Here is a 62,490-nt window from a genome sequence, read left to right as displayed (position 1 = left end):
CTCGGCCTTGACGTCGAACAGCGCCGGCGAGCCCGAGGAATGGGAGGAGGAGCGGGAGGAGGACTGAGAGGAGGAAGACGAGGTGCCGAACCTCCTGGGCATCCATTGCCCGGTGCTCCGGCGCGGGGGCGGGGCGGCCGCTGCGGCAGGGTATGCTAGCGGCGGGTCATTGCCGCCCTCGAGGTATGCCAGCACCTCGTGGAGCGTGCGACCGGGGGCGCCCCTCGCTGTTCTTGACGCCGGCGACCACCGGCGCCCCGTTGGTGGACGCCAGCCGCTGTGCCTGCCGGCGCTGGAAGTACGCCGTCCACGACGTGTGGTTGTCGGCGGCGTACTGGGGGAGGGCGCGCCGCTCCTCCGTCAAGGACGCCCGCACGCGGTCGACCTCGGCGGCGAAGATGGCGGGGCGTGCGTCGACGTCGGGCACCGGGGGGATGAGTCCGCCCGCATTGCTGAGCCTCCACCCCGTCGGCCCGGCGCGCATGTCCGGCGGCACCGGGATGTTGGCCTCGAAGAAGAGGTACGCCTCCCACTCGTGGAGCGAGCGGCGGCCGAAGCCGTTGGCTGCCGCCGCGTCACCGGGGAAGCGTCCGGCCATCGCTGAGAGGGAAGGGGAGGAACGCCGGCGGACGGGGAGAAAGGCAGCTCGACGGCGGACGGGAGAGAGGCGGAGCTCGGCGGCTGGTTTGGGCTCGGGCTGGTGTGGCCAGCGGCGAGGGGGAGCCGCTGGTTTTATAGCCCCGCGCTGTGTGTACGCGTGGCGGGAGGGGAGGCGTCGCCGTGCCGCCCGTGAGGAATCAATGGCAAGGCTGACCGGCGGCAGCCTTGCCATTGATTCCCCGCGGGAAACCGAGGCGTTCTGAGGGAAGACGAGGCGCGTGTCGCTGACTCGGCGGGTCCGCGGCTCTTTCGCGCCAAAACCGCTCGCCCCGGCGCCCCGGGCGCCCCCAGCGCGCCGAGTTCAGCCTGGGTTCGCCGACGCGAGTTTCGGCCCAAACCGGCGAAAAGCGGGCTCCTGGGGACGCGACTGGGCCGATTTTGGGCGCCGGCGCTGAAAAATCGTCTGGGAAAGGCCTATTGAGGGCGCGGCCGGAGATGCTCTTAGGGCATCAGCAGTGTGTATAGGCAGCATTGCCTCTAACATGGGTCCCACACAAGTGCCTCTAGCACTAAAATCCCTATAGTGTGCACAACACTCAGCCTCTAAGGTGCCCCCACAACAGGATTTAAATAAAGTTTCTGCATAACTGCTTCTGGCGGCCACATATAAGAGCAACTCCAATGGGGCGACCCATTTCGTCTGCGGCCGTCCGTTTGGGTCGGCGCGGACAGAAAAGGCGGCCCAACGCGCCGACCCAAACGGACGCGCGTCCGTTTTTCGTCCGCGGGCGACCCATTCCCGGCCTATTTTTGAGCCTGATTTGCGTCGGGGCGAACACGCGACGGACGCGCGCGCGTTCGCCTACTCCTGTCCTCGGGCCCGCTGGTCTGTGGCACATTGGCCTCCCCTCTCACACCCTCGCCCCCGCGTCCTTCGTCACCGACGCCGCCGCCCATTTTTGCCGGCGACTCTTCCAGCTGCCGCCGCCTCCACATCCGCCCAACAACGCCGCCCCTGCCCATAGTCGCCCGCCGCCGCCGTTTTGCCGCCGGGGAGCAAACTGGTTCCCGCCGCTTCCCCCACCGCACAGCCGCCCGCGACCAAGAAGACGCCTCGCCGCCCCCGCCACATCCGACTGGCACGCTCGTCGAACGCCGGAAGGGCAGCTAGCTGGTCTGTGGGCGCCGTGTCTCCCCTCGCCGGCCGTCTCCTTCTTCGACGCCCGCAAGCTGTTCGACAGTTTGCCAAGGTACGAAAATGGACTCCGCCGACGAGTTCTTTTTCCATTATTTTTTTTGCGACTCCGACGATTCATCGTCCGACGACGAGGAGGAGATATTGGCTGCCGTGTTGGTCCATCACCACCTCAACAACCAGCGGCCGTCGTTCCGTGGCTCCATTCCGGGCCACCTTCCGGCGTTGAATCGTAACCGAGAGAGCGAGCATTTCCTTCTCTGGAAAGACTACTTTGATACAACAAACCCGTTGTTCAAACATCACAAATTCCGCTGCCGGTTCCGTATGAGTAGGCATGTTTTCAACCGTATTAGAGAGGGAGTGGTCGGTTATGATGACTACTTCGAGTGCAAAGAGGATGCCGTCGGCAAGATTGGTTTCTCCTCTTACCAGAAATGCACTGCCGCCATCCGAATGCTTGCATACGGAGTGCCCGGTGATCTCATTGACGAGTACGTCCATATGAGCGAGTCTACATGCCTGAGTACTTGAGAGAGCCGACAGCTGAAGATACAGCCCGTTTGTTGGCGATGAATGCCAGCAGGGGCTTCCCGGGGATGCTTGGCAGCATAGACTGCATGCACTGGGAGTGGAAGAACTGCCCTTCTGCTTGGCAAGGGCAGTATAAGGGACATGTCAGGGCTTGCACTGTCATACTAGAGGACGTGGCGTCTCAAGATCTCTGGATCTGGCACTCTTTCTTTGGCATGGCTGGATCACACAATGATATCAACGTGCTTCAGCGCTCGTCGGTGTTTGCTAGGCTTGCCGAAGGCAACAGCCCACCGGTGAACTTTACTGTCAACGGCCACAACTACGACAAAAGGGTACTATTTGGGTGACGGTATCTATCCTCAGTGGACCACTATTGTCAAGACAATACCCAACCCTGTCGGAGAGAAAAGGAAAAGATTTGCCCAAGAGCAAGAGAGTGCTAGAAAGGATGTCGAGCGTGCCTTTGGTGTTTTGCAATCTCGATGGGGCATCACTCGGTATCCTGCTAATACTTGGAGCACGCAGAAACTATGGGAGGTGATGACTGCTTGTGTGATCATGCACAATATGATCATAGAAGACGAGCGCCCGGAATGTCTGTACGATCAAGGCTTTCAGTTTCAGGGTGAGAATGTTGTGCCTGAGCATGGAGTAGCGGCAACATTTGAGCAGTTCACTCAGTTTCATGAAGACATGCGTGATTGAGAAACTCACGTGCAACTGCAAAATGATTTGGTTGAGCATATGTTGACTCATGTTGGCAACCAATAAATGCATCTTCTTTTATTCGTTTGCAAAACTATGTGAAACATTTTTATTTGTATCTGGCTTGTAAAACTATACTATTTATTTGGGCGGCTAAACTATTTTGCTTGTTATTTCATTTCATAATATGTTTGAATGCAAATCAATATAAAATTGGGCGGCCAGCCGGCCACGCCTGCACATATGGGTTGGCGCGTTGCCGACCCATATGAAAAACAGGGCGGACGCCGGACGGGCGGCCGACCCAAACGGACAAAAAGCGGACGAAATCGCCGTCCGTTTGGGTCGGCCCGTCGGAGTTGCTCTAACTACACTGACAAGGGAACCATTCGGATTGTTTAATCAATGGAGGCGACTCTAACATATTTTTGGCTAGAGGCGATGGATACAATGTAGGCTGCCTCTATGTGGAGAGAGAGTCCTTAGAAGCAGCATATTAGGAGATACTATACCTTCATATCTCATACCATTGATCGATCGAATTTTTATCATGATACAACACCAGCGGCAACTACAAAAGTTGAGATGCATAGCCCGCACAGCGCACGCGGGATGATGCATACATATATATTTGCATTTGCCGTTTGCACCCAAGTGGCCATTTTACAGCCAAAGTTGCCGTGTTTTCCTTGCAGACTCGATATGTTCCAGCACCAACTTTAGCGGTTCTCCCTATGCCTAGTTTCGGCAAGCCTCGGTTCAGTCCGTCCAGCAAGACGCACGCTTTGCATAATTTCTACAAAGCCAGGATTTTCAACCCATATTGAGCCAGTAAAACAATTGAAAAAGTTTAGAGGTAACTAGACCAGGGCAAATACTTTGATAAAAAAAATGGCCAACATGTGAGCTCACTGTGTTTAGTGGTGTATAATTTCGAGAATATACTTGTCATTGTATAAGCAATTTGTCAGCTTATTTTTAACTGTCATAGCAAAAGAATCATTTATGTGGTTATCTCGAGTCAAGAGAGATTCTGGAGATGGTAAACTTTCACACTAGATGAGATCAAACCTGACTAGAAATGTAGCCGCAACGCTCACATGTTCCTTGCTCTGGCATTCTTGTCGTTGTGGATATCCAGAAATTTTCGCCAGAGGTTATGATGTCCAGTATAGCTCTAGGCCTGCACCATTCATAAGGTACTGATTCGAGTGACTGAAACAAGAGAATGATACATAATGTGTTGAACAAGGAAAAGAAACAGAGGTAGCATACACTAACAGATGAAGAAATGAAAATTAAAGAAACAATACTGCTTTTCGACAGCATAGGTCTTTACCTCGTCCTTTCTAGATCTTTAATAAATTCACGAGCAAACCCACGATATGCATTTGGTGAATAGACAGCTGAATTGTGATAGAGAACCAATAAGCACATTTGATTTCAATTGAAGACGGGAACAGTGGTCAACATAATTCTATAGATACCCCACGAAGTTTGGAGGAAGAAATGCTTAGCAGAACTATAACAATGTGTATGTCATTGACTACCAAATGTTAGGCACTCATTGTTGGAAATTTATGTTTTGTCTCCCTGGTATCTTGAGATAATGGAATGAGGAGCTACTATTCAACTATAGAGAGAACAAAACTTCATAAGAAATGAAACAGGAATTACATCCAGTGGAGAAGTAGTCCAGCTTTTTGAAATACGCATATGGTCATACAGTCAAGGCTCAAATATCATCAGCACATGTTTGATGGGCATAATAAGTTAATAACAAATTAAAACTGATTAAAATGTTTCGTGTAAAGGATATATGACAATCTCTTTTTCGTAGGTGTATTTGAAAGGGTTGCACCTTGGGATTGGTCCATCTTCACCAGTAGTTATGAAGGTGCATCTACTTAGCCTAGAAGATAAAAGCATATATAATACCAGCTCGAAAATTGTAAAAGAGAACAAAGATAAAAATAGCATTTTATTTACAAACCAACATTTACCTTGCAATATCACCACGTAAAATATTCAGCAAGACAGTCTCTGCAATGTCATCTGCATTATGCCCAGTTACAATCGTATCAACCTTCAAGAGAACAGCACCCCGGTCTAGTGCCTAATAGAATTGAATGTTCATTTGATTAATGAGCATGCATTTGCCTTACTGATAAGAGTAGTAGTTAAGAGCTACCTGACGTCAAAAAACACCACAGAAAGTACAATTGTTTTTAGGCCAATTGCTTTCACAATATCATCCATTGTCCAATCATAGAGTTCCTTATAAGACACTATTTTCAGTGGTAGGCCATACTGCGAATTGTATGGTTGAATCAGCAAGAGATGAATATGCATTGAAGTGGTAACATTAGGAAATAGAACAAGAGAGTCAGAAAACAATAGGAAAAGAGAGCCAGATAATCAATGAACTTAACGTATGTCAGGAAGCAAAATTTTGCAGCAGAACTATGTGTATCAGGTAAGGAGGGTGTCGTGGAATTGTCACGGCAGATGTCCTAGCAGAAGGACTTAGTCGTGGAGCCATCACAACTAGGTTAGATTAAAAGGGTTAAACGGGACAAAGGACACATGAGTTTATACTGGTTCGGCCCCTTGCGGTGAAGGTAAAGGCCTAGTCCAGTTTGAGGTGGTATTGCTTGGGTTTCGATTACCGGGGAGCGAATACGCTTGACCTAGTTCTCGATCTCTTGTTTCTTGTCCTAATCCGCCGCCGGGTCGTCCCTTATATACACAAGTTGATGCCCGGCGACTCACGGAGTCCCGGCCGGCTCATAATCAACGTGTCCGGCTCGGTGACTAATTATACTTGCCTCACAATCCAAGTCATACATGTATGGCGGTTTACACCTATGGGCCTTAAGTCGCCTTTGGGCTTCGGGCCCTTAGCAAGTCTGCTTCATGAACCGACATCTTCATGGGCTTTGTCTTGATGAACAGACGATGGTATAACCCGGCCCCTCCTGGGCGGGTTATACCCAATAGCTATATCCCCAACATTAGGCCCCAGGTTGATTTGAACTTGTTCATGTCAATCTTCAACACTTAGGAAACTCCTTCATTTATTCTTGTGAGACCTGTAACCCGCCGTGACGTCATCTCCTAGGATTGTGGTAACCCGCCATGATGTCACATGTCATTAATATTACACAAAGCCCAAATTTTAATATATACTCTCTTTTAATGAACCTCCAAAAATCGAGGCGTCTGCGCTGTCGCATATCCATTTTTTGGCATCCTCGATTCCCACGCATGCCACTTATCCTTTCAATGTTATAAATAGGGCCAGGGGTCTCTTTCACTTCCCCCCCTTGCCTCTTCGTCTCTGTCTTCCATCTCGCGTCGCCTCAGCACCCGAGCTCCGCCGCCGCCGTCGACCTTCGCCACTGCCTCAACCACGGCCGCTGCATCAACCTGATTTGACCAGAATTCATCCGCGCGCCTCCGCTATTCAACAGCTCTGGTGAGTTCTCCTCCTTCCTTTTCCCATAGATCCCATTAGGGTTTCCTATGAGTTTGTCGGAGTTCATCTTCGTTCTTTGCTGTAGCTTGCTCTTTTTGATCCGAACTTGGTACCTCTCCTGTGCGGTGGTAGCTGCAGTACTCATTTTCGCTACTAGGGCATCTCCTTTTGCATAAAAAATCCGATCTGGACATATGAACTGCTCAAGCACCGTAATTTTAGGTCTAGATATTTTTCCATTATCTGAAGTGTCGTAGATCCAAAATCATAGCATCAATCTGCGAAACCTGTTTTTCAACACTTAGAAATTTTTCCTTTTGTGAGATCTGTACCTCAATAATTGTATGGGCGGATTAACTCTAAAAACCGTAACCCGCCAGGTACCATTAGTCCCCTCTTAAGCCGCCAATAACTCATCTTTATAACTTCAATGCCAATCTCTGGTTTAACACCCATGCATGCTTCATGTAATCTCCGGTTTGCCTTTTAAACCAGAAGCTGGCTTAACCATATAATCTTGAACCGGCATAATCTTTCTTTCAGATCATCAAGAAAAAATGGCTAAGACGTACACTTCCTGCAACTGGGTCCAATCCCGGGTTACTGAAGAAGATCTGAACAATCATGTTGCAACTGGTGCCTTAGCCAAGAAAGAGGTCATCCATTGGAGGGCCCCTGGTGAAGAAAATCCTCCTACCCCCAAGGACGGAGAAGTGATTGTCTTTACTGACCACCTGAGTCGGGGGTTCAGCCCACCCGGCTCAAAGTTTTTCCGTGATGTGCTTCATTTCTTCCAACTTCACCCTCAAGATATCGGACCCAACTCCATGTCCAACATTTGCAATTTTCAAGTGTTCCGTGAAGCTTATCTTCAAGAAGATCCCGCAGCTGATTTATTCAGAGAATTCTACTATTTAAACCGTCAGACAGAGTTTGTTGACGGGCCCAACACCGAACTCGGTGGGGTTTCAATTCAAAAGAGGAAAGAAGTCAGCTTTCCCCATGCCAAGCCGCATAGTCACCCCAAAGACTGGAACCAAACTTGGTTCTATTGTCAAGATACATCTCCAGCTGGTGAGAATCTTCTGCCGGGTTACTGTGATCACCGACTTAGCGGCACACATCCACTCCCCTCACGGCTCACTGCGAAGGAACGGGCCAAATATGCACCAGCATTTTCAAAGCTCAGAGCCTTTATGGCCAACGGCTTAACCGACGTCGACTTTGTCCGGTGCTGGGTGTCTTGGAGTACCTTGCCATTAAGTCGTCGCCCCGGCTTAATGTGCGAATACACTGGTGACGTAAAAGATCCCCAACGCCACTATGACATTCAACTGTCTGATGTAGAAATTACCGAAGCCACCAGAAATTGTTGAACGAACCTTTAAAGGAATGCAGCAAAACAGGACTTAGTCCTTTCAGCACCTTCAACAAGCCGCCAGCCGTAAGTGTTGCACACCTCCATTCAATCAATATTTTCAATAGTTATACTTACTCATAATCTTTTTGACCTCAACAGGCTGATTCTCCATTTTGGAAGAAGAAACCGCAAGATAAGCCGGCCAAACCGGCTCGTACCAAAACCAAGGCCACCAAGAGGCCTGCCAAGAAGAAGACCACCGAGTCCGCCGGGTTAAACGTTGATCATGACGATGATGATAATGAGTCAGAGGTAGAACTTGACTCTCTTGGCTCCTTTTTTATACATCTCATTGACAATGATTGTTATCAAGACGACGCAGAGGCCAGCCATGCAGGTGACGCAGAGGTAATTATTCTTTTCTCCGACTCAGAACCTCTTCCAACATAGAAAACCCGACAAGCAAGCCGGAAAGTAAGCTTTTCTCACCCTCTAGCTCGCTTGGATCCCAACTTTCTTTTGAAGAAACAGCAACACGAAGCTCGCCGCACCACCCGGCATAGTGGCGGCGTGATTACTTCCTCCGGCTTACCAAACACACCGGTTCGCAAACGCCGCCCAGAGGTCTTACATATTTCTGACATACTTTATCCCAAGGCGGGTCATTTCCGACAGCCTCTTAACCCGTCTGATTCAAACTATCAGGGGACTTCTCATTCCTCTTCTGGCGAGTCAACGGGAACGCAAATCCCAGCTTTCAAAACTGTACCTGGGTAAGGATATATTTTAATCATTCACACCTTATGCTTGATCATTATATTGACCTCTTTACACTTCTTATTTTTAGGGGCCAAGCCAAACCCAGCAAGAAGGCAAAGCTGAACAAGCCGGTCGATGACTCCAACCCGTCTGAACCAGAAAGGCAACACCCAGAATCTTCTAACCCAATTGCTGAGGCTACCCTTGATGATACACCACCACAAGATCATGAAGCTTCCATAGATCATATGGACATTGAGCCGGCTATTTCTAAGCCGCCAAGCCCGATTAAGCCCGCTGAGGAAAAGACCAATGATGTTATTGTCACTGGGTTTGGATTCACAGCTCCGGGTCAACCTACTGTCTTATCTGAGCACAACGCCAAGGAAGAAATTTCTGCTGACGGTAAAGGCAAGTTGAAGGTAGATTTGGACAGCTACGCCCATTTCAGCGCCCAAGACATCCACTCTGGTTACTTGAACCGCCTTTACACCAGCCGTGACTTTGAAGCCGGCTTAGTAAACCTGATGAAGGAGCGCTATGAGGTAAACGCTGCAACTCCTTTTATATAATATACTTCCCTTAGCCGCCAATTTTATTGGACATGATAGCATAGAATGTACTGTAAACTTCAATAGTTGCATAGATCAAATCCAGTAGCCCCCAAGGGCCGGTTTATGCTTTCAACATGGACCGGGACTTATAATACCAGCATTTCAACTTTGTACGTGTAGCCCCCAAGGGCTGGCTTAATAAATATGTTAAGCCGGGACTTTAAGTAACAAGAATCAATAATGCATCCGTAGCCCCCAAGGGTCGGCAACTAGCACATTAAGCCGGGACTTTAAATAGCAAAAATCAATTTTGCCTCCATAGCCCCCAAGGGCCGGCTTAATCAGTGATGAATAAGGCGAGACTAATCATCTTGTTTAAAATCAATCAACCCAATCTGTAGTCTTTATAAACTGGATGATATCATGTGTCCAGGTCATCAATATGTCTTGAAATAGAGCAATATGCATTAGCCCCCAAGTGCCAAGGATAATACTTGTATTGTGTTTGGGACCTTCAAAAATTTGTCTTAAAAAAGAGCAATACGCATTAGCCCCCAAGTGCCAAGAGTAATACTTGTATTGTGCTTGGGACTTCAAAGAGTAATCATGATCGTAATCTTGTCTGTGTATGCTTATGTCACAAGCTGAATTGGCTGAAAAAGACTCACATCTTAATGATCTTAAAGCCAACATCAAAACTTAGCAATCGGAGACATCTAAGGCCAAGTGAGAACTGAAATCTGCTTTGGAGACTATTGAGCAGCTAAAACAGAACTTCAACTCTGAGAAAGATGGCTAGGAAACTGAAAAGGCAGCTCTATTGAAAAGTGCAGAAGAAGCTGAAACCGCGCTTAAACCGGTGACTGAGGAGTTATCCGGCTTAAAGCAGCATATTAATATTATGTCATCAGCCATCTTCGGTAAGAACATATCTCCCTTGCATCTTAATATTCATATTATAAACGGCTGCCGGCTTACCCATAACTTTTAATGATATAGGTTCACGGAGCACGAAGTTGGGCTCCGACATGCGCGTCCGTCTTAAGGCTGTCTACACTCTTGTAGAACAGTTATATACTTGTGCCCAATGAACCATTGCCTCTACGCTGCACAAGAAAACTCCCTCCACACGTATCAAGGATACACTGAAGCAGTTATCTGTGTTGCCAAAAAGAATTGATGACTTAAAACGGGGAGCTGCCAGAGCCGGCGCCTTGACTGCCTTAAGCCGGGCAAAGGCATGGCAAGCTGATCTTGACCCGGAGGATTTGGCCAACGGCTGCCCTAGTGTCAAAGAAGACGGATCTGCCTTCAGTGCTGACGATTTTGCAGAGATAGCAAGAGCCATGCGCCCCTTAGCAAGCAAGCTGGCTGAGAAACCAGTCTATCCACATACCAGGCGGCTTATGATGCTGACAAAAAGAGAGTTAGCGCGCTGGTTCACGAGCCAACAGATCTTATCAAGCCGATTCGTAAGCACACCTTCGCTCAATGATCCATCAAACCTTATTGATGATGAAGCTGTGTTTAGAGAGTTGACTGGTATCAACTAGGCTGCGCCTGACTTCCAACTGATGGATAAGCAAGGAGCTGAAGATGAAGAAGAGGTGCAAGAAGACCCGGAGGCTTCAACCCGGCAACCGTCATAAGCCGGTTTATTAAGCAGAATACTTTGCTGTGTTGACAACTCCAAAACACTTATTCTCGTTGGGCCATCAGATGCCTTCTAATAGGCTAGTGTAAACTCTTGGTCTGGCATGCCATCGTGCATGTTTTGTTTTGCATGACACTGCTGATCCACCAGTTGAAGATATGCAACTTATGTTTATGATATCATCATTAGATTCGTGGTTTATCATCATGCCATCGTGCGTAGTTTATCCTTTTGTCCCGCACACAAACAAATCACAAGTGCCCTGGCGGTTTACCGCAGGGCGGGTCATGATGCCCAGTGTAAGTCCACTGGTGACCATAGAAGTCCATAACCAGGGCAGGGGGTAATATCCCAAATATGAGACATAGTCAAGGCTGCTTGGCCCGACTTGTGAAAACTATATGGTAAGAAAAAAGGGGTGATATAAATCCAAGACGAATATAAAATCCAAAAAACACGAGGCTTTCATAGGCCGCCGAGCCAAAATCTCTACTTCAATGAAACTAGCATGATAGCCACTGGAGTATCCGCACTTTCTGTGAGCCGGCTCTCACATGACCCTATCGTCATTTTAACCCGGATAAGTTCAGGGTCTTGTTAAAAGATTGACTTATCTAGAGTATGCAAAGTTGGAGTAGCGTCGTGCAAACAGGCCGGTTTAACCAAGTTTCAGGGAATGCGGCTTAATAGCCTGGGTTTATCCTTGCTTTCCGTAAGCCAGCTCTCTCATGACCCAATCAATGTTATAACTTTAACAAGTTCAGGATCTTATTTAAAAGATTGACTATTAAGAACATGGTAGGTCATTCAGGATTACCTGATGGAGAAGCATCTGGCATACAGGTAGGATAACCCGGATTTTTGGTGAATACACCTGGCGTCTAGGCCAATCAAAAGGGTGAATATAGCTGTGTTCATTGAACAGGAAGCCCCCAAGTGATATATTTCTGAGCTGTGCTCAGCGGGTACCTATGTTTGAGCTGTGCTGTGCATCCAACTCTCTTTGGTCCCTGTAACTCAGGCATCAAGCCTCTTAAGTGATCATGTGAGATGACAATAAAGACTCAGTTTCGAAGAAGTGAAACGACAGAGGCCCTGAAATATCAGGGATGCCGGCTTTATTATACTCATTGTAATATATACATTGTCGAAATATGTACATCACAAGTGTTGGAAATATACCCTAGAGGCAATAATAAAATGGTTATTATTATATTTCCTTGTTCATGATAATTGTCTATTGTTCATGCTATAATTGTGTTATCCGGAAATCGTAATACATGTGTGAATACATAGACCACAACATGTCCCTAGTGAGCCTCTAGTTGACTAGCTCGTTGATCAACAGATAGTCATGGTTTCCTGACTATGGACATTGGATGTCATTGATAACGGGATCACATCATTAGGAGAATGATGTGATGGACAAGACCCAATCCTAAGCATAGCACAAAGATCGTGTAGTTCGTTTGCTAGAGCTTTTCCAATGTCAAGTATCATTTCCTTAGACCATGAGATCGTGTAACTCCCGGATGCCGTAGGAGTGCTTTGGGTGTACCAAACGTCACAACGTAACTGGGTGACTATAAAGGTACACTACAGGTATCTCTGAAAGTGTCTGTTGGGTTGACACGGATCGAGACTGGGATTTGTCACTCCGTATGACGGAGAGGTATCTCTGGGCCCACTCGGTAATGCATCATCATAATGAGCTCAAAGTGACCAAGTGGTTGGTCACGGAATCATGCATTACGGTACGAGTAAAGTGACTTGCTGGTAACGAGATTGAACAAGGTATTGGGATATCGACGATCGAATCTCGGGCAAGTAACGTACCGATTAACAAAGGGAATTGTATACGGGATTGATTGAATCCTCGACATCATGGTTCATCCGATGAGATCATCGTGGAACATGTGGGAGCCAACATTGGTATCCAGATCCCGCTGTTGGTTATTAACCGGAGAGTCGTCTCGGTCATGTCTGCGTGTCTCCCGAACCCGTAGGGTCTACACACTTAAGGTTCGGTGACGCTAGGGTTGTAGAGATATTAGTATGCGGTAACCCTAAAGTTGTTCGGAGTCCCGGATGAGATCCCGGACGTCACGAGGAGTTCCGGAATGGTCCGGAGGTGAAGAATTATATATAGGAAGTCCAGTTTCGGCCACCGGGAAAGTTTCGGGGGTTACCGGTATTGTACCGGGACCACCGGAAGGGTCCCGGGGGTCCACCGGGTGGGGCCACCTATCCCGGAGGGCCCCATGGGCTGAAGTGGGAGGGGAACCAGCCCCTGGTGGGCTGGTGCGCCCCCTTGGGCCTCCCCCTGCGCCTAGGGTTGGAAACCCTAGGGGTGGGGGCGCCCCCCACTTGGCTTGGGGGGGGGGGGGGAAGCCACCCCTTGGCCGCCGCCCCCCCTGGAGATCAGATCTCCCAGGGCCGCCGCCCCCCCAGGAGGCCTATATATAGGAGGGGGGAGGGAGAGCAGCCGCACCACAGCCCCTGGCGCCTTCCTCTCCCTCCCGTAACACCTCTCCCTCTCGCTGAGCTTGGCGAAGCCCTGCCGAGATCCCCGCTACTTCCACCACCACGCCGTCATGCTGCTGGATCTTCATCAATCTCTCCTTTCCCCTTGTTGGATCAAGAAGGAGGAGACGTCTCTGCTCCGTACGTGTGTTGAACGCGGAGGTGCCGTCCGTTCGGCGCTCGGTCATCGGTGATTTGGATCACGACGAGTACGACTCCATCAACCCCGTTCACTTGAACGCTTCCGCTCGCGATCTACAAGGGTATCTAGATGCACTCATCTCTCTCGTTGCTAGATGACTCCATAGATTGATCTTGGTGATGCGTAGAAAATTTTAAATTTCTGCTACGATCCCCAACAGTGGTATCAGAGCCAGGCCTATGTGTAGTTTCTATGCACGAGTAGAACACAAACTTGTTGTGGGCGTAGATGTTGTCAATTTTCTGCCACTACTAGTCTTATCTTGTTTCGGCGGCATTGTGGGATGAAGCGGCCCGGACCGACCTTACACGTACGCTTACGTGAGACAGGTTCCACCGACTGACATGCACTAGTTGCATAAGGTGGCTAGCGGGTGTCTGTCTCTCCCACTTTAGTCGGAACGAATTCGATGAAAAGGGTCCTTATGAAGGGTAAATAGAAATTGGCATATCACGTTGTGGTTTTACGTAGGTAAGAAACGTTCTTGCTAGAAACCTATAGAAGCCACATAAAAACTTGCAACAACAATTAGAGGACGTCTAACTTGTTTTTGCAGCATATGCCTTGTGATGTGATATGGCCAAAAGGATGTGATGAATGAGATATATGTGATGTATGAGATTGATCATGTTCTTGTAATAGGAATCACGACTTGCATGTCGATGAGTATGACAACTGGCAGGAGCCATAGGAGTTGTCTTTATTTTTTGTATGACCTGCGTGTCATTTAATAACGCCATGTAAATTACTTTACTTTATTGCTAAACACGTTAGCCATAGAAGTAGAAGTAATCATTGGCGTGACAACTTCATGAAGACACGATGATGGAGATCATGATGATGGAGATCATGGTGTCATGCCGGTGACGAAGATGATCATGGTGCCCCAAAGATGGAGATCAAAGGAGCAAAATGATATTGGCCATATCATGTCACTATTTGATTGCATGTGATGTTTATCATGTTTTACATCTTATTTGCTTAGAACGACGGTAGCTTAAATAAGATGATCCCTCGCAATAATTTCAAGAAAGTGTTCCCCCTAACTGTGCACCGTTGCGAAGGTTCGTTGTTTCGAAGCACCACATGATGATCGGGTGTGATAGATTCTAACATTCGAATACAACGGGTGTAAGCCAGATTTACACACGCAATACACTTAGGTTGACTTGACGAGCCTAGTATGTACAGACATGGCCTCGGAACACGGAAGACCGAAAGGTCGAGCATGAGTCGTATAGAAGATACGATCAACATGAAGATGTTCACCGATGTTGACTAGTCCGTCTCACGTGATGATCGGACACGGCCTAGTTGACTCGGATCATGTTTCACTTAGATGACTAGAGGGATGTCTATCTGAGTGGGAGTTCATTGAATAATTTGATTAGATGAACTTAATTATCATGAACTTAGTCTAAAATCTTTACAATATGTCTTGTAGATCAAATGGCCCACGTTGCCCTCAACTTCAACGCGTTCCTAGAGAAAACCAAGCTGAAAGATGATGGCAGCAACTATACGGACTGGGTCCGGAACCTGAGGATCATCCTCATAGCTGCCAAGAAAGATTATGTCCTAGAAGCACCGCTAGGTGAAGCACCCATCCCAGAGAACCAAGACGTTATGAACGCTTGGCAGTCACGTGCTGATGATTACTCCCTCGTTCAGTGCGGCATGCTTTACAGCTTAGAACTGGGGCTCCAAAAGCGGTTTGAGCAACACGGAGCATATGAGATGTTCGAAGAGCTGAAAATGGTTTTCCAAGCTCATGCCCGGGTCGAGAGATATGAAGTCTCCGACAAGTTCTTCAGTTGTAAGATGGAGGAAAACAGTTCTGTCAGTGAGCACATACTCAAAATGTCTGGGTTGCACAACCGCTTGACTCAGCTGGGAGTTAATCTCCCGGATGACGCGGTCATTGACAGAATCCTTCAGTCGCTTCCACCGAGCTACAAGAGCTTTGTGATGAACTTCAATATGCAGGGGATGGAAAAGACCATTCCTGAGGTATATTCAATGCTGAAATCAGCGGAGGTGGAGATCAAAAAGGAACATCAAGTGTTGATGGTGAATAAAACCACTAAGTTCAAGAAGGCAAGGGTAAGAAGAACTTCAAGAAGGACGGCAAGGGAGTTGCCGCGCCCGGTAAGCCAGTTGCCGGGAAGAAGCCAAAGAATGGACCCAAGCCTGAGACTGAGTGCTTTTATTGCAAGGGAAGTGGTCACTGGAAGCGGAACTGCCCCAAATACTTAGCGGACAAGAAGGCCGGCAACACCAAAGGTATATGTGATATACATGTAATTGATGTGTACCTTACCAGTACTCGTAGTAGCTCCTGGGTATTTGATACCGGTGTGGTTGCTCATATTTGTAACTCAAAACAGGAGCTACGGAATAAGCGGAGACTGGCGAAGGACGAGGCGACGATGCGCGTCGGGAATGGTTCCAAGGTCGATGTGATCGCCGTCGGCACGCTACCTCTACATTTACCTACGGGATTAGTTTTAAACCTCAATAATTGTTATTTAGTGCCAGCTTTGAGCATGAACATTGTATCAGGATCTCGTTTAATTTGAGATGGCTACTCATTTAAATCCGAGAATAATGGTTGTTCTATTTATATGAGAGATATGTTTTATGGTCATGCCCCGCTGGTCAATGGTTTATTCTTAATGAATCTCGAACGTGATGTTACACATATTCATAGTGTGAATACCAAAAGATGTAAAGTTGATAACAATAGTCCCACATACTTGTGGCACTGCCGCCTTGGTCACATTGGTGTCAAACGCATGAAGAAGCTCCATGCAGGTGGACTTTTGGAGTCTCTTGATTACGAATCATTTGACACGTGCGAACCATGACTCATGGGTAAGATGACCAAGACTCCGTTCTCCGGAACAATGGAGCGAGCAACCAACTTATTGGAAATCATACATACTGATGTGTGTGGTCCAATGAGTGTTAAGGCTCGCGGTGGCTATCGTTATGTTCTCACTCTCACTGATGACTTGAGTAGATATGGGTATGTCTACCTAATGAAACACAAGTCTGAAACCTTTGAAAAGTTCAAGGAATTTCAGAGTGAGGTTGAGAATCAACGTGACAGGAAAATAAAGTTCTTACGATCAGATCGTGGAGGAGAATATTTGAGTCACGAATTTGCCACACACTTAAGGACATGTGGAATAGTTTCACAACTCACGCCGCCTGGAACACCTCAGCGAAATGGTGTGTCCGAACATCGTAATCGCACTCTATTGGATATGGTGCGATCTATGATGTCTCTTACCGATCTACCGCTCTCATTTTGGGGCTATGCTTTAGAGACTGCCGCATTCACTTTAAATAGGGCTCCGTCGAAATCCGTTGAGACGACACCGTATGAATTATGGTTTGGGAAGAAACCTAAGCTGTCGTTTCTAAAAGTTTGGGGATGCGATGCTTATGTCAAGAAACTTCAACCTGAAAAGCTCGAACCCAAGTCGGAAAAATGCGTCTTCATAGGATACCCTAAGGAAACCATTGGGTATACCTTCTACCTCAGATCCGAAGGCAAAATCTTTGTTGCCAAGAACGGGTCCTTTCTGGAGAAAGAGTTTCTCTCGAAAGAAGTGAGTGGGAGGAAAGTGGAACTTGATGAGGTGATAGTCACCCCTTCCGAACCGGAAAGTAGCGCAGCGCGGGAAGATGTTCCTGTGGTGCCTGCACCAACTGGGGAGGAAGTTAATGATGATGATCATGAAGCTTCAGATCAAGTTACTGCTGAACTTCGTAGGTCCACAAGGACACGTTCCGCACCAGAGTGGTATGGCAACCCTGTCATGGAAATCATGTTGTTAGACAACGGTGAACCTTCGAACTATGAAGAAGCGATGGCGGGCCCGAATTCCAACAAATGGCTTGAAGCCATGCAATCCGAGATAGGATCCATGTATGAAAACGAAGTATGGACTTTGACTGACTTGCCCGATGATCGGCGAGCCATAGAAAATAAATGGATCTTTAAGAAGAAGACAGACGCGGATGGTAACGTGACCATCTATAAGGCTCGACTTGTCGCTAAGGGTTATCAACAAGTTCAAGGGGTTGACTACGATGAGACTTTCTCACCCGTAGCGAAGCTGAAGTCCGTCCGTATCATGTTAGCAATTGCCGCATTCTATGATCATGAGATATGGCAAATGGACGTCAAAACGGCATTCCTTAACGGCTTTCTGAAGGAAGAATTGTATATGATGTAGCCGGAAGGTTTTGTCGATCCTAAGAATGCTAACAAGGTATGCAAGCTCCAGCGCTCCATCTATGGGCTGGTGCAAGCATCTCGGAGTTGGAACATTCGATTTGATGAGATGATCAAAGCGTTTGGGTTTACACAGACTTATGGAGAAGCCTGTGTTTACAAGAAAGTGAGTGGAGCTCTGTAGCATTTCTCTTATTATATGTGGATGACATACTATTGATGGGAAATGATATAGAATTCTTGGAAAGTATAAAGGCCTATTTGAATAAGTGTTTTTCAATGAAGGACCTTGGAGAAGCTGCTTATATATTAGGCATCAAGATCTATAGAGATAGATCAAGACGCCTCATTGGTCTTTCACAAAGTACGTACCTTGACAAGATATTGAAGAAGTTCAATATGGATCAGTCCAAGAAGGGGTTCTTGCCTGTATTGAAGGTGTGCAATTGAGCACGGCTCAATGCCCGACCACGGCAGAAGATAGAGAAAAGATGAGTCTCATCCCCTATGCCTCGGCCATAGGGTCTATTATGTATGCCATGCTGTGTACCAGACCTGATGTAAACCTTGCCGTAAGTTTGGTAGGAAGGTACCAAAGTAATCCCGACATGGAACACTGGACAACGGTCAAGAATATCCTGAAGTACCTGAAAAGGACTAAGGATATGTTTCTCGTATATGGAGGTGACGAAGAGCTCGTCGTAAAGGGTTACGTCGACGCTAGCTTCGACACAGATCTGGATGACTCGAAGTCACAAACCGGATACGTGTATATTTTGAATGGAGGGGCAGTAAGCTGGTGCAGTTGCAAGCAAAGCGTCATGGCGGGATCTACTTGTGAAGCGGAGTACATGGCGGCCTCAGAGGCAGCGCAAGAAGCAATCTGGATGAAGGAGTTCATTACTGACCTAGGGGTGATTCCCAATGCGTCGGGCCCGATGACTCTCTTCTGTGACAACACTAGAGCTATTGCCCTTGCCAAGGAGCCCAGGTTTCACAGGAAGACCAGGCATATCAAGCGTCGCTTCAACTCCATTCGTGAAAGTGTTCAAAATGGAGACATAGATATTTGTAAAGTACATACGGACCTGAATGTAGCAGATCCGTTGACTAAACCTCTCCCTAGAGCAAAACATGATCAACACCAGAACTCTATGGGTGTTCGATTCATCACAATGTAACTAGATTATTGACTCTAGTGCAAGTGGGAGACAGTTGGAAATATGCCCTAGAGGCAATAATAAATGGTTATTATTATATTTCCTTGTTCATGATAATTGTCTATTGTTCATGCTATAATTGTGTTATCCGGAAATCGTAATACATGTGTGAATACATAGACCACAACATGTCCCTAGTGAGCCTCTAGTTGACTAGCTCGTTGATCAACAGATAGTCATGGTTTCCTGACTATGGACATTGGATGTCATTGATAACGGGATCACATCATTAGGAGAATGATGTGATGGACAAGACCCAATCCTAAGCATAGCACAAAGATCGTGTAGTTCGTTTGCTAGAGCTTTTCCAATGTCAAGTATCATTTCCTTAGACCATGAGATCGTGTAACTCCCGGATGCCGTAGGAGTGCTTTGGGTGTACCAAACGTCACAACGTAACTGGGTGACTATAAAGGTACACTACAGGTATCTCTGAAAGTGTCTGTTGGGTTGACACGGATCGAGACTGGGATTTGTCACTCCGTATGACGGAGAGGTATCTCTAGGCCCACTCGGTAATGCATCATCATAATGAGCTCAAAGTGACCAAGTGGTTGGTCACGGAATCATGCATTACGGTACGAGTAAAGTGACTTGCCGGTAACGAGATTGAACAAGGTATTGGGATACCGACGATCGAATCTCGGGCAAGTAACGTACCGATTGACAAAGGGAATTGTATACGGGATTGATTGAATCCTCAACATCGTGGTTCATCCGATGAGATCATCGTGGAACACGTGGGAGCCAACATGGGTATCCAGATCCCGCTGTTGGTTATTAACCGGAGAGTCGTCTCGGTCATGTCTGCGTGTCTCCCGAACCCGTAGGGTCTACACACTTAAGGTTCGGTGACGCTAGGGTTGTAGAGATATTAGTATGCGGTAACCCGAAAGTTGTTCGGAGTCCCGGATGAGATCCCGGACGTCACGAGGAGTTCCGGAATGGTCCGGAGGTGAAGAATTATATATAGGAAGTCTAGTTTCGGCCACCGGGAAAGTTTCGGGGGTTACCGGTATTGTACCGGGACCACCGGAAGGGTCCCGGGGGTCCACCGGGTGGGGCCACCTATCCCGGAAGGCCCCATAGGCTGAAGTGGGAGGGGAACCAGCCCCTGGTGGGCTGGTGCGCCCCCCTTGGGCCTCCCTGTTGGAAATATGCCCTAGAGGCAATAATAAATAGTTATTATTATGTTTCCTTGTTCATGATAAATGTCTATTGTTCATGCTATAATTGTGTTATCTGGAAATCGTAATACATGTGTGAATACATAGACCACATCGTGTCCCTATTAAGCCTCTAGTTGAGTAGCTCGTTGATCAACAGATAGTCATGGTTTCCTGACTATGGACATTGGATGTCATTGATAACGGGATCACATCATTAGGAGAATGATGTGATGGACAAGACCCAATCCTAAGCATAGCACAAAAGATCGTGTAGTTCGTTTGCTAGAGCTTTTCCAATGTCAAGTATCATTTCCTTAGACCATGAGATCGTGCAACTCCCGGATGCCGTAGGAGTGCTTTGGGTGTACCAAACGTCACAACGTAACTGGGTGACTATAAAGGTACACTACGGGTATCTCCGAAAGTGTCTGTTGAGTTGGCACGGATCGAGACTGGGATTTGTCACTCCGTATGACGGAGAGGTATCTCTGGGCCCACTCGGTAATGCATCATCATAATGAGCTCAATGTGACTAAGGAGTTAGCCACGGGATCATGCATTACGGTACGAGTAAAGTGACTTACCGGTAACGAGATTGAACAAGGTATTGGGATACCGACGATCGAATCTCGGGCAAGTAACGTACCGATTGACAAAGGGAATTGTATACGGGATTGATTGAATCCTCGACATCGTGGTTCATCCGATGAGATCATCGTGGAACATGTGGGAGCCAACATGGGTATCCAGATCCCGCTGTTGGTTATTGACCGGAGAGGCGTCTCGGTCATGTCTGCATGTCTCCCGAACCCGTAGGGTCTACACACTTAAGGTTCGGTGACGCTAGGGTTGTAGAGATATTAGTATGCGGAAACCCGAAAGTTGTTCGGAGTCCCGGATGAGATCCCGGACGTCACGAGGAGTTCCGGAATGGTCCGGAGGTGAAGAATTATATATAGGAAGTCCAGTTTCGGCCACCGGGAAAGTTTCGGGGGTTATCGGTATTGTACCGGGACCACCGGAAGGGTCCCGGGGGTCCACCGGGTGGGGCCACCTATCCCGGAGGGCCCCATGGGCTGAAGTGGGAAGGGAACCAGCCCTTAGTGGGCTGGGGCGCCCCCCCTTGGGCCTCCCCCTGCGCCTAGGGTTGGAAACCCTAGGGGTGGGGGGCGCCCCACTTGCCTTGGGGGGCAAGCCACCCCCTTGGCCGCCGCCCCCCCTCAGATTGGATCTCCAGGGTGGCCGGCGCCCCCCCAGGACCCCTATAAATAGTGGGGGGGAGGGAGGGCAGCAGTACCACAGCCCCTGGCGCCTCCCTCTCCACCTGCAACACCTCTCCTCCCCGCTTGTGCTTGGCGAAGCCCTGCCGGGATCCCGCTACTTCCACCACCACGCCGTCATGCTGCTGAATCTCCACCAACCTCTCCTTCCCCCTTGCTGGATCAAGAAGGAGGAGACGTTGCTGCTCCGTACGTGTGTTGAACGCGGAGGTGCCGTCCGTTCGGCACTCGGTCATCGGTGATTTGGATCACGGCGAGTACGACTCCATCATCCCCGTTCACTTCAACGCTTCCGGTCGCGATCTACTAGGGTATGTAGATGTACTCCTTTACCCTCGTTGCTAGTATACTCCATAGATGGATCTTGGTGATGCGTAGAAAATTTTAAAATTCTTCTACGATCCCCAACAGTGGCATCATGAGCCAGGCCTATGCGTAGTTACTATGCACGAGTAGAACACAAAGCAGTTGTGGGCGTAGATGTTGTCGATTTTTCTTGCCACTACTAGTCTTATCTTGTTCGGCGGCATTGTGGGATGAAGCGGCCCGGACCGACCTTACACGTACGCTTACGTGAGACAGGTTCCACCGACTGACATGCACTAGTTGCATAAGGTGGCTAGCGGGTGTCTGTCTCTCCCACTTTAGTCGGAACGGATTTGATGAAAAGGGTCCTTATGAAGGGTAAATAGAAATTGGCATATCACGTTGTGGTTTTACGTAGGTAAGAAACGTTCTTGCTAGAAACCTATAGAAGCCACGTAAAAACTTGCAACAACAATTAGAGGACGTCTAACTTGTTTTTGCAGCATGTGCCTTGTGATGTGATATGGCCAGAAGATGTGATGAATGATATATGTGATGTATGAGATTGATCATATTCTTGTAATAGGAATCACGACTTGCATGTCGATGAGTATGACAACCGGCAGGAGCCATAGGAGTTGTCTTTATTTTTTGTATGACCTGCGTGTCATTGAATAACGCCATGTAAATTACTTTACTTTATTGCTAAACGCGTTAGCCATAGAAGTAGAAGTAATCGTTGGCGTGACAACTTCATGAAGACACAATGATGGAGATCATGATGATGGAGATCATGGTGTCATGCCGGTGACGAAGATGATCATGGCGCCCCGAAGATGGAGATCAAAGGAGCAAAATGATATTGGCCATATCATGTCACTATTTGATTGCATGTGATGTTTATCATGTTTTGCATCTTATTTGCTTAGAACGACGGTAGTAAGTAAGATGATCCCTTATAATAATTTCAAGAAAGTGTTCCCCCTAACTGTGCACCGTTGCGAAGGTTCGTTGTTTCGAAGCACCACGTGATGATCGGGTGTGATAGATTCTAACGTTCGCATACAACGGGTGTTGACGAGCCTAGCATGTACAGACATGGCCTCGGAACACACGCAATACACTTAGGTTGACTTGACGAGCCTAGCATGTACAGACATGGCCTCGGAACACGGAGGACCGAAAGGTCGAGCATGAGTCGTATAGAAGATACGATCAACATGGAGATGTTCACCGATCTTGACTAGTCCGTCTCACGTGATGATCGGACACGGCCTAGTTAACTCGGATCATGTTTCACTTAGATGACTAGAGGGATGTCTATCTGAGTGGGAGTTCATTGAATAATTTGATTAGATGAACTTAATTATCATGAACTTAGTCTAAAATCTTTACAATATGTCTTGTAGATCAAATGGCCCACGTTGTCCTCAACTTCAACGCGTTCCTAGAGAAAACCAAGCTGAAAGATGATGGCAGCAACTATACGGACTGGGTCCGGAACCTGAGGATCATCCTCATAGCTGCCAAGAAAGATTATGTCCTAGAAGCACCGCTAGGTGAAGCACCCATCCCAGAGAACCAAGACGTTATGAACGCTTGGCAATCACGTGCTGATGATTACTCCCTCGTTCAGTGCGGCATGCTTTACAGCTTAGAACCGGGGCTCCAAAAGCGTTTTGAGAAACATGGAGCATATGAGATGTTCGAAGAGCTGAAAATGGTTTTCCAAGCTCATGCCCGGGTCGAGAGATATGAAGTCTCCGACAAGTTCTTCAGCTGTAAAATGGAGGAAAATAGTTCTGTTAGTGAGCACATACTCAGAATGTCTGGGTTACACAACCGCTTGTCTCAGCTGGGAGTTAATCTCCCGGATGACGCGGTCATTGACAGAATCCTTCAGTCGCTTCCACCGAGCTACAAGAGCTTTGTGATGAACTTCAATATGCAGGGGATGGAAAAGACCATTCCTGAGGTATATTCAATGCTGAAATCAGCGGAGGTGGAGATCAAAAAGGAACATCAAGTGTTGATGGTGAATAAAACCACTAAGTTCAAGAAAGGCAAGGGTAAGAAGAACTTCAAGAAGGACGGCAAGGGAGTTGCCGCGCCCGGTAAGCCAGTTGCCGGGAAGAAGTCAAAGAATGGACCCAAGCCTGAGACTGAGTGCTTTTATTGCAAGGGAAGTGGTCACTGGAAGCGGAACTGCCCCAAATACTTAGCGGACAAGAAGGCCGGCAACACCAAAGGTATATGTGATATACATGTAATTGATGTGTACCTTACCAGTACTCGTAGTAGCTCCTGGGTATTTGATACCGGTGCGGTTGCTCATATTTGTAACTCAAAACAGGAGCTGCGGAATAAGCGGAGACTGGCGAAGGACGAGGTGACGATGCGCGTCGGGAATGGTTCCAAGGTCGATGTGATCGCCGTCGGCACGCTACCTCTGCATTTACCTACGGGATTAGTTTTAAACCTCAATAATTGTTATTTAGTGCCAGCTTTGAGCATGAACATTGTATCTGGATCTCGTTTAATTCGAGATGGCTACTCATTTAAATCCGAGAATAATGGTTGTTCTATTTATATGAGAGATATGTTTTATGGTCATGCCCCGCTGGTCAATGGTTTATTCTTGATGAATCTCGAACGTGATGTTACACATATTCATAGTGTGAATACCAAAAGATGTAAAGTTGATAACGATAGTCCCACATACTTGTGGCACTGCCGCCTTGGTCACATTGGTGTCAAACGCATGAAGAAGCTCCATGCAGATGGACTTTTGGAGTCTCTTGATTACGAATCATTTGACACGTGCGAACCATGCCTCATGGGTAAGATGACCAAGACTCCGTTCTCCGGAACAATGGAGCGAGCAACCAACTTATTGGAAATCATACATACCGATGTGTGCGGTCCAATGAGTGTTGAGGCTCGCGGAGGATATCGTTATGTTCTCACTCTCACTGATGACTTAAGTAGATATGGGTATGTCTACCTAATGAAACACAAGTCTGAAACCTTTGAAAAGTTCAAGGAATTTCAGAGTGAGGTTGAGAATCAACGTGACGGGAAAATAAAGTTCTTACGATCAGATCGTGGTGGAGAATATTTAAGTCACGAATTTGGTACACACTTAAGGAAATGTGGAATCGTTTCACAACTCACGCCGCCTGGAACACCTCAGCGAAACGGTGTGTCCGAACGTCGTAATCGCACTCTATTGGATATGGTGCGATCTATGATGTCTCTTACCGATCTACCGCTCTCATTTTGGGGCTATGCTTTAGAGACTGCCGCATTCACTTTAAATAGGGCTCCGTCGAAATCCGTTGAGACGACACCGTATGAATTATGGTTTGGGAAGAAACCTAAGCTGTCGTTTCTAAAAGTTTGGGGATGCGATGCTTATGTCAAGAAACTTCAACCTGAAAAGCTCGAACCCAAGTCGGAAAAATGCGTCTTCATAGGATACCCTAAGGAAACCATTGGGTATACCTTCTACCTCAGATCCGAAGGCAAGATCTTTGTTGCCAAGAACGGGTCCTTTCTGGAGAAAGAGTTTCTCTCGAAAGAATTAAGTGGGAGGAAAGTGGAACTTGATGAGGTGATAGTCACCCCTTCCGAACCGGAAAGTAGCGCAGCGCGGGAAGATGTTCCTGTGGTGCCTACACCGACTGGGGAGGAAGTTAATGATGATGATCATGAAGCTTCGGATCAAGTTACTGCTGAACTTCGTAGGTCCACAAGGACACGTTCCGCACCAGTGTGGTACGGCAACCCTGTCCTGGAAATCATATTGTTAGACAACGGTGAACCTTCGAACTATGAAGAAGCGATGGCGGGCCCGGATTCCGACAAATGGCTAGAAGCCATGAAATCCGAGATAGGATCCATGTATGAAAACGAAGTATGGACTTTGACTGACTTGCCCGATGATCGGCGAGCCATAGAAAATAAATGGATCTTTAAGAAGAAGACAGACGCGGATGGTAATGTGACCATCTATAAGGCTCGACTTGTCTCTAAGGGTTATCGACAAGTTCAAGGGGTTGACTACGATGAGACTTTCTCACCCGTAGCGAAGCTGAAGTCCGTCCGAATCATGTTAGCAATTGCCGCATACTATGATTATGAGATATGGCAGATGGACGTCAAAACAGCATTCCTTAACGGCTTTCTTAAGGAAGAATTGTATATGATGCAGCCGGAAGGTTTTGTTGATCCTAAGAATGCTAACAAGGTATGCAAGCTCCAGCGCTCCATCTATGGGCTGGTGCAAGCATCTCGGAGTTGGAACATTCGTTTTGATGAGATGATCAAAGCGTTTGGGTTTACACAGACTTACGGAGAACACAAGAAAGTGAGTGGGAGCTCTGTAGCATTTCTCTTATTATATGTGGATGACATACTATTGATGGGAAATGATATAGAATTCTTGGAAAGTATAAAGGCCTATTTGAATAAGTGTTTTTCAATGAAGGACCTTGGAGAAGCTGCTTATATATTAGGCATCAAGATCTATAGAGATAGATCAAGACGCCTCATTGGTCTTTCACAGAGTACGTACCTTGACAAGATATTGAAGAAGTTCAATATGGATCAGTCCAAGAAGGGGTTCTTGCCTGTATTGCAAGGTGTGCAATTGAGCACGGCTCAATGCCCGACCACGGCAGAAGATAGAGAAAAGATGAGTGTCATCCCCTATGCCTCGGCCATAGGGTCTATTATGTATGCCATGCTGTGTACCAGACCTGATGTAAACCTTGCCGTAAGTTTGGTAGGAAGGTACCAAAGTAATCCCGGCATGGAACACTGGACAGCGGTCAAGAATATCCTGAAGTACCTGAAGAGGACTAAGGATATGTTTCTCGTTTATGGAGGTGACGAAGAGCTCGTCGTAAAGGGTTACGTCGACGCTAGCTTCGACACAGATCTGGATGACTCGAAGTCACAAACCGGATACGTGTATATTTTGAATGGAGGGGCAGTAAGCTGGTGCAGTTGCAAGCAAAGCGTCGTGGCGGGATCTACATGTGAAGCGGAGTACATGGCGGCCTCAGAGGCAGCACAGGAAGCAGTCTGGATAAAGGAGTTCATTACCGACCTAGGGGTGATTCCCAATGCGTCGGGCCCGATGACTCTCTTCTGTGACAACACTGGAGCTATTGCCCTTGCCAAGGAGCCCAGGTTTCACAGGAAGACCAGGCATATCAAGCGTCGCTTCAACTCCATTCGTGAAAGTGTTCAAAATGGAGACATAGATATTTGTAAAGTACATACGGACCTGAATGTAGCAGATCCGTTGACTAAACCTCTCCCTAGAGCAAAACATGATCAACACCAGAACTCTATGGGTGTTCGATTCATCACAATGTAACTAGATTATTGACTCTAGTGCAAGTGGGAGACTGTTGGAAATATGCCCTAGAGGCAATAATAAATGGTTATTATTATATTTCCTTGTTCATGATAATTGTCTATTGTTCATGCTATAATTGTGTTATCCGGAAATCGTAATACATGTGTGAATACATAGACCACAACGTGTCCCTAGTGAGCCTCTAGTTGACTAGCTCGTTGATCAACAGATAGTCATGGTTTCCTGACTATGGACATTGGATGTCATTGATAACGGGATCACATCATTAGGAGAATGATGTGATGGACAAGACCCAATCCTAAGCATAGCACAAAAGATCGTGTAGTTCGTTTGCTAGAGCTTTTCCAATGTCAAGTATCATTTCCTTAGACCATGAGATCGTGCAACTCCCAGATGCCGTAGGAGTGCTTTGGGTGTACCAAACGTCACAACGTAACTGGGTGACTATAAAGGTACACTACGGGTATCTCCGAAAGTGTCTGTTGAGTTGGCACGGATCGAGACTGGGATTTGTCACTCCGTATGACGGAGAGGTATCTCTGGGCCCACTCGGTAATGCATCATCATAATGAGATCAATGTGACTAAGGAGTTAGCCACGTGATCATGCATTATGGTACGAGTAAAGTGACTTGCCGGTAACGAGATTGAAGGTATTGGGATACCGACGATCGAATCTCGGGCAAGTAACGTACCGATTGACAAAGGGAATTGTATACGGGATTGATTGAATCCTCGACATCGTGGTCCATCCGATGAGATCATCGTGGAACATGTGGGAGCCAACATGGGTATCCAGATCCCGCTGTTGGTTATTGATCGGAGAGGCGTCTCGGTCATGTCTGCATGTCTCCCGAACCCGTAGGGTCTACACACTTAAGGTTCGGTGACGCTAGGGTTGTAGAGATATTAGTATGCGGAAACCCGAAAGTTGTTCGGAGTCCCGGATGAGATCCCGGACATCACGAGGAGTTCCGGAATGGTCCGGAGGTGAAGAATTATATATAGGAAGTCCAGTTTCGGCCACTGGGAAAGTTTCGGGGGTTATCGGTATTGTATCGGGACCACCGGAAGGGTCCCGGGGGTCCACCGGGTGCGGCCACCTATCCCGGAGGGCCCCATGGGCTGAAGTGGGAAGGGAACCAGCCCTTAGTGGGCTGGGGCGCCCCCCCTTGGGCCTCCCCCTGTGGCTAGCGTTGGAAACCCTAGGGGTGGGGGGCGCCCCACTTGCCTTGGGGGGCAAGCCACCCCCTTGGCCGCCGCCCCCCCTCAGATTGGATCTCCAGGGTGGCCGCCGCCCCCCAGGACCCCTATAAATAGTGGGGGGGGGAGGGAGGGCAGCAGTACCACAGCCCCTGGTGCCTCCCTCTCCACCTACAACACCTCTCCTCCCCGCTTGTACTTGGCGAAGCCCTGCCTGGATCCCGCTACTTCCACCACCACGCCGTCGTGCTGCTGGATCTCCACCAACCTCTCCTTCCCCCTTGCTGGATCAAGAAGGAGGAGACGTTGCTGCTCCGTACGTGTGTTGAACGCGCAGGTGCCGTCCGTTCGGCACTCGGTCATCGGTGATTTGGATCACGGCGAGTACGACTCCATCATCCCCGTTCACTTGAACGCTTCCGCTCGCGATCTACAAGGGTATGTAGATGCACTCCTTTCCCCTCATTGCTAGTATACTCCATAGATGGATCTTGGTGATGCGTAGAAAATTTTAAAATTCTGCTATGATCCCCAACACTCCCCCTGCGCCTAGGGTTGGAAACCCTAGGGGTGGGGGCGCCCCCCACTTGGCTTGGGGGGGAAGCCACCCCTTGGCCGCCGCCCCCTGGAGATCAGATCTCCCAGGGCCGGCGCCCCCCAGGAGGCCTATATATAGGAGGGGGAGGGAGGGCAGCCGCACCACAGCCCCTGGCGCCTCCCTCTCCCTCCCGTAACACCTCTCCCTCTCGCTGAGCTTGGCGAAGCCCTGCCGAGATCCCCGCTACTTCCACCACCACGCCGTCGTGCTACTGGATCTCCATCAACCTCTCCTTTCCCCTTGCTGGATCAAGAAGGAGGAGACGTCACTGCTCCGTACGTGTGTTGAACGCGGAGGTGCCGTCCGTTCGGCGCTCGGTCATCGGTGATTTGGATCACGACGAGTACGACTCCATCAACCCGTTCACTTGAACGCTTCCGCTCGCGATCTACAAGGGTATCTAGATGCACTCATCTCTCTCGTTGCTAGATGACTCCATAGATTGATCTTGGTGATGCGTAGAAAATTTTAAATTTCTGCTACAATCCCCGACAACAAGAGCCGGTGTCTCAAGTATAGTAAGGCCAAAGATGAGCAATATTCCACGGCCGACAGGTCTCCTCCTCCGATGTGCGTGAGTCCTTGTGGTCTCGAACATCGATAAGATAGTATGACCCATTATTCAGATTCTTGCTGACCACAAAAGGCCCTTCCCAAGGTGGGGATAGTTTATGCATATCAGTCTAATCCTAGATAAGCCGGAGCTCCAAGTCGCCTTCTTGAAAGGTTCTAGTTTTAACCCGGCGGCTGTGATGACGGCGCAGATCTTGGTGGTAAATCACCGAACAAGCCGCCGCAAGGTCACGCTCCTCATCCAACAGGTCAAGTGCATCCTGATGTGCTTTTTCATTATCAGCTTCAACATAGGCTGCCACATGAGGCGAATCGTGTCGGATGTCACTAGGGAGAACTGCCTCTGCTCCGTAAACCATGAAGAAAGGTGTGTAACCCGTAGATCTATTGGGGGTAGTATTGATACTCCATAATACTGAGGGTAACTCCTCCACCCAATAGCCCGGCGTCCTTTGCAAAGGGACCATAAGCCGGGGCTTGACGCCTCGCAAAATCTCTTGATTGGCTCTCTCAGCTTGACCATTGGACTGGGGGTGAGCCACTGATGATACATCAAGTCGAATATGCTCTCATTGACAAAACTCTTTCATAGCACCCTTGGACAGATTAGTGCCATTATCGGTTATAATGCTATGGGGAAAGCCAAAATGGAAAATCACCTTTTTGATGAATTGAACCGCCGTCGCTGCGTCACACTTACTAACCGGCTCTGCTTCAACCCACTTTGTAAATTTGTCAACTGCCACCAAAAGGTGGGTCTTTTTATCCTTGGACCTTTCGAAAGGCCCAACCATATCAAGCCCCCAGGTTGCAAATGGCCAAGCAATTGGAATCATCCTCAATTCTTGAGCCGGCACATGAGCTCGTCATGAGAACTTTTGACAACCATCACATTTACTAAGTAAATCCTCAGCATCAGCGTGAGTCGTCAGCCAATACAACCCATGACGGAAAGCCTTGGCTACGAGAGACTTAGAACCGGCATGATGACCACAATCTCTTCATGAATCTCTCGCAGAATCTCACAACCTTCTTCAGGAGAAACACAACGTTGAAACGCCCCTGTGACACTGCGATGATGCAACTCTCCATTGACAATAGTCATTGACTTAGACCGCCGGGTTATCTGCATGGCCAAAGTTTCATCCTCAGGTAACTCGCCCTGGGTCATATAAGCCAAATATGGAACTGTCCAATTAGGAATAACATGAAGAGCCGCCACCAGTTGTGCTTCCGGGTCAGGAATAGCAAGATCTTCCTCTATAGGCAATTTGACTGAAGGGTCATGAAGAATATCCAGAAAAGTGTTAGGTGGCACCGGTTTATGCTGGGACCCTAACCGGCTTAAAGCATCAGCCGCCTCATTTTTCCTACGATCAACATGTTCGACTTGATAACCTTTGAAGTAACCCGCGATAGCATCAACCTCTCGATGATAAGCCGCCATGAATGGATCCTTGGAATCCCAAGTACCAGAAACTTGCTGAGCTACCAGATCTGAGTCGCCGAAACACCTCACCGACTTAAGTTCATCTCCTTAGCCATCCGAAGACCATGAAGTAAGGCCTCATACTCAACTACATTGTTAGTACAAGGGAACATCAACTAGAGAACATAGGAAAACTTATCACCTCGTGGGGAAGTCAAGACAACTCCAGCCCCCGAGCCCTCCAATTGCTTGGATCCATCAAAGTGAATAGTCCAATATGTGCTATCCAGCTTCTCCTCAAGCGTCTGCAACTCTGTCCAATCATTGATAAAATCCACAAGTGCTTGAGACTTGATGGCTGTGCGAGGTACATACTTCAAACCATGAGGTCCAAGCTCAATGGCCCATTTGGCTATCCGACTTGTGGCTTCTCTGTTTTGAATGATATCCCCTAAAGGAGCAGAACTAACCACAGTGATAGGATGACCCAGAAAATATTGCTTGAGCTTTTGGCTAGCCATGAACACTCCATATACAAGCTTCTGCCAATGTGGATACCTCTGCTTGGACTCAATAAGAACCTCACTGATGTAGTAAACTGGCCGCTGAACCAGATGCTCCTTGCCTGACTCCTTCCTTTCCACCACAATGGCTACACTGACAGCTCGGCTATTGGCAGCCACATATAACAACAAAGGCTCTTTGTCAATGGGAGCAGCAAGAACCGGTGGCTCAGCCAACTGTTTCTTCAAGGCCTCAAACGCCTGATTAGCAGCATCACTCCAAACAAAGTGATCTGTCTTCATCATCTGATAAAGAGGGATGGCCTTCTCACCCAACCGCCTTATTAACCGGCTTGAAGCCACAATACGACCCGCCAAACGCTGAACATCATTGATACACGCCGGTTTAGCCAGAGAGGTGATAGCCTTTATCTTCTCCGGGTTAGCTTCAATACCTCGTTCTGAAACCAGAAAACCCAAGAGCTTGCCAGCTGGTACACCAAAGACACACTTGGCCGGGTTAAGCATCATACTGTAGACCCGGAGATTATCAAAGGTTTCTTTCAAATCAACAATCAAGGTTTCCTTCTTCCTGGACTTCACCACAATATCATCCACGTAGGCATGAACATTGCGCCCAATCTGATCATGAAGACAATTCTGCACACACCGTTGGTAAGTCGCCTGAGCACTCTTAAGCCCAAAAGGCATAGACACATAACAGAAGGCTCCAAAGGGAGTGATGAAGGCTGTCTTCTCCTGGTCCTTAACTGCCATTTTGATCTGATGATAACCAGAATAGGCATCCAAAAAACTCAAACGCTCACAACCCGCCGTAGCATCAATAATCTGATCAATACGGGGGAGAGCAAAGGGATCAGCCGGACAAGCCTTGTTTAAGTCCGTATAATCCACATACATGCGCCAAGTGCCATTTTTCTTAAGCACCAGCACCGGGTTAGCCAACCACTCAGGATGAAAAACTTCAACAATGAACCCAGTCGCCAAGAGCTGGGCTACCTCCTCACCAATAGCCTTACGCCTCTCTTCATTGAAACGGCGAATGAATTGCTTGACCGGTTTAAACTTAGGATCAATATTGAGAGTGTGCTCAGCGAGTTCCCTCGGCACACCTGGCATGTCTGAAGGCTTCCATGCAAAGATGTCCTGGTTCTCACGGATGAACTCGATGAGCGCGCTTTCCTATTTCGGATCCAGATTAGCACTGATGCTGAACTGCTTGGATGAGTCACCAGGAACGAAGTCAACTAACTTAGTGTCATCTGCTGACTTAAACTTCAATAAGGGGTCATGCTCTGTGGTTGGCTTCTTCAAAGATGCCATATCCGCCGGGTCAACATTATCCTTGTAAAATTTCAACTCCTCTGTTGCACAGACAGATTCAGCGTAAGCAGCATCACCTTCTTCACAATCCAAAGCTACCTTACGACTTCCATGCACTGTGATGGTGCCCTTGTGACCCAGCATCTTAAGCTGTAAGTAAACATAACAAGGCCTTGCCATGAATTTAGCGTAAGCCGGTCGCCCAAACAGAGCATGATACAGGCTCTTGATTTTAACCACTTCAAAGGTCAACGTCTCAGATCTGGAATCATACTCATCTCCAAAGGCAACCTCCAAGGATATTTTACCCACCGGATATGTCGACTTACCAGGCACCACACCGTGAAAAACAGTGTTTGACGATTTAAGATTTTTGTCGGTCAATCCCATGCGATGGAAGGTTTCATAGTAAATGATATTGATGCTGCTGCCTCCGTCCATGAGTACCTTGGTAAATTTGTACCCCCCAACCTGAGGCGCTACCACCACTGCTAAGTGACCCGGATTATCAACCCGGGGCGGGTGATCCTCACGGCTCTAGAGAATAGGGTGTTCAGACCATCACAAGTAACGGGGCACCGCCGGTTCAACGGCGTTTACTGTCCTTTTATGGAGCTTCTGATACCGCTTACATAAACTCGTGGTGAAGACGTGGTACTACCCACTATTCAATTGCTTCGGGTTACTCTGATAACTAGACTGCTGCTGCTGACTCCCCTGGTTATTTTGTTGGTTGTAACCACCCTGATTACCTTGGCCTTGAAAGCCGGAATATGAACCGCCACCTCCATGACCTGGACCATGAGGGCCGGACCCTGAACCGCCATTCGGGCCATGGTTGTGCTGGAAAAGATGAGAATCCCTGGACTGTTTCATGATAAAACAATCTTTCCACAAATGGGCAGATGGCTTTTCATGTGTTCCGTGCTTCGGACATGGCTGATTCATTATTGCCTCGAGGTTGAATTTTGTTCCTCCAGATTGAGCCGGCCTCCCCTTATGACGCTGGTTATTATTCTGTACACCAGTGTTGGCCACGAAGTCATCAGCTCTGCGCTTACCATTGCCACCCTGGCTGGTCGGGTTGTGCCACTGCCCCTTCATACCGCTACTCTTCTTTCCCTTTCCCAACCTTTCATCATCAGACTCAGGGTCCTTGGTACTATCAGAGTCGGCATATTTGACAAGGGCCACCATGAGCTCCCCCATGTCACTGCAATGGCGCTTAAGCTGCCCAAGCTTCTGTTTGAGAGGGCGGAAACGACAATTTTTCTCCAACATTAAAACTGCTGAGACGACGTTGATATTATCTAATGAGTGTATGATAGTCGAGACCCGACGCACCCAGTTGGTTGTTGACTCGCCCTCATCTTGAACACAAGAAACCAAATCCATGATTGACATTGGCTGCTTGCACGTATCTTTGAAATTTTGAATAAAGCGGGCCTTCAACTCCGCCCACGACCCAATGGAGTTGGCAGGCATCCCTTTCAACCAAGTGCGAGCCGGCCCTTCCAGCATCATGGTGAAATACTTAGCACACACAGCATCACTAACATCCAGCATCTCCATAGCCATCTCATAACTCTCAACCCAAGCTTCAGGGGGCTGATCTGCTGTGTAATTAGGCACCTTACAAGGACCCTTGAAATCCTTGGGTAAACGCTCGTTACGCAAAGCCGACACTAAACATGGTACACCCAAGGTTCTAGAGGTCATGCCTGCCTCCACCGAAGTCGTCGGGTAAGCCGAAGCGTGCTGATGAGCCGCTAGCTCGGCCTCCCGACGCGCTTTGCCCCGATCTATCAGAGTCTGGGCATTGGCACCACCACGCGCCTGGTCATGTCCACAGGGCTGGTTACGGTGCTGTTCAGTACTTGAAACCGCTGGTGAGTCAATGTGCCTGCTGTAACTCCGGCTTCGATGAGGGGTTGAGTGAATCCGCTCACGACTATAAGAATAAGCCGCTTGCTGCGCTAATGCCATCTGAAGAAGTTCTCTGGCCCTCCGTGTTTCAACCGCCGTCGGAGACTCGCCTTCAACTGGCAGAGCCGCCAACCGTGTCGCCGCAGCAATCATATTGTCCAAAGGGTTGGAATAATGAGCCGGCGGCGTCAAAACTGTTGGGGAACGTAGCAATAATTCAAAATTTTCTACGCATCACCAAGATCAATCTATGGAGTCATCTAGCAACGAGAGAGAGGAGTGCAACTACATACCCTTGTAGATCGCGAGCGGAAGCGTTCAAGAGAACGGGGTTGATGGAGTCGTACTCGTCGTGATCCAAATCACCGATGATCCTAGCGCCGAACGGACGGCACCTCCGCATTCAACACACGTACGGAGCGGGGACATCTCCTCCTTCTTGATCCAGCAAGGGGGGAGGAGAAGTTGATGGAGATCCAGCAGCACGACAGCGTGGTGGTGGAAGTAGCGGGATCTCGGCAGGGCTTCGCCAAGCGCAAGCGGGGAGGAAGAGGTGTCACGGGAGGGAGGGAGGCGCCAGGGCTTGGGGTATGGCTGCCCTCCCCCCCACATATATATAGGGGCAAGGGAGAGAGGGGGGGCGCAGCCTTGGCCCTTCCTCCAAGGAAGGGTGCGGCCAGGGAGGAGTCCATCCTCCCCAAGGCACCTAGGAGGTGCCTTCCCCTTTTAGGACTCTCCCTTTCCCTTATCTCTTGGCGCATGGGCCTCTTGGGGCTGGTGCCCTTGGCCCATATAGGCCAAGGCGCACACCCCTACAGCCCATGTGGCCCCCCGGGGCAGGTGGACCCCCGGACCCCTTTCGGCACTCCTGGTACAATACCGATAATGCGCGAAACTTTTCCGGCGACCAAAACAAGACTTCCCATATATAAATCTTTACCTCCGGACCATTCCGGAACTCCTCGTGACGTCCGGGATCTCATCCGGGACTCCGAACAACTTTCGGGTTACCGCATAGTAATATCTCTACAACCCTAGCGTCACCGAACCTTAAGTGTGTAGACCCTACGGGTTCGGGAGACACGTAGACATGACCGAGACGACTCTCCGGCCAATAACCAACAGCGGGATCTGGATACCCATGTTGGCTCCCACATGCTCCTCGATGATCTCATCGGATGAACCACAATGTCGAGGATTCAATCAATCCCGTATACAATTCCCTTTGTCTATCGGTATGTTACTTGCCCGAGATTCGATCGTCGGTATCCCAATACCTCGTTCAATCTCGTTACCGACAAGTCACTTTACTCGTACCGTAATGCATGATCCCGTGACTAACTCCTTAGTCACATTGAGCTCATTATGATGATGCATTACCGAGTGGGCCCAGAGATACCTCTCCGTCATACGGAGTGACAAATCCCAGTCTCGATTCGTGCCAACCCAACAGACACTTTCGGAGATACCTGTAGTGCACCTTTATAGCCACCCAGTTACGTTGTGACGTTTGGTACACCCAAAGCATTCCTACGGTATCCGGGAGCAATCTCATGGTCTAAGGAAATGATACTTGACATTAGAAAAGCTCTAGCAAACGAACTATACGATCTTGTGCTATGCTTAGGATTGGGTCTTGTCCATCACATCATTCTCCTAATGATGTGATCCCGTTATCAATGACATCCAATGTCCATGGTCAGGAAACCATAACCATCTATTGATCAACGAGCTAGTCAACTAGAGGCTTGCTAGGGACATGTTGTGGTCTATGTATTCACACATGTATTACGGTTTCCAGTTAATACAATTATAGCATGAACAATAGACAATCATCATGAACAAGGAAATATAATAATAACCATTTTATTATTGCCTCTAGGGCATATTTCCAACAGTCTCCCACTTGCACTAGAGTCAATAATCTAGTTCACATCACCATGTGATTAACACTCAAAGTTCACATCGCCATGTGACTAATACCCAAGAGTTTACTAGAGTCAATAATCTAGTTCACATCACCATGTGATTAACACTCAATGAGTTCTAGGGTTTTGATCATGTCATGCTTACGAGAGAGGTTTTAGTCAACGAGTCTGCAACATTCAGATCCGTGTGTGCTTTACAAATCTCTATGTCATCTTGTAGATGCAGCTACCACGCGCTACTAGGAGCTGTTCCAAATAACTGCTCTACTATACGAATCCGGTTTACTACTCAGAGTCATCCGGATTAGTGTCAAAGTTTGCATCGACGTAACCCTTTACGACAAACTCTTTTACCACCTCCATGATCGAGAAAATTCCTTAGTCCACTAGATACTAAGGACAAGTTCGACAGCTGTCATGTGATCCATTCCCGGATCACTATTGTACCCCTTGAATAACTCATGGCAAGGCACACTTCAGGTGCGGTACACAGCATAGCATACTGTAGAGCCTACGTCTAAAGCATAGGGGACGACCTTCGTCCTTTCTCTCTCTTTTGCCGTGGTTAGGTCTTGAGTCTTACTCAATACTCACACCTTGTAACACAGCCAAGAACTCCTTCTTTGCTGATCTATTTTGAACTCCTTCAAAATCTTGTCATGGTATGTATTCATTTGAAAGTACTATTAAGCGTTTTTGATCTATCCTTATAGAGCTTGATGCTCAATGTTCAAGTAGCTTAATCCAGGTTTTCCATTGAAAAACACTTTTCAAATAACCCTGGATGCTTTCCAGAAATTCTACATCATTTCTGATCAACAATATGTTAACAACATATACTCATCAAAAATTCTATAGTGCTCCCACTCACTTCTTTGGAAACACAAGTTTCTCATAAACTTTGTATAAACCCAAAATCTTTGATCATCTCATCACAGCGTACATTCCAACTCTGAGATGCTTACTCCAATCCTTAGAAGGATTGCTGGAGCTTTGCATACTTGTTAGCATCTTTCAGGATTGACAAAACCTTCTGGTTGTATCACATACAACCTTTCCTCAAGAAAATCGTTGAGGAAACAATGTTTTGACATCCTATCTGCAAGAGTTCATAAATAATGCAGTAACTGCTAATATAATTCCAACAGACTCTTAGCATCGCTACGAGTGAGAAAGTCTCATCGCAGTCAACTCCTTGAACTTGCCGGAAAACATCTTAACGACAAGTCGAGCTTTCTTAATGGTGACACTTACCATCATTGTCTGTCTTCCCTTTAAAATCCATCTATACCCAACAACCTTATGACTATCAAGTAGTTCTTTCAAAGTCTATACTTTGTTTTCATACATGGATCCTCTCGGATTTTATGGCCTCGATCCATTCGCCGGAATCCGGGCCCACCATCGCTTCTCCATAGCTCGTAGGTTCATTGTTGTCTAGCAACATGACTTCCAAGACAGGATTACGTACCACTCTGAAGTAGTACGCATCCTTGTCGTCCTATGAGGTTTGGCAGTGACTTGATCTGAAGTTTCATGATCACTATCATAAGCTTCCACTTCAATTGGTGTAGGTGCCACAGGAACAACTTCCTGTGCCCTGCTACACATTAGTTGAAGTGACGGTTTCAATGACCTCATCAAGTCTCCACCATCCTCCCACTCAATTCTTTCGAGAGAAACTTTTCCTCGAGAAAGGACCCGTTTCTAGAAACAATCACTTTTGCTTCCAGATCTGAAATAGGAGGTATACCCAACTGTTTTGGGTATTCTATGAAGATGCATTTATCCGCTTTGGGTTCGAGCTTATCAGCCTGAAATTTTTTCACATAAGCGTCGCAGCCCCAAACTTTTAAGAAACAATAGCTTAGGTTTCTCTAAACCATAGTTCATACGGTGTCGTCTCAACGGAATTGCGTGGTGCCCTATTTAAAGTGAATGCGGTTGTCTCTAATGCCTAACCCATAAACGATAGTGGTAATTCGATAAGAGACATCATGGTATGCACCATATCCCATAGGGTGCAGTTATGATGTTCGGACACACCATCACACTATGGTGTTCCAGGCGGTATTAATTGTGAAACACTTTCCACAATGTCTTAATTGTGTGCCAAACTCGTAACTCAGATATTCATCTCTATGATCATATCATAGACATTTTATCCTCTTGTCACGACGATCTTCAACTTCACTCTGAAATCACTTGAACCTTTCAATAATTCAGACTTGTGTTTCATCAAGTAAATACACTCAGCATCTACTCAAATCATCTGTGAAGTAAGAACATAACGATATCCACTGCATGCCTCAGCACTCATTGGACTGCACACATCAAAATGTATTACTTCCAACAAGTTGCTTTCTTGTTCCATCTTACTGAAAACAAGGCCTTTCAGTCATCTTGCCCATGATTTGCATGTCTCAAGTGATTCAAAATCAAGTGAGTCCAAACGATCCATCTGCATGGAGTTTCTTCATGCATATATACCAATAGACATGGTTCGCATGTCTCAATCTTTTCAAAAAACGAGTGAGTCCAAAGATCCATCTACATGGAGCTTCTTCATGCGTTCTATACCAATATGACTCAAATGGCAGTGCCACAAGTATGTGGTACTATCATTACTATCTTATATCTTTTGGCATGAACATGTGTATCACTACGATCGAGATTCAATAAACCATTCATTTTAGGTGCAAGACCATTGAAGGTATTATTCAAATAGACAGAGTAACCATTATTCTCCTTAAATGAATAACCGTATTGCAATAAACATAATCCAATCATGTCTATGCTCAACGCAAACACCAAATAATAATTATTCATGTTTAACCCCAATCTCGATGGTAGAGGGAGCATGCGATGCTTGATCACATCAACCTTGGAAACACTTCCAACACATATCGTCATCTCACCTTTAGCTAGTCTCCGTTTATTCCGCAGCTTTTATTTCGAGTTACTAACACTTAGCAACCGAACCGGTATCTAATACCCTGGTGCTACTAGGAGTACTAGTAAAGTACACATTAATATAATGTATATCCAATATACTTCTGTCGACCTTGCCAGCCTTCTCATCTATGAAGTATCTAGGGTAGTTCTGCTTCAGTGACCGTTCCCCTCATTTCAGAAGCACTTAGTCTCGGGTTTGGGTTCAACCTTGGGTTTCTTCACTAGAGCAGCAACTGATTTGCCGTTTCATGAAGTATCCCTTCTTTCCCTTGCCCTTCTTGAAACTAGTGGTGTTACCAACCGTCAACAATTGATGCTCCTACTTGATTTCTACTTTCGTGGTGTCAAACATCGCGAGTTGCTCAAGGATCATCATGTCTATCCCTGATATGTTATAGTTCATCACGAAGCTCTAATAGCTTGGTGGCAGTGACTATGGAGAACCATCACTATCTCATCTGGAAGATTAACTCCCACTCGATTCAAGCGATTGTAGTAGTCAGACAATCTGAGCACATGCTCAACGATTGAGCTTTTCTCCCTTAGTTTGCAGGCTTAAGAATCTTGTCAGAGGTCTCATACCTCTTGACATGGGCACTAGTCTGAAATCCCAATTTCAGTCTTTGGAACATCTCACATGTTCTGCGACGTTTCAAAAACGTCTTCGGTGCCTCAATTCTATACCGTTTTAACATTACGCACTGAACTATCACATAGTCATCAAAACGTGTATGTCAGATGTTCGCAAGATCCACAAACGACGCTCGAGGTTCAGCACACCGAGCGGTGCATTAAGGACATAAGCCTTCTGTGCAGCAATGAGGACAATCCTCAGTTTACGGACCCAGTCCGCATAATTGCTACTATCAACTTTCAACTAAATTTTCTCTAGGAACATACCTTAAACAGTAGAACTAAAGCGTAGGCTACGACATAATTTGCAAAGACCTTTTGACTATGTTCATGATAATTAAGTTCATCTGATTATTTAATGAACTCCCACTTAGATAGACATCCCTCTAGTCATCTAAGTGATACATGATCTGAATCGACTAGGCCGTGTCCGATCATCACGTGAGACGGACTAGTCATCATCGGTGAACATCTCCATGTTGATCGTATCTACTATACGACTCATGTTCGACCCTTCGGTCTCTTGTGTTCCGAGGCCATGTCTGTACATGCTAGGCTCGTCAAGTCAACCTAAGTGTTTTGCTTGTGTTCCAAGGCTATGTCTGTACATGCTAGGCTCGTCAACACCCGTTGTATGCGAACGTTAAAATCTATCACACCCGATCATCACGTGGTGCTTCGAAACAACGAACCTTCGCAACGGTGCACAGTTAGGGGGAACACATCTCTTGAAATTTTAGTGAGGGATCATCTTATTTATGCTACCGTCGTTCTAAGCAAATAAGATGTAAACATGACAAACATCACATGCAAATCATAAAGTGACATGATATGGCCAATATCATCTTGCGCCTTTGATCTCCATCTTCGAGGCGCGGCATGATCACCTTCGTCACCGGCATGACACCATGATCTCCATCATCGTGTCTTCATGAAGTTGTCTCGCCAACTATTACTTCTACTACTATGGCTAACGGTTAGCAATAAAGTAAAGTAATTACATGGCGTTTTCATTGACACGCAGGTCATACAATAAATTAAGACAACTCCTATGGCTCCTGCCGGTTGTCATACTCATCGACATGCAAGTCGTGATTCCTATTACAAGAACATGATCAATCTCATACATCACATATATAATTCATCACATCCTTTTAGCCATATCACATCACATAGCATACCCTGCAAAAACAAGTTAGACGTCTTCTAATTGTTGTTGCATGTTTTACGTGGCTGCTATGGGTTTCTAGCAAGAACGTTTCTTACCTACGCAAAAGCCACAACGGTGATATGCCAATTGCTATTTACCCTTCATAAGGACCCTTTTCATCGAATCCGATCCGACTAAAGTGGGAGAGACAGACACCCGCTAGCCACCTTATGCATCAAGTGCATGTCAGTCGGTGGAACCTGTTTCACGTAAGAGTACGTGTAAGGTCGGTCCGGGCCGCTTCATCCCACAATGCCGCCGAATCAAGATAAGACTAGTAACGGCAAGCAAATTGAACAAATCATCGCCCACAACTACTTTGTGTTCTACTCGTGCATAGAATCTACGCATAGACCTGGCTCATGATGCCACTGTTGGGGAACGTAGCAATAATTCAAAATTTTCTACGCATCACCAAGATCAATCTATGGAGTCATCTAGCAACGAGAGAGAGGAGTGCATCTACATACCCTTGTAGATCGCGAGCAGAAGCATTCAAGAGAACGGGGTTGATGGAGTCGTACTCGTCGTGATCCAAATCACCGATGATCCTAGCGCCGAACGGACGGCACCACCGCGTTCAACATACGTACGGAGCGGGGACGTCTCCTCCTTCTTGATCTAGCAAGGGGGAGGAGAAGTTGATGGAGATCCAGCAGCACGACGGCGTGGTGGTGGAAGTAGCGGGATCCCGGCAGGGCTTCGCCAAGCGCATGCGGGGAGGAAGATGTGTCACGGGAGGGAGGGAGGCGCCAGGGCTTGGGGTATGGCTGCCCTCCCCCCCCCACATATATATAGGGGCAAGGGAGAGAGGGGGGCGCAGCCTTGGCCCTTCCTCCAAGGAAGGGTGCGGCCAGGGAGGAGTCCATCCTCCCCAAGGCACCTAGGAGGTGCCTTCCCCTTTTAGGACTCTCCCTTTCCCTTATCTCTTGGCGCATGGGCCTCTTGGGGCTGGTGCCCTTGGCCCATATAGGCCAAGGCGCACACCCCTACAGCCCATGTGGCCCCCCGGGGCAGGTGGACCCCCGGACCCCTTTCGGCACTCCCGGTACAATACCGATAATGCGCGAAACTTTTCCGGCGACCAAAACAAGACTTTCCATATATAAATCTTTACCTCCGGACCATTCCGGAACTCCTCGTGACGTCCGGGATCTCATCCGGGACTCCGAACAACTTTTGGGTTACCGCATACTAATATCTCTACAACCCTAGCGTCACCGAACCTTAAGTGTGTAGACCCTACGGGTTCGGGAGACACGTAGACATGACCGAGACGACTCTCCGGCCAATAACCAACAGCGGGATCTGGATACCCATGTTGGCTCCCACATGCTCCTCGATGATCTCATCGGATGAACCACGATGTCGAGGATTCAATCAATCCCGTATACAATTCCCTTTGTCTATCGGTATGTTACTTGCCCGAGATTCGATCGTCGGTATCCCAATACCTCGTTCAATCTCGTTACCGACAAGTCACTTTACTCGTACCGTAATGCATGATCCCGTGACTAACTCCTTAGTCACATTGAGCTCATTATGATGATGCATTACCGAGTGGGCCCAGAGATACCTCTCCGTCATACGGAGTGACAAATCCCGGTCTCGATTCGTGCCAACCCAACAGACACTTTCGGAGATACCTGTAGTGCACCTTTATAGCTACCCAGTTACGTTGTGACGTTTGGTACACCCAAAGCATTCCTACGGTATCTGGGAGTTGCACAATCTCATGGTCTAAGGAAATGATACTTGACATTAGAAAAGCTCTAGCAAACGAACTACACGATCTTGTGCTATGCTTAGGATTGGGTCTTGTCCATCACATCATTCTCCTAATGATGTGATCCCGTTATCAATGACATCCAATGTCCATGGTCAGGAAACCATAACCATCTATTGATCAACGAGCTAGTCAACTAGAGGCTTGCTAGGGACATGTTGTGGTCTATGTATTCACACATGTATTACGGTTTCCAGTCAATACAATTATAGCATGAACAATAGACAATCATCATGAACAAGGAAATATAATAATAACCATTTTATTATTGCCTCTAGGGCATATTTCCAACAAAAACATGCTGAGGCGGGGTATTATTCACACGTGGAGAACCCATCACTCGTGGCTGAACCGACACTCCACCCCCAGGTGCTTCAGTCGTCCGGTTTACCACCGGCGGGTCACTGGTCCCTGCTCCAGGTGTGTTGAAGAGGTTCCTCGGCTCATAAACCGGGGGTAGATGACTCCGGTGTCTCCTCCTCATAACCTCATTTGAAGCTTTCTGATCCAATGTGAGCCAGAAGGACTCTACCTAAATTCGTTGCGCTGAGCATCCAGAGCAGCCCGCTCCGTTGCCATCCTGACGTTTTCTGTATTCAGCTCCTCCTTGGCCTGTGCTATCTCGTCACACAATTTTCCAACCTCCGCGTTATGCTGAGCTTGATTTGCCGGGTTAACCTCCGCTGTTAACAATGTTGTCAGAGTGTCCAACAAGTCGGACAAGACCTGAGCCGGCGGGCGCACAGGGCCTCCTGTCCCGGCCGCCGTTGTCGTTGCTGACCCGGATATCATTGCTGCTGCAGTCGTAGAATTCTGCCCTGGCTGTGTACCAACCATGAAAATCGCGACCCTATTCGGCGGCTCATAGGGGTCCGGAATACTATCACCATCGGAATAGCCCCCAAGCCGGCCGTCTTGCAGTTGATACAACGACTCAGTCTCGCCGGTGGATGACTCACCATCAGAGTAGATGACCGTCTCACCGCCAGGCACATATCTATCCTCAAATTCCATCCCATGGATGAACCCAACGAAGGCGCGTTTCACGGCGGGCTGAACTCGGGCGAGTCATGCACGCTGAGCCGTCTCGATGATGTCGGTGCAGATGTCCAGCTCAGGGCCAGGTTCGCCGATCTTGACGATGAAGACGTGGATTCTGACGAAGGGGACCCGGTACCCGTACTCGATTGAGCCGGCCTCGGGGCCCCAGCCTGCATCGTCGTTGTAGAGCTTGCCACGATGACTCTTGGTCATCCGGCCCACAGCGTATCCCTTGGTCCCTTCAAAGCTGCCCTATAAGAACTTGAAACCACCGTGCGCTGGCCCCACGGTGGGCGCCAACTGTCGTGGAATTGTCACGGCAGATGTCCTAGCAGAAGGACTTAGTCGTGGAGCCATCGCAACTAGATTAGCTTAAAGGGGTTAAACGGGGAAAAGGACACATGAGTTTATACTGGTTCGGCCCCTTGCGATGAAGGTAAAGGCCTAGTCCAGTTTGAGGTGGTATTGCTTGGGTTTCGATTACCAGGGAGCGAATACGCTTGACCTAGTTCTCGATCTCTTGTTTCTTGTCCTAAGCCACTGTCGGGTCGTCCCTTTATATACACAGGTTGACCCCCGGCGACTCACAGAGTCCCGGCCGGCTCATAATCAACGTGTCCGGCTCGGTAACTAATTATACTTGCCTCACAATCCAAGTCATACATATATGGCGGTTTACACCTATGGGCCTTAAGTCGCCTTTGGGCTTCGGGCCCTTAGCAAGTCTGCTTCATGAACCGCCATCTTCAACATCTTCATGGGCTTTGTCTTGATGAACCGCCGTTGGTATAACCTGGCCCCTCCTGGGCGGGTCATACCCAATAGCTATATCCCCAACAGAGGGGAACCTGGATCTCATTCCTTTTAACAGTCTCTAGAGAGTCGTCTTTGTAGCCTGTGATTCCCTCATCAATAGATAGAAGGAACAAATCGAGGCCATAGTTGTGACGTTTGTTTAACCGTGATAACACATACGCTAGCACAGTTGAATCTGCATAACAGTACAAAAAGTGTTTTATTAATCTGATACAAGATCGAGCTGGATAAGCAAGGAATAAGTGGGCATTTCCAGAATAAGCTCATGCAACATTTGCACCGTACAGATAAGATAAATGTTTGATGATACAAGTTGGTTTATCATATTTTTGAAGTACCCATGATAAGTTGCCTTGCCATCACCCATCAGTAACTTATTTAAAAAATTATTGCCTTCAAATATTTATCTCCTTTGCAGTGGTGAGAATGTTGCAAACACACACCTTTTAGAAAATGCAAGGCTCTAAAGCAGAGAATAACGCCTTGCATACTGACAATGCAAGTGATCCACAGCTCAGTATTACAGTGTTTATCATTCGATGAGCATATCAATTGCAAAAAAGCATCTATTACGATAATATTTATACAAGCTTGCACATACCTTTTCCACCAGAAGCTCCAATCGCCACTCGTTCGCCCACTTTAAACAAATTATTGTCAACAATAGTTCGATGAATCTCGTCCTCGAAGACGATATAGAAGCATTCCTTAGAGCATCTACAGCCACGGTGGACTGCATGGGCGCCTGGATGCATCTTATCCCCACGCGGGTCCGGTGGAGGGTAGGGACTAAGGAGACGACGAGCAGGTCTGTGGGGTAGACTAGCCGTGCTTCGGCAGGAGGACGAGGAGCAGAGGCTGCTTCCCGGGACGCCGGCGTGCGGCTAGCCACTTAGCTAGGCTCGGGTTCGTGATGTACTAGTAGGGCGGACTTACTTAAGTCGAAACGGGCCGGGTTTTCCACTGTTTCTTCTCCGTGTTTTTCTGAATTTTTTCATTTTTTGTTTTGCTTTTTCACCAGTTTTTATCTATTTCCATTTTATTTTATTTTATCGTTGTTTTTCTTTCTTTCTTATTTCGTTTTTTCTCTGATTTTTTCATTCTTTTCTTTTTTCTTCTTCGAGTTGTTTCATTTTTTCGTTTTTCCTTTGTTTATTTTTGTTTTTTGTTCTACATTCTTATATACTTGATCAAGATTTTTTCAAATACTTTTTGAACGTTTTTCAAATACTTGCTCAACATTTTTCAAAACCTTGTTCGTCATTTTTATATACATGATCAATATTCTTTTCAAATATTTGTTCCACTTTTTTTTCAAATACTTGTTCAAGATTTTTTATATACATGATCAACATTTCTTAAAATACTTTTTCAACAATTTTTATATACATAGGTGTCAAAAAAACAATTTTTATATACATGATCAATATTTCTTGAAATAATTGTTCAACATTTTTTTATATACATGATCAACATTTTTTTAAATACTTGTTCAACATTTCTTCAAATACTTGTTCAAAAGTTTTTTATATACATGATCAACATTTTTCCAAATGCCCGTCCAACATTTTAAAAATACTTGTTCAACATTTTTTAAATACTCATTCAACATTTTTCAAATACTTGTTCAACATTTTTCAAATATTTTTTATAGATTTGTTTTCAATATATATTACAATATTTTAAAGAATAAACAAAAAATAAAAAATAAAGCAAAAAACTAAAACAGGAAAAAAACAAAAAAACAGGCTATGGCTTCCCTGGCACGTGGGCCGGTCCACCTTGCTTGCCCTCTTCAGCGAGTCTGCAAGTGAGAAATAGGGGCGCCCACGGCTGGGTGGACGGCCACGAGGACAAGGTTGGCCCAGTTCTGCAAAAAAGGTTAGCCCAGATTACGCGGGCCCAATCGCGATAAGAAAATAGGTACTAGTAGGTTATTACTGGGCCGGCCTGGGAAGAGGCGCGGCTCTACGGGCTGCTAAGCTTTGTTTGTCGTAATTCTAAAAAAAAATTGAAACTTCGTTTGTCGTGGTAAACTGTTAAAAAAAAATCACCCAAGAGCTACTTTTAATCAGTGTTGCAAATAAGGATGAACGTTGGGATCAGCACATGGGAAGATGCTAATGGTGCTAAAGCGCAAGGTCATGTAATTATTAACGGCTTGCACTGCTCTGGATAAGAAAGGATGCAACTTTTTTCACTCTTCGTACTACACATGCAAACTTTTTCCTGTCATGAGGTGAAAGAGGACAGGGAATATTTTGTTGCTCATCGTCCCTCCTATCATGCAAGAGATCATGAGATGGCGCTTTTGCCATCGTTTCCTAACTAATCATCCACTTTGAAGAATCTTTTTCTGCTTTTCCTCCTTTTCCCTCATCATTACAAGCAAGTTCTCTAGCTACCGACCTAGCAGACACCACTGGACGTCGGTCATGCGCCGCCCCCCCCCCCCCCCCCCCCCCCCTTTTTTTCTCAAACTGTGTGCCGGCGCGTGTACAGTGGTGCTCCCCATTCCATACAGAACTTTGATCATAATTTTTTAATCTATATATTTTTTGCAGGGTTTCTAATCCATATATGATACAAAAAAAATGTCAGGAATCTTAGAAGATTTTTCTGTTCATATGATGTTTTTCATCGGTAGGATTTTCGCATTTGATGGGAAATAAAAAAAGTGTATAACAAATTGTTAGTGTGTACCATAGCAATTTGTCCCGTACCACACCCTTGCAACGCATAGTCCATACATTTTATCAAAATGTGAATGCTAAAAAAAGCATGCGTGCTCTGCATAGTACTCCTTCCGTCTTATAATATAAGACGGTACTACATCCAATATATGACTATATTACATGTAGTATTGTCTTATATTATGGAACATAGAGAGTACATTTTTTCATTAGGCTAACGTATGGAGTACATTAGCTTGTAAGTAGCACGTCGGGTAAGCCAAATACTGATCTTGAGTGAGCAAACTCGGTTCGTAACCTATGGAGTGCATTAACTTGTTTCATCTGCAGGGTTCCGCATTTCATGGAAAAATACATACTACGTAGATTGTTCGCATGTATAGCAATTTGTCGCGTAGCACAAACTTAAGACGTACTCTCTCTGTCCGCGAACAAGTGTACTTCTAGCCTTTGTTCTAAGTCAAAATCTTAAAATTTTGATCAATTTTATAAGGAAAAGTAACAACATTTGTGACACTAAATTCGTATCACTAGATCCATTTTGAAATGTATTATCAAAATATACATATTTACTGTTATATATGTTACTACTCTTTTTTATAAAGTTGGTCAAACTTTTAAAACTTTGACTTAGGACAAAAGGTAGAAATACATTTATTCGCGGACGAAGGAAATATATCTGTACATTTATTTATCAAGATGTGAGTGCTAGAAAGCATGCACGCTTCGCATATAGCAACCTATGGAGTACATTTTTTTAGGATAACCAATGGAATACTCTTTTGTGGAGTACATTAGCTTCTATGTAGAACGTCCAAGAAACCGGGATCTTGAGTAAGCGAACCTGGTTGGATACCTCATGACAAAACCAACAAATACGTCTGAACAAGGAGCTAGCAACTTAATCGACCTCGAGTTTTATAGAAACAAGTGATGATATAACTTCGTGCCTAGAGTAAATTACATAAAACCACTATAATCAGGGTTAGAGTTTCATATTGGCACATGTTTTGACTTTTTTTCTTCCAAAGACCATGTCTAAGGTAGGACATTGCAAATTACACTAGTGACCCTATAAAGAGTGTGTTTTGACAACATTTTCTGACTAGTGTAAGGGTCAATATGACAACACATTTGAACAAAAGCGTTGAGGTGGATGAAGAAATCCACGTAGGATGGAAGGTATAGGTGTTGAGAAATGTTGCATGGAAAACAAAAAAATTCTATGCACACGCAAGATCTATCTACGGAGATGCATAGCAACGAGAGGAGGAGAGTGTGTCTACATACCCTCGTAGACCGTAAGCGGAAGCGTTTTACAACGCGGTTGATGTAGTCGAATTTTCTTCGCGATCCAACCGATCGAGTACCGAACGTACGGCACCTCCGCGTTCAACACACGTTCAGCTCGGTGACGTCCGCGCCTTCTTGATCCAGCAAGACGGCGAGGTAGTGGATGGGTTCCGACAGCACGACGGCATGGTGATGGTGATGGTGATGCGATCTCCGCAGGGGTTCGCCTAAGCTCTACGAAAATATGACCAAGGAAGTAAACAGTGGACGGGGGCGCCGCACACGGCTAAGACAATGTTGTGTGTTCTTGTGTGGCGCCCCCTCCCCATGTATATATAGGTGGGAGTGAAGGGGAGGCAGCCAGGCGCGCCCTAGGGCTGGCCGCCAGCCCCTAGGGCCCCTGCCTTGCCCTGCGCCCCCTGCCATATTTCCCCAAAGTGGAAAGGAAGGAGGAGGAGAGGGAAGGAAAGGGGAGACCTAGTCTCCACTTTCCTTCTCCCCTAGGGTCGGCCAGCTAGGGGGGGGGGGGGGGGGCGCACCAGCCCCTTGTGGGCTGGTGTGTTCCCTCACTTGGCCCATATGGCCCATAACTTTGCCGGGGCTGCCCGGAACACCTTCCGGTGACCCGATAAGTACCCGGTACTACCCGAAACACTTTCGGTGTCCAAATACCCTCGTCCTATATATCAATCTTTACCTCTCGACCATTTCGAGACTCCTCGTCATGTCCGTGATCTCATCCGGGACTCCAAACAACATTCGGTCACCAAAACATATAACTCATATAGCACTATATCGTCAACGAACGTTAAGCGTGCGGACCCTACGGGTTTGAGAACTATGTAGACATGACTGAGACACCTCTCCGGTAAATAACCAATAGCGGAACCTGGATGCCCAAATTGGCTCCTACATATTCTACAAAGATCTTCTATCGGTCGAACCGTTATGACAACATACGTAATTCCCTTTGTCCATCGGTATGTTACTTGCCCGAGATTCGATCGTCGGTATCTCTATACCTAGTTCAATCTTCTTACCAGCAAGTCTCTTTACTCGTTCCGTAATACATCACCTCGTGACTAACTCCTTAGTCATTTGCTTGCAAGCTTATGATGTGTATTACCGAGATGGCCCAGAGATACCTCTCTGATACTCGGAGTGACAAATCCTAATCTCGATCTATGCCAATTGAACAAACACCTTTGGAGATACCTGTAGAGCATCTTTATGATCACCCAATTACGTTGTGATGTTTGATAGCACACAAGGTATTCCTCCTGTATCCGGGAGTTGCATAATCTCATAATCGAAGAAATATGTATTTGACATTAAGAAAGAAATAGCAATAAACTGAACGATCAATATGCTAAGCTAACGGATGGGTCTTGTCCATCACATCATTCTCCTAATGATGTGATCCTGTTATCAAATGACAACTCATGTCTATGGTTAGGAAACCTTAACCATCTTTGATCAACGAGCTAGTCTAGTAGAGGCTCACTAGGGACACGGTGTTTTTTATGTATCCACACATGTATTTAAGTTTCTGGTCAATAAAATTCTAGCATGAATAATAAACCTTTATCATGATTTAGGAAATATAATAATAACCATTTTATTATTGCCTCTAGGCATATTTCCATTAGAAGGAGCTCATGTCGAAAGCGGAGGTGGTCAGGATTTTTGGTATGGGGATGAGAAGAGGAACATTTTGTGGGGAGAAGATAGGGTTGGAAGGTGGGACTCATGTCCACCTCAATGCATTATCCAATATGTTACAAAGTGAACAAGCCAGTATCGAGAGGTGGCTCCCACCAGCCATAAACTATGCCAGAATGCTCTCAGAGGGTCATCAAGACGGTTTTTCAATGTATGACATGTGGCTTTTTGAAAATAAGACGGAAAACAAAACCAATGGAAATGCAAAAGATTGTTTTTGTTATGGAAGCTGGCTGTCGGTGGGATGATTTGAGGCTTTGGGCCTTAGTGAATAACTTAAAACTTGTACTATCAGTTTTTAGACATGAAAAGTTGGGGGAGGAGGGTAAGCACCTTATAATTCAAAAAAATGTCAATGTACAACTCACGCAACAATTATGTAATTTACCGAGTTTCATGTAATTATGGTGGTTAGAATTATATACAACCAATCGCGAGCCCAAGCTTCCAAGTACCCCGCCTCAAAGAGAGAGAGAGAGAGAGAGAGAGAGAGAGAGAGAGAGAGAGAGAGAGAGAGAGATGGGACGTGGGGAGGAGTTCCCCGTTAATAATTCTAGCGGTGCATACGTTTGTGCACATAGATGTTGATCAAACGGCTTAGAGACATCCAGAAGACAGATCGGGCGCTCTTGAAGGCTTTAGAGGGCTTCAAACATGCAAAATTATATTATCTAAAAAAGGAAACCCCAAAATACCGCCCATCGAACTCACTTGTTGATATGATGTAATGACGCCCAGTCAATGCTATGTTGCAATGGCGAGCGCTCACGTCCATTTCCCCCCGACTCCTCGTAATCCACATTGCTAAGATGAGAACGTACATGCTCTGGTTGTGGCTCTCGTCTCTCCACCTCTCCTCAAGGGACGTCCTCACTATAATATAGTTTTATACTAAACTCTTATACCTCTTTGAACTTATTATTATCTTATTATATATTTTACGAGTATAGTTTGTATTACTTAACTCTAGAATTATGTACATAGTTATGCTGCTAAGTATTAGTCATAACATTATATGTTATAAAATTCTATGCATCACTATTTTTTTTGCTTTTGCCAAATGGTAATTGTATAATAAAAAAGTGCATTTTTGATCGACTTAATTCTTTTTATAATTATAGAAATTATTTTGTGTATGCATACATGTTTGTGTGTGTGTGTGTGAGAGAGAGAGAGTGTATAACTAATATAATGGCATGGAGGTCTAATTATATATAAAAATAGTAGTTTCCAGAGTATTACTTCTTCTGTTCCACAATGTAGTGTGTATATATATTTTAAAAAGTCAAATTTTCTAAACTTTGGTCAAGTTTATAGAGAATAGTATTTATATGTACAATACCAAATATACATAAATATGAAGCTATATATTATGAGAATCTAATGATATATGTTTGGCATTCCAGGTGTAAATGTTTTTCTTCAAAAATTTGGTCAAAGTTTGTGAGATTTGACTTTTCAAAAAAATCTATATGCACTACATTATGGAACGGAGGGAGTATTAGGTAAGTATATATGGAGAAACTTCAAGAGTATAAATTGAACCGAGGATGAATATGTCTTGCAAGTTGGGTTTTGTAATAAGTTGAAAAATGTGCATGCTCTCTACTTGGTATAATAGAGTAATCACAAACGAACATAAACTATTGTGTATTCACTTCTGCATACATATGATTTGATTATTTGGTGTGCTCATATAGAATGCACTTGCTTTTATCTTGTAGTACATGAGTTTCTTCTATTTTCTAAAATAAAAAGTTGTGCATAAAATTAAACATAGAAATATTAGCTAGCTTTGATTATTATACAACTAGCAGTCTAACTAAACTCATTTCCACCGATATGTTTAGTTTGTTTGTGTGTGGTATACATTATTGGACCAAGGCATACGAGGCAGAGTGGATGCCATCGCAGAGTAACATAAATTTTGTCTCACCAATATGTCTACTTATCTTGTCTGAACAAGGAGCTAGCAACTTAGTCAGACTCAAGTTTTACATGAACAAGCGATCATATATCTTCGTGCCTAGAGTAAATTACATAACACCAGTATAATCGAGTTTAGAGTTTCAATTCACACATGTCTTAACTTTTTTCCATGTGTAAGGCAGGACATAGAAAATTACACTAATGACCCTATCAAGCTTTGGCTAGCTACGTTTATGCTTGGAGGGGCCACAGCCCCAACTTTGGTTAGTTTTGTGAAGAGCATTTTGGTGAGATCTGAGATTAAAAAAGGCATTTGCCCCCCCCTAGGAAATTGGTCTTATGTACTCCACCCCCACCCCCCAATCATCACCAGCTAGCTAGGTCTATGTTTGCCACTTATATATCCATCTCTCATGTTTGCATATTAATTGCCATGTTGTAATATTTGCAGAAACTATGGAGCACAGAGACTTGGAAACAGAACAATTGTTGGGGGACATAATCCTTGACGGAGGTGATATCTTGTCGTATCTCAACGACACCGATGGTTTGGAAGGAGAGGGTGAAGCAGGCTCCTGTGATCGAACAATGGAGGAAGGGCATGATCATGATGTCTCCGGTGACCGAATGCCGATGGAAGAAGGAGACCGTGATGACGGCTCCGGTGACCGAACGGAGGAGGGAGATGTTGCAAAGTCTGGCAAGGTATATATATTAATTAAGCCTGTGATGACTAACTAATTGATGCACTAATTGTTTTGGTATGTACATATATTAACTCTTCTTTCTTCTTTTGTAGCCCTCCCGATCGAGCCAAACTTCGGTAACGAGACGAGGCACGAAGAAAAGGTTGCGCCCGAATGAAAGGTTGATGATCACAGCAATTGCGGAGGATGGCCAACCGATTGAACCCAGGCGGACCAAGGAAGCATTTTCTGCTCAGTGCGGGGCTATTGTTAGGGACATGATCCCGATCAGCATCCAGCTATGGAATCAGCCTAAGAACGTAGACCCTCAAGTTCCTATGTCAACGATAGACAGAAAGATGATCTTTGGACTACGCTGAAGGCAAATTTCACCCTACCACCAGAGGAGGATCCGGGTAAGCCAGTTATAGAGCCATTGGTCAAGGCTCGTGCTCTTAAGAAGACGGCAGATCTATTCAGGAGGTGGAAGAATGAGTTGAAATCAATGTATGTCGACAAAGGGAAGACTCTAGAATTCACTGGCCGATTTGAGAAGATAAGAGATCACTGGCCCACATTTGTGGCCTACAAGACATCGGACAGAAGTAAGAAGATGTCAGAGACAAACAAGAACAATGCTGCAAAGAAGAAGTTTCACCATCGCACGGGGTCAGGTGGCTACCTCAAAGCCCGGCCGTTGTGGGACAAGGCTGAGAATGACCTGCTTGCTAAAGGGGTAGAACCAGAGACATTGAACTGGCCAGACCGTTCAAGGACTTGGTTCTTCGGGGTTGGGGGAACCTTGGACCCTGAAACAGGGAAGTGCGTTTGGACGGAGGAGCAACTTGAAATACCCGTCAAGAAGCTTCAGAAGTGTATCGCCGCAGTGCAGCAAGGGACGTTTATTCCCGACAGAGAGAATGATGAGCTTACCGAGGCCCTCGGGAATCCTGAGCACCCTGGATGAGCACGAGGCACGACAGGCTCCGTTGCGTGGAAGGTTGGGTTTCCCAGCGCAGGCGGTTACAGAACCCGGGAGAGGAAGAGGAAACTGGAGCAGAGCGAACTGCAGAAGCTGAATGCAAGGGTATAAAAGCTAGAGGAACAAGTTCAGAGCCAGCAAGGTGCCGGAGCTACCCCAGAAGCTACCCCGCCATCTCAGCAGAGAAGCAGCGTGGCTTCCACCGAGCTCGTTCAGCAGCCTGACTTCACGGCTCCTAGCTACCCCGTGGATGCTATCACGGAGGCTCAACACTGCCAGCTTATGACGCAATGGCAGAACCTCAAAGTCAAGGCGGCTGTCGGCTCTGTTGCACCTCCTCAACCCGACGCAACTTTTCACTGCCGTCCGATTCCACAAGGCTATGCTGTTGTAATGGTGGATGAAGTAATGGAGGGATTTGAGGAGCTCGAGCTTGACCACCCTACAGGTGAAGGGGATACTCAGCTGGGTCTTGCTCTGAAGACTCCATGTCTATGGCGGAAGGAGCACATCAAGCTTCCGAACTGGACGCCTGATACATCTCCAATGTATCTACTTTTTCTCATGCTTTTCCTCTTGTTTTGGACTCTAATTTGGATGATTTGAATGAAACTAACCCCGGACTGACGATGATTTCAGCAGAACTACCATGGTGTTGTTTTTGTGCAGAAATAAAAGTTCTCGGAATGGAATGAAACTTTACAAGGATGTTTATATCAATAATAAGAATTTCTGGAGCCAAGACCTGCCGAAGAGGGGCACCTGGGTGGGCACAACCAACCAGAGCACGCCCCCCTCTCCTGGCGCGCCCAGGTGGGTTGTACCCACCTGGTGGCCCCGCTGACGACCCCCCTGATACTATAAAATCACATATTTCCAGAAAAAAATCAGGGAGAAAGAGTTATCACGTTTCACGAGACGGAGCCGCCGCTAAGCCCTATTCTTCCGCGCGCGGGGGGGGGGGGGGGGGGGGGCAGATCTGGAGTCCGTTTGGGGCTCCGGAGAGGGGGATCTTCGTTCTTCATCATCACCAACCAATCTCCATCACCAATTCCATGATGCTCCCCACCGGGGGTGAGTAATTCCTTCGTAGGCTCGCTGGTCGGTGATGAGTTGGCTGAGATTCATCATGTAATCGAGTTAGTTTTGTTAGGGCCTGATCCCTAGTATCCACTATGTTCTTAGATTGATGTTTCTATGACTTTGCTATGCTTAATGCTTGTATCTTTGGGCCCGGGTGCCATGAACTCAGATCTGAACCGTTTATGAATTCATCATTATATCCATGTTTTAGATCTGATGTTCCAAGTTATAGTCACCTACTACGTGTTATGATCCGACAACCCCGGAGTGACAACAATCGGGCCCACTCTCGGTGATGACCGTAGTTTGAGGAGTTCATGTATTCACTATGTGTTAATGCTTTGTTCCGGTTCTCTATTAAAAGGAGGCCTTAATATCCCTTAGTTTCCAATATGGACCCCGCTGCCACGGGAGGGTAGGACAAAAGATGTCATGCAAGTTCTTTTAATAAAGCATGTATGACTATTTACGGAATACATGCCTACATTATATTGATGAACTGGAGCTAGTGCCGTATCGCCCTAGGTTATAATTGTCACATGATGAATACCATCCAACAAGTCACCGATCCAATGCCTACGAATTTATTTATATTGATCTTCCTGCGTTACTATTGCTATCATCACTGTTACACTTGCTACAAATTACTGCTATCACTGTTACTGCTACCATTGCTGATGTCACTATTATCAAAACTATCAAACTACTTTGCTACTGTTTACTTGCTGCAGATAATTAATCTCTAGGTGTGGTTGAATTGACAACTCAGCTGCTAATACCTTCAAATATTCTTTGGCTCCCCTTGTGTTGAATCTATAAATTTGGGTTGAATACTCTACCCTCGAAAACTGTTGCGGTCCCCTATACTTGTGGGTTATCAAGACCTTTTCTGGCGCCGTTGCCGGGGAGCAGAGCTATATTTGTTGAGTCACTTGGGATTATTATCATATTATCACTATGAAGAATCTGAAAGATCCAAAGACTAAGATATTTCCCTCAAAGATGAGGGGAGGTAAGGAACTGCCATCTAGTTCTGCTTTAGATTCACCTTCTATTTTGAGTAAACTTGCAACACCACCACATGCTATCAATTCTAATATGTCACAAGTTATTGATGATGCTACTTCTACCATGAATAATGCTTATGATGATGCTAGTACCTTTCTTGATAATGATGATGTGCCACTTGGTGATTTTCTTGATGCACAAATTGCTAGAGTAATACAACATGATGTTGTTGAATCTGATGATGAGCTTGAAACTGAAACTCCTGAAACACCTGCTAGAACTAGTATTCCTAGATATGAATTGCCAAAGGTACCAGAAGGTTATGTTATGAATGAAGAAACAACTAGAGATATTCTTGCTTGTAAGGATAGAGATGATCTAGAGAAATTACTATGCAAGTATAAAGAAAAATCTCTGAATGCTAGAATGAAGTATGATCCTAAGTTTGCTACTTCACCTATCTTTATTGATGATAGGGATTATGAATCCTCTGTCGACCCAGAGTTAATTACTTTGGTTGTATCTGATTCTTTCCATGGTTTTGAAACTGAAACTATTGTGGCACATCTTACTAAGTTGAATGATATAGCCACCCTTTTTACTCATGATGAGAAAACCCGCTACTACTTTATTCTCAAATTATTTCCTTTCTCATTAAAGGGTGATGCTAAAGCTTGGTGCAATACTCTTGCTCCTGGTTGTGTGCGTAGTCCCCAGGATATGATTTATTACTTCTCTGGAAAATATTTCCCTGCTCATAAGAAACAAGCTGCCTTGCAGGAAATATTTAACTTTGTGCAAACTAAAGAAGAGAGTCTCCCACAAGCTTGGGGGAGGCTTTGCCAGTTACTTAATGCTTTGCCTGATCATCCTCTTAAGAAAAATGAAATACTTGATATCTTCTATAATGGACTAACCGATGCTTCTAGGGACTTCCTAGATAGTTGTGCTGGTTGTGTTTTCAGGGAACAAACTGTTGGACAAGCTGAGAATTATTGAATAACATATTGAAAATGATGATGATTGGACTCTTCCTGAAACACCGGCTAAACCCACTCCAAAGAAGAGGGGTATATTATATCTTAGTCCAGAAGATATGCAAGAGGCAAAGAAATCTATGAAGGAAAAAGGTATTAAAGCTGAGGATGTTAAAAATTTACCTCCTATTAAAGAAATACATGGGCTTAATACACCACCACTGCCTAAGGTGATAGAGGTAAATTCTTTAATGAAGTTCAATTAAAATGATAATCCTCACAATATGCATCCTAGTCAATGCCTTTATGAGTTTAAAAACTACATTAGAAAACAAGATCACTTCAATGCAAATGTTATGAAACAATTGAAATACAACTCTGATATGATTGCTCGCTTGAGTGACTTGTTATTTAGAATTTCAAATGATCTTAGAGGTGTTGGAAAACATGCTTCTAGGGTACAAGCTCAGTTAGAACAAGTTGCTAAATCACAAAGAGAATTGCTTGATGAAATGAATAATAATCACTACAAAAAATACACTTCCGTGATGATACGTGTTTGTCACAGTAGGTCGCGTTTTCTGTCATGCATGTACATCCATGACGAATTTATGACAGAATCAAGATAGTCATACCTATGCTGTCGTAGAAGTGTTCCATGACATTGCCAAAATTATCATCACGGAAGTGTCCACTTCCATGACGATAAATCGCGCGTCACAGAAGTGCTTTCGTCAAGGGTGACCGACACGTGGCATCCACCGTAACGGAACGCCGTTAAGCTATCGGGTCGGGTTTTGGATCCGATAACCCGTTAACAGCCCCGACCAATGGGGATTTTCCACGTGTAAAATCATCATTGGCTGGAGGAAACACGTGTCGGCTCACCGTTGGGACAGATGTCATCCGCTCATTGGACCGAAGGCGCCTATGATACGGCGACACGTGGCACGGCCCAACAGAGGCCCATTCCTGTGAAAAGGCCAGCCCGTTTGACTTGGTCAAAAGGTGGCGGGCCGGCCCATGGAAAGCCTGTTAACGGCCTGTTCGCATATAGCCCATTTACAGCCCACTAACCCAGGGCCCGTTACGCCCTATCCGAATTAGGCCTAGTAGCGTCATCTGGGCCGTCCAATATGATTCAGCCCGTTTTAACTTCCGGCCCATGTGTGGCCCATGACTTCTTTCGGCCCATATGAGGACCTTTGTAACTCTTGGCCCATTAACGGCCCGTGGTGAAACTGGCCCGTAATGAACAGTGTATCACTTTATACCCATTAACGGCCCGTTATTCCATTGGGCCGTTTCCAGCCCAAGTTGTCTTCCGGCCTTCTCTGGGCCCATTGATTCTTGGGCTCATTTGCAGCATTCGGTTACATACGGCCTGTTACTGTCATTTTCTGCTTGTGGGCCAAATTCAGCCCGTCGTTATAGTCGGCCCGTTTGCGGAACGTTAATACGTTGGGCCGTTTTCATGTCAAAAAAACCTGTTGGGCTGTTTTCATAGAGTTATCAAATACGACCTATTAACGGCCCATTATGGTCCACGAATAGTACGGCCCATGATTGGCGAAATGATGATATGCCCCGTAGAAGGCCCATGGATCCTATGGCCCGTATGAGGCCCATGGATAGTACGGCCCGTAGAAGGCCCATGGATCGTACAGCCCGTAGAAGGCCCATGGACCCTATGGCCCGTAGAAGGCCCATGGACCCTAAGGCCCGTATAGAAGGCCGATGGATCCTATGTCCGGACGAAGGCCCATGGATCATACGGCCTGCAGGATGCCCATGGTTACAACAGTCCGTGTGTTGCCATGATTATTTTGGCCTAGTTACCAAAAATAGGCTATTGTGGCCACTAGAAAAAACAGAAAAAGAACTGCAGTGACTACAAGCAAACAACTAAACAAGACAATAAGGAAATAAATAAGCAAGCAATTAACGCTAGCCTATTACCGCTATTACACATATTGCATCCACTGGGCATCAAAGTTCGCCACCAGTGCAAATATAGGGAACAAAGCAGCACATTACATACACTGGCCGTCAAAATTGGCCACCAGTGCAAATAAACGCGGCAGCAAAACAAGAGCATAACTGAAACAACTTCAGAAGAGCTCAAGAAACGTTATCCTGGGTATCCACCATGCTGGCAATAAGCTTAGCAAGCTGATTAGCTTTGTCCTGTTTGGCGCTAAAATCCTCCAACGCTTGCTGTTGCACCAGAAAGTATGCATCTGAATGCTCCAGGGACTTCCGCAGTCCTTCCGCTTCTTGTCGCAGCACAGCTGATCGATGTCTTTCAGCTTGTAGTTGAGACTCAAGAAACCGAACTGATTCAGACAGTGAGTTTGAATAGCTTGTGCAAGCGGTAGTGGCCAGTAACTCGAACACTAAACCAAGACAGGACTTTGGGGTTGTCTCGCTGTCTTCAAGATAGTCTTCCTTAGCTGTTTTATCAGCTTTGTTGGAGACCAACAAGGATGTGTCACTATCCTGAACCTTATCTGCATTACTTCCTTTACCATTGCTTAATAAGGCACTCTTCCCCAATATTCTGTCAGCATTCTAAAAGAAGAAACAAGCAGACACATAACAAGTTTAGCATGTACTAGTATATGAAACTCATTTCGGTGAACCAGTTCATTAGTAAGGTGGACAGGATTAAACTACCAAGTCTTCTATTGCCAAGTACTAGTACATAATAAAAGCATCAAACAAACATATATCTATGTCCTATGGTCACTGCATTGTCTTGCCAAATCAAAATAGAGACACGGTTCAAATCATATCAGTTCAAGACAAAGCAGCAGTGAAAGAATACAAAGCGTGGGAAACTACACGGCACAACAAGATTTCAGATGGGTACCACGGGTCTACATGTACAACAACACTATTGGCTCTGTTGTGATGCTAGTAATGTGCATGATATGAAAGTCAACTGTATACACAATTGAAATTGAAATCAACAGAGCTATTGATAAGAGCAAACCTGTTAAAGAAACATGCGTGAACATACCTGCTGTGCCATTGGAGTTTCGATTGGATCCTTCAATTTAAAAATAAGTTTGTATGAGTAAATACAGTGATACAAGAGCAAAGCAATCATAGTTAAAAAAGGCGCGCCTAAGCGAGCGCTTAAGCGCGCCTAGGCTCTAGGCGTTGGCAAAACGCATTGCGCATAACTACGCATAATCTGTGCATAACTGCGCATAAGCATGCGCTTTGGTCAGTAAAGCGCAAGGCGGTGGCAAAACGCACAATTAACGCCTAGCGCTTTTTTGAACTATGATAGCAATGGAATCTTAAATTAGAACAGTTGTTCTTCAGGTTTAGGCACTTGTTCTACATGAACAGAGTACAGTAAGACGCAAGAATATAATACTTAAAAATAGAAAATGAGCTCATAGACCTTACCACATTCTTGGTTCGGGACCAGTACAGAACAAGGCGTTCCCAGTCATCGTCCAGTAAATGTGTCTCAGGAGAACGTAAGGGAATTTGATGAGTTTCTTTGCCGGTGAAGTACGTTTTCTTCAGGTAATTCCGATACTGCCACCAAGCATTCTTGAAGATAGCAGAGGTATTAGCACAGGTTACCTCATCCTGAGTTTCCAAATCGGTCCTTCTCTATAGAGAAAAATGGGAAAATTTGCTGTATTATAACCATCATGGAGGTAGGATGTATGGGACGAAGCAAAGTAATTGCCATGAATAACATTACTTACACATAACTCCTGGACAAACACCTGCAACTGGCATTTTCCTTCATCTTCAGTATAATATTTCCAAGATGGGAAGATACGCACATACGATTTAACAACATCAAATGCGATAGATGCTAAACTACGACTAGCTGGTTGTGCTTCCTCCACAGGAATAGGCGTACTAACTGGTGGAGTTGGGGTTCGCCGTGATAGTACTGGCCCTTTGGGCACTGGAGCTGCCTTACTAACTGCTCTTGTTTGGGAGCTCTGTGGTGGAGATGGTGCTGTGTCAACAGGAACTGGGTTACTATCGGCTGGGGTTGGGGTTAGATTGGGTGAAGCTGGTTCTCTGTCCATCGCAGTAGGGGTACAATCTGCGAGAGTTTGGGTTATGTGTGGTAGGGCTGGTTCTTGTGCATGTACAACCGGGGTGCTATCTCCACCAAGAGGTAGCACTGTTTTATTTGAAGACCGTGTTTTTAGTCCGCTAGATACTGGCATCACCCGCTCCAATTCAAATGGCTGATAAACAGGAAACATAGTTGAATGTACAGACATTGTATGAGAGACAGATGCAATAGATAGTGTGGAAAAAGAGGGCATGAAATAGTTGACATGTATATTGTTTAACTAAAACGGATAGCATGACATAATTTCACATATATGATGTCTATCTAAACTGGATAGCATAGCATAACATAATTCAAAGATATGATGAATAACTAAACAGGATCGCATGACATAATTCACCTACATGTTATCTAAGTAATCAGGATCGCATCATTTAATTCACATATGTGATTTATATGCTAAACAGAGGGCATTCGATATGATGTCTGAACTAAGAACATGGTGTTGAATATTGTGTATATGATGTCTAAACTATGCAATGCAAGACACCGTATGCATGATATGAGCAGTATAACCGTGCCAAGTTAGAGCATACACCTCAGTGGGGGAATAGGACTGGTCATCTGTCTCTGAATCCATCTCTGAGGAGCTATCGGGACCCAACAAGAGATCTGCTTCGACAGGTAGCACTGTCTGCTCTGAAGGCCTTGTTTTCACTCCAGATTTTTCCATCTCCCACCCAAATGGCTGATTCACAGGAAGAGTAGTTTAATGTACAAACATTGTCGACAAATGGAAATGTAATGAAGAAAAGGATGGGCAAGATATCATTCAAATATATGATGCCTGGTTAAACAGGATGGCATTGCACATTTCACATATATTATGGCTGGCTAAAAGACATGAGACTGCATAATTCCCATATATGATATAGA

At 46.1% G+C, this 62,490-nt stretch overlaps 1 pseudogene; it reads right to left on the bottom strand.

Moving 5' to 3' along the window:
• Nucleotides 1–3,608: 3,608 nt before the first annotated feature.
• Nucleotides 3,609–45,876, bottom strand: LOC123142658 (cytoplasmic tRNA 2-thiolation protein 1-like; annotated as a pseudogene).
• Nucleotides 45,877–62,490: the final 16,614 nt, after the last annotated feature.

The sequence above is a fragment of the Triticum aestivum genome, chromosome 6D, assembly GCF_018294505.1.
Source record: "Triticum aestivum cultivar Chinese Spring chromosome 6D, IWGSC CS RefSeq v2.1, whole genome shotgun sequence".
Lineage (NCBI taxonomy): Eukaryota > Viridiplantae > Streptophyta > Magnoliopsida > Poales > Poaceae > Triticum > Triticum aestivum.
Note: the sequence above shows the minus strand (reverse complement) of the source record. Positions and strands in the feature narration are given on the sequence as shown.